Here is a 72089-nt window from a genome sequence, read left to right as displayed (position 1 = left end):
AAGTAGGTATTAATGCCTGAGGTACGACCACTTGAAATTCGTCTCCATTATTTCTTACAGGTACCCAGTGATATAATACCCCTGGTGGTCTTCGAAGGTAATGTGCTGGCTCTGGACTTTCCTGATTTTTTTGATCTGATTGCAGGTGAGATATGGTAGTGTCATTCTTCTGGGCTTGAGATATTTCATCAAGTGTATTAGGAATGTCTGATGAATGTCTAGATATTGTTATGGCTAAGCAGTGTACATGGTCTGGCTCACAGGCACGAGATAAAGTGTCTGGACCTAGGTTGAGGCACCCCTTCCTGTGATGGACCTGGAAGTGGAATTGTTGCAGCCTAAGATTCCAGCGTGGTAATGTCTCCATTTTTCAACTGCCCAAACTACAACCAGACACTCTTTTTCAGAAGTTGAGTAGTTCAGCTCAGCTCCACGTAAGGTTCTTGAACCATATGCAATCACTCTTTCCCCCTCAGGTGTTTGCTGTGTCAGAATAGCTCCCAACCCCACCTCACTAGCGTCTGTATGCACCTGAAAACTTTGGCTTAGGTCAGGTTGCTTCAACACAGGTGGGTTTTGTAATGCCTGTTTGACAGTATCAAAGCTGACCTGGCACTCAGGGGTCTGGGTGAGTCTTTGTAGTATGATGTTCAGATGTTGTACGTGTTCGTCTAACGATCAGGAATAGATGATGATATCGTCTATGTATACGAAGCAAAATTCTCCCCTTAACTCTGCCAGGACTTTTTCCATCAAACTCTGGAATGTAGCAGCAGCATTCCTGAGCCCATACGACATTGAGCAGAATTGGTATAGCCCCTTGGTAGTGATGAAAGCAGTCTCCTCCTTGCTACTTTCCTCCATTTCCAACTGCCAATATCCTGACTGTAAGTCTAATGTGCTGAACCAGGTGGTGCCATCCATGGATTCCAAGATGTCATGTATTAATGGCACTGGGTAAGCGTCAGGTATGGTCTTACCAGTGTTGGGCAGTCTTACCAGTAATGCAGTTACTTTTGACAGTAACTAATACTGTAATGCATTACTTTTTAAATAAATTAACTCCGTTACCGTTACCATATTGTGCGTTGTACGTTACTTTTTTAAATTAATTAATTTTGGCTGAAGTGTAGCCTACAGCCTAACCTGTTTACAGCAGCGACGCATTGTAGGATTGGTGGATGCCAACCACTGTAAACACGAAGATGCACTGTGGGCATGTTTCCGTTTATTCAAGTATGTGTGGCAGTCATGGCGAGTCAAGGCGAGAGCTAGACGAGTTTCTCAAAGTGGAAATATGCTCATTATTTCACTTTAGTTGAGCATAAAGACAAAAACCTTTTAGTCAAATGTAAGCTGTGTCTTTCTGGTTCGAAGGTCCTATCTACTGCGATAAACGTGACATGGATCGTAAATATGTGAAATAAGTTATTCTAGTCGACTAGTAGTTGTTCATTTAAGCCATTAGTTGACTAATCACTTAGTTGACTAAATTATTAGTTGACTAAATTATATTAATTTAATTTCTTAAATACTGGAGAGAATAAACTAATAATGAGCGTTTATGTAATATAGGCTATGCACTCAAGCGCATGCATAACGCTTGCCATAAAGAACTGGCAAAAGTAATGATTATGAATATGACAAAAAACAGCAAGGAGACATTTTAATTGTTTATTAATAAAGTAATGTTTTCTGAATCAGTGTTGGTTGCAAAGATGTTGTTGACATTGCAGACTCTCATCATCTCCACATACTGGACACACCTAGAGAGAGAATGTACATTTCATTCGGATTACATAATCAGAGTAGACTCTTTTCGTTTTTAATTATTTTGTTTTAAAGTAGATATTTCAAGCTTTCTATAGATATATTTCTCATGTCTGCGAGGCAAGCAGACTCTGAGTTTCGGTTCATTTAGCCTATAAGTCGCACTCCAGTTCATGCGCCAGTGATTGCGCCCAAAATCATCAAAATCATGTCTGACCCACTCCATGACTATATATTATGCATCTTATGATGCATCTTACTCATGGTGTTCAGTTTTCATAATCAAGTAAATGAATTTAAAACATAACATAGGACTATTTAAACCTATATATGAAACTACATTTTCTTTAATGACAGTACAGAGAAATTTCATAATCAAGAGCGGATCATGAGTCAGGAGTCGGATCAAGAATTATTTATTCTTAGACTTATATTTAATAATGGGGGCATTCAAGTTAGTTGACATATTTTATTATTTTTTTTAAAGTAACACAATAGTTACTTTCCCTGATAATTAGTTACTTTTATAATGATGTAACTCAGTTACTAACTCCGTTACTATTTGTGAGAAGTAACTAGTAACTATAACTAATTACTTTTTTAAAGTAACGTGCACAACACTGGGTCTTACTATTACTATTCCACACAAAACCTGTAACTGCCATCAGGTTTGGGGACTAGCACCACCGGTGATGACGACGGAGAAAAGGAGGGTTCAATGATGTGATCTCTGAGCATCTGATTCACTTGGTCTGCAATGATCTTCCTCTTGAAGGGTGAGACTTTGTATGCTCTGGACTTAATCGGTACTTTATCAGACAAGACAATTTTATGTTGTTCTACCGATGCCTTCCCCACCTCACCATCTGAGGTGGTGTGCGTCCAGGTAGCCATCAGCTTCTGCAACTCCTCCTGATTGTCAGAGACCCAGCATGGAACAACCTCCGAGTTCAGGATAGTGAGTGGTGGTTGCCAGGTTGGAGGTAAGGCGCAATAGAGAGTCACAGCAACAGAGTGGAGAGCGTTTTCACCAGTCAATGTTGTTGTCAGCCCCGGAGTAATGGAAGATGTCAAGAAAGGGTAGTATGTATAGCCTTTCTCTGTTTTTAGGCCATATCTTTCTTTGCCCACATCCAGAAGGGCTTCAGCGGCTCTCAAGAAGTCCAAGCCAGCAATCAGGGGAAAAGCGAGGTGGGCTCCCTTCCTTTATAAACAATACTCTTTATAAACAATACTCAGCCCTGTGTGTGTGTCTGAGTGCAGCTTATAAAGAGTCACTGATGGGAAACAGGTGTGAGTGTGTGATTCGTTCCTAGATGGGGAATTGTGGGAAATGGAGTCCATAAAATAAAGTTGATGAACACAGACCAAGGGCACATGTAACACTTAAATACCCATATATCCGCATAGGAGTGGCTCGGCATGCAAATCTCAATCGCCAGTTTTCATTGGCCATTTTTCTACTACTCAGAGGTGATTGGGTCCCCCAAATATGACCCCTAATGTCATCACTTATGGGATTAAATTCCCACCAATAGTATCATGGTCACGGATCAAAAAATAATAAGCGTGAATCAAAAATTTAAAAATACGAAAAAATATATAGCACAAACTGAAAAAAAAAAGCAAAATGATCAGAATGGCAAAAAATGTGGTCACGGATCAAAATATAATAAGCGTGAATCGAAAAATTAAAAGTGCATTTAAAAAAAAACAAGCATAAATCAAAACTTTCACCACATTAAAAATATATTGCACAAATCTTAAACTTGTGTTTATATGTTCTTAAAAGTTGTTTTCCTTGCTTTTATTATTCTGTACTTTGTGCTCTCTTACATTTTCTGCTCATATTTTACTCTTTTGTACGCTTGTGCTGTTTTTCTCTTTGCTCTTCTTTCCACTTTTCGCTTTTGCTTTTCCAAATGTTGCAGTTTGAGTTTCATGTAAATTAGGACGGGCTTATGCATCACCATTGGTCCACTGGTTCTAGATTGACAGCTCCTCCTCTAGCCAATCAGTCGAAGAGAGGGAGATGATATCACTTCAATGCAACTCATGGCTGCTCATGCTCATACAGGGGAAGATAACAGTAGAGCCCTGCACGGGCCACAAATCTTGGCCCTAGCCCGGCCCTGGCCCGAGACGCTCAGGCCCTAGCCCGGCCCGTGTCTGTCAGCTTGTCAGAATTTTCGGCCCGAGCCCGACTGGAGCCTTTTTTTTTTTTTTTTTTTTTTTGTTTTGTTTTTTAAATCCTCTCCATAACGCAGCCTTTGTTGCAGCCATTAAAATGTTCAGTTTTGTTTTTAATTGCAAAGTAGTTGTAATCCTTTTCATTTCTTTATTAAGTTAATTTAGAAAAATGTTTGGAGCACTTCTTTGTTTATTAAATTGAAGTTTGTTTCTTAAAGTGACGACCAAAGTGGCCGACAGTGAGTTGAGCACGTTTGATCGATTTAGACTCTCAAATCAACACTTGTTCAATAAAAGCCATAGATATAAAACACTAATATAAACATATCACAATGTTAGTTTAAACATTTATTAGCACTACCACAGTAAAAAGCTACTTTTTTTACAAGCTGAGGTGGGCTGCTCTGCTGCTCGTAACAGCGTGCGGAAAAACAAAAAACAAAAACAAAACTGGCTTAAAAACAAACTTACAGGTTGTCTTACCTCACACCACAGCTGTGCATCAAAATCAAAGCTTCACCACTGAACATGGTCATTTTATTTTCAAATGAAAAGCGAGACAACATGCTACAGCCAGAAGAACACTCTCATAGAGAAAGAGAATCGTGAGAGAAAAAGCACGGCATCCGCATTGGAAAGTTGTAATTAGGTATGCTCATAATTGACTAGTTAACTGTTAACCAAGAAGTTTGACCAATTAATACTATGGGTTAGACGGTTTAAATAGAAAACAAACTATAAACATATAGCTACAACATATCCTATAAACGGCCTCCTCAGAACAGAACCATAACGAAAAATAAAAGAACATGTTGGCTACCTCTCCAATTCGACACAAATCCAAATGTTTCCATATTCGTGAAGTATTTGAACGCTAAACTATTATTCATTATGTAAATTATAGGCTTTGTACTTCGCTCGCGCTCCAATACATCCTTCACATGTGCTTTTTAAGTGAGTCTATAGCGCTGAATGCCACAGATTGTATAGCCTATACATTGAGCAGTGTATAACTTTGATTGACTGTATTTTATTTTGATAATAAACAGGCTGTGATGTCAAGTTAAAAATGTGAGAACTGATAGGCTGTGTTGTGTATGTGCGCAAGGCGTCGGCGCGATTTCTCCATTCAAGCGCTGTGGGTGCGTGATGTGTGAATAGGCTACTCATATTCTGTTGTTTTATATGCCGTATTTGCACATGTATAAAACTAAAGCCTTGAAAATAACATTTTAATGGGTCACACCGAAATGAACATCCCTAATTTTAATCCACTTCTCACTCTTCCAGCTGCTGCGCTGAAGGTGCATTCTCTACACACTAAACATGAGGACGCGCGCACGCAGCCTCAGAAATGAGACGCAGCTATGGCCTCATCATGTTTCCGCCAGCACAGCACTATATCTATGCATGTGTTTGGAGGAGAAGCCTAAAACAGGCCCGAGGCCCGGCCCGCCTCTGAGCTATGACGTGAAAATCGGCCCGAAGCCCGGCCCGTGGGCCGTAAATAAGTCGGGGCCCGTCGGGCTCGGGCCGAAATGCAGGGCTCTAGATAACAGTTTAATTTGAACCTTTACAAGGACTTTCAAGCTGTAAAGTTATCTGAACTATGGACAAATAATTCCTCTTTTTGAGATACATGTGATACTCTTTTTAATGTGCAGTCTTGTTATGATTGTTAATCTTTATGTTCATAATATATTGAATTTGGTACTTGGCTCATGATGCTAATATGCTAAGGCTACTGTAGCTAATATACTTCTTAATTGTTGTTAAATGATCATAGGTAACCTGGTAAATTAATTCTAAGATTGAATGTATCATTTCTGCATTGACTACGATAGTGTTACAGAGAAGATAGTTACATAAACCAGGTGGATTTGATATGCAGTGATTTATTCACACACTTATTGTGTTTATTTACATAGATACATAATTGCACAATACTATAAGATTTATGTTTTAAATATAGCTTTAAAAACAAAATTATAGATCAGGAATAGGCAACATCAGCTCTGGAGTGCCGCTGTCCTGCAGAGTTTAGCTCCAAACCAGATAAAAAAAATAATAATAATAAAAAAGACCTCACCTGTCTGTAGTATTAATAATCGTGAAGACACTGATTAGCTGGTTCAGGTGTGTTTGTTTAGGGATGAAGCTAAACTCTGCTCTCCAGGACCGACATTGCCCATCCATGTTATAGAAATATGAATTTAAATGGCCAGTAGGTGGCAGAATTCATTAATGAAACACTGCTGTGTTGTTTAGAGATGCGCGATGCTGTTCTGCTGTGGCTTTGTTTGATACTCCTTTCATCAAAATAGTGCAAAAACACACTCAAAATTAACTTATTGCTATATTGATTTATATAACAGCTCAATAAACATTTGCAATCACTATAATATTGGGGGAAACACTGTTGCTTAACTTTATAATTGTATAATCTCGGTGCTAAAATGTGATAAAATTCATAAACCAACACCCTTGTCAATGACATACTGTACATGGAAGACAAAATCTATAAATCTGTTTACAGGAAAACAATACATGAAAAATATGCAGGCAGTTTACAATTACGAGCAATATACAATGATCTAAACAACTGTGATGGCATTATCTTACTTTAACTGTAATTCACGAGCAAATATATTAGTAAGGTAGGCTTCATATATTATATTCTCTTGTGCAAAAGACAGGAATTGAAGAGACAACAAGCAAGCATATTGTTATTATTGTATGAATACTAAAAACATCTAACAGTAACAGGTAACACTTTATTTTAAGGTGACATTAATACAGAGTAATTACCTCATTAAGTACTTAGTAGTAGACGGTGTAATAACATGCAACAAAATGTACTTAATATGTAACTAAGTTATGGAACAGAATGTACTTACAGATTGTAATTATGCACATGTAATAGGCAGCAACTGTTACACTTATGTAACAGGGCGAGTCCGTTACACAGCTACCTACTGATGTAACAAAAGATCTTGTTACATATGTGTTACAATGTAATTATATAAAAAGTACTTAGTACTACACAATGTAACAACAAGTACCTACATATGTTACTAAGGTGTGGAAAAGCCTGTGGTTACATAGGGTAATTTTGTATGTTCTGTAGGCTGCTACACATATGAAAGGGCAAAGTTGATTACACAGCTGTTGGTGTAACAGGGTGATCCAGATCTTTTTAATTATTTATTCTCACAAAACACTGCTACATCAGAAGAACATAATTCTTGCCACAAATCATTGCTGCTTACATAGGATCTGCATGAGCACAGACCATCCCAACAGAAGGTAAAATGGTAAAACAATAGCTTCTCTTCCTCTTCTTTCCATATGAATTGCTATGAGCTGCATAGATGGACGTAAGTCAGATGTGAATGAATCAACGGCTTACAACCTATCAAGTTCTGTAGTAGGCCTATGTGTTGTACTAAGCCATCTTAGTTTGAATTAACTCGTCACAGCTTAAATAAATGCGCTAGCTTCGTAATAACAATTAAATTATAGAATATTACATGGGATAAGCATAAAATAAAGTGTATCAAGAGTGTACTTAAGTGTACTTCATGTGTATCTATATACCTTATCCATCTGTAACGTAGTTTGAATCTGACTCACTAGTTCACAGTTTAAATACATGCACTAGCTTCCTAATTACATTTAAATTACAGAATATTACATGGGATAAGCACGTAAAATAAAGTGTATCAAGAGTGTACTTAAGTGTACTTCATGTATATCTATATACCTTATCCATCTGTAACGTAGTTTGAATTAACTCACTAGTTCACAGTTTAAATACATGGACTAGCTTCCTAATTTCATTTAAATTACAGAATATTACACTGGGATAAGCTACGTAAAATAAAGTGTATCAAGAGTGTACTTAAGTGTGCTTCATGTGTATCTATACCTTATCCATCTGTAACATAGTTTGAATTGACTCACTAGTTCACAGTTTAAATACATGAACTAGCTTCCTAATTACATTTAAATTACAGAATATTACATGGGATAAGCATAAAATAAAGTGTATCAAGAGTGTACTTAAGTGTACTTCATGTGTATCTATACCTTATCCATCTGTAACGTAGTTTGAATTAACTCACTAATTCACAGTTTAAATACATGGACTAGCTTCCTAATTACATTTAAATTACAAAATATTACACTGGGATAAGCTACGTAAAATAAAGTGTATCAAAATTGTACTTAAGTGTACTTCATGTATATCTATATACCTTATCCATCTTTAACATAGTTTGAATTGACTCACTAGTTCACAGTTTAAATACATGGACTAGCTTCCTAATTTCATTTAAATTACAGAATATTACACTGGGATAAGCTACGTAAAATAAAGTGTATCAAGAGTGTACTTAAGTGTACTTCATGTGTATCTATACCTTATCCATCTGTAATATAGTTTGAATTGACTCACTAGTTCACAGTTTAAATACATGGACTAGCTTCCTAATTACATTTAAATTACAGAATATTACACTGGGATAAGCTACGTAAAATAAAGTGTATCAAAATTGTACTTAAGTGTACTTCATGTGTATCTATACCTTATCCATCTGTAACGTAGTTTGAATTGACTCACTAGTTCACAGTTTAAATACATGCACTAGCTTCCTAATTACATTTAAATTACAAAATATTACACTGGGATAAGCTACGTAAAATAAAGTGTATCAAAATTGTACTTAAGTGTGCTTCATGTGTATCTATACCTTATCCATCTGTAACATAGTTTGAATTGACTTCACTAAGTTCACAGTTTAAATACATGCACTAGCTTCCTAATTACATTTAAATTACAAAATATTACACTGGGATAAGCTACGTAAAATAAAGTGTATCAAAATTGTACTTAAGTGTGCTTCATGTGTATCTATACCTTATCCATCTGTAACATAGTTTGAATTGACTCACTAGTTCACAGCTTAAATACATGCACTAGCTTCCTAATTACATTTAAATTTAAGAATAAAGTGCTTTAACTCAATAGTCTAGAGTTGAATTGATGTGATGAATTGCCTTTTCTGTCCACCTGCCAGTAAACACAAAGGGGTGACTAATAAATTGAAAAGTCAAAATGTAAATATATTTATTTTTACCCTCAAAAACTCAAAAATTATAGACCTTTACATCAAATACAACATATAACCATCTGCTAAAATTGACTGTTTCACAAACTTTAATGGTAATTGATAATACATATTTTATTAATTAAATCTATAGTATATTATACTCTCTAAAGTGTATTCTTGAAAGTCCACTGAGGTCACAGTCCATTCACACTCTGTACTTTTGACTTATGTCCTGAATTAGCCTTCCAAAGATGCCTTTCTTGTTTTTCTTTCCTAGCCAATATGTCCATTCAATAAACTTTAAGTGACTCTTCAGCATTTTCTCAGTACGGTTCCCCCTTAATCTCCACACTTGTCCTTTAATTGTTTGCCAGTATCTCTCAATGTGTTGAGTGTGGCTACCAGTCTGTGGATCCACAAAGTTGTTTTTGTGGTTTACTGGATAGTGGTGATAGCCTTGTGTAGTGAGGGACTGTACATATGCCCGCCAGGAATCACTATAAATTGTTGAACCTCTGCGCACATGCCGCTTAATGATTGGAAGCAGAGTTCTGCGTGCTCGTGAAGGGACCATCTTAAGAATAGGCCTTCGGCTACAGTGGTGTACTTCTAACAGACCGAACACCCATCCATGTCTTGCCCAGGTACCACCATACCGTCCACGGTTATACTGTAAGAAATACACAATTTCAGTTATTTACACACAAATACACAATAGATCTTATAAGTGTGCCCACAAAATCAAATTTTAACCAAATGCAGTTCTGCTAATGCTAAATTACTGAACTAGATTTGAGATGGAAAAAAAACTAAAAAAACATTTATTTGAGTACCTTTCTTTTATGACTGAATTTGGACTCATCAATTACAACAAAACGATGTCTTGAGTGCCCTCCAATTTTGAATTGATGCTTTCTTTTCATTTTCATTCTCAATGCAGTTGTGCACACCTTTTAATTAAAAACCACCATTAGTAACCACAAAAAGCGAACTATTACATCAGCTTTTATTGTTTCAAGCATATAGATTCTACCTTTCTGAGCTTTTTGGTCATTTTTGAGAGTGTTGCTGAACTGGATGCCACTCCGTCTTCCATCATGTCAATCTGACGTAATCTCAATCCTTGTGCAAACCTATAAAACAACCAAGTTAGTATTTACAAAATTTAAAGCCTCACCAGTGTCAGAAATAAATGCTTTTATGACACTTTCCCACTGAAAACTATCCCCCCCCCCCCCCCCCCAACCTTATTAAAAGGAAATGGAAATTTTAAATATTAAACTTTTAAATTATAAAACATAATATATATTTATAGATTATTTTTTTTGCCATGCATTCAAATAAAACAAAAAAACATTTTAGATATAATTCTTGATATGTTCTGCAGTTTCATCAAATTTAGAATAACTTTTAAACCTGCACGATTAAATACCACATGTACTTACAGAAAAAAACCCAAACAATAAGGAAATAAATTGTGTATCTCAGATTATTTTACTTAAACAGGTTGGGGCATGCATTTAACTGCAAAACAGGCTAATTTATGGTCCATTCTATACATATATATTAAACTTGGTTTATATACTAAAATATCAATACATACTAATTAGAGGTTGATCATATTGTGTTTTCCTAGTATAAAATTGAGTTTAAAGAAACACAATAAGGATTATTGTGTTGACACTATAGTTAATCTATATATTGAATGTGTTAAATAATGTTATTTGTCTTTACTACTAAGTATGCACTTTTACAACCAACATTTATAAGGCACGTATAAAACAGTATAATAATGCATCAAAGGTTCATTTTAATAAGCAAGCACTTACTAAATGTTCTGAAACCGCGAGCCAGTGGAATATGCTGTTTTTTCGTCCGCGAAAAAAAGAATAACACTCGAAATTATAATTAAGACTTCTGCTAACGTTATAATATTTTAAGTTACTGAAGCCTCTTTATGGCCCAAATCTGATCAAACAATCACGGAAACCCTGTAACATGTCTGATTGGTAACTTACTTTTACTTTAATTTCTCAGAAAGCATGTTTTGTGTTTAATGATTTAAAAAAAAAAAAAAAAAAACGTAGAAATTGCGTTAACATTAACTCACCTGTAAATAAACATTAACCATTCATGGAGTCCTTTATGGGATCCTGAAAAATTCGATCCAGTCCTGATCGATTTTTTCTTCTTTTGGACGTGGCTCTGTTTGCGATTGCACACCCTTAATAAAAAAAAAAAAAAGAAAAAGAAAAAAAAAAAAGAAGATTGATTGTACTAAAGTAATCAGTAGCCTAACTGTTAAATAAATACATTTAAATAAATTACTTTTTTCTCCAACCCACTTACCAGGCATATCCATCTATTCTGTTGTCTTTGACAAACTTCATTTTTCTTCTGCAGTGTCCACATCGCATTATTTTGGCTAATAATTTTTTTCGCTGCATCCATTTGATAAGCTTTATCTTATCATTTTTTTCGTGCAGTCGTGATACTGTATGTAAAGACACCATATTTTAAATTTCGCGCCTAGCTGCCTACCTGCGCGGTTTATTTCTATACGTGTAATATACGTCATCGAACCGCGTTATCACGTGACCTTAGTAACGGCCTTTATTGGTTAGAAAAGGAATCGCTTAGAATCCTGGAGAGACACCTACACAACTGGTAAGTAATAGTGTTTTTGTTGGTAGATATACTTTTTTAGAAGAATATACAGTAAGGTGAGATCGAAATGTATTAAATTATGTATAGGATTGTTGACTGCATTATTGTCTCATTTGACTGCTTTACTACGAACCTTGCTAGTCTCTTTTGTGCAGATATACATACACTTTTAAGAAAAATGAAGATTCACCATTTTTTAATACTAAATACCATAGCAAAAAAATGTTTTAATGATGTGGTTTACATCATATCTGATGTGTACATCACTATTCGGACTCAGGTCCACTATGGCCAGCAAAAGAGTGAAAAGGAGAGGACAAAAAATATGGGATGAAGAGACTGTAGAGAGCCCCAAAAATGTGACACAAGATCTGCAAGCTGCTAAAGAAGTAACGTTAGAGAAGCATGTAGGAGAAGACCAGAGAATGGAAGATGAAGATCATGTGTCCAGCAAGGAGAGTGAACAGTGTGATGAGACTCTGTTCAGTGGTAAGAGTTTATTTCATTGTATTCTGCCTTGATTCTGGGAATGTAAGCATTCCTCAATTGAAATTTAGAAATATAGATAAGTGTCTTCATAAAAAGCAGCTACTTCCTTAAATTTTAACTGGTAAAAGAAAAGGGAATGCACATTAGGTCCTACCCATCCATTGCTTATTTTATTAACATGTATTTTTCAAGTCCACTATTATTATCACATATTGTCACTGATTTTAGTTTAGTCAGTTATTTTTAATATCATGCTTTTTACCTTCTGTTAAAATGTTATTAAATGTCATTATGCTAACTTATGTTTATCTTTTAAATCTCTTATTGAAATCTTATTTAGCACTTTCATTAAACCTCTTTCTAAATGCTTCATAAATAAAATGCATTAACTGTACATTGAATATTTTGTTGATTGTAGATAAAACCAGCTCCCTGAAGTTGCAGCAGAAAAATAAAAGACTGCGGAAAAAAATTAAGAAAAAGCAAGAGGAAATTGACACCTTGAAGAAAAAGTTGAGAGCAAGAACAGGTTGGTGACTGGCTGGGTGAGGTCTGTTATGTTAGACATGTAATTAAAGAGAAAGTGACCCAATAAAAACAGTATAAAGTACATGTATATTCTATATCCTTTTTTAAACTAGTTGTAAAGGGTCAATGAAATGTTTTCTTTTTATTATTTTATAATGTTCCTAGAGGTCCACTTTTTAAAATTCTAGTTATACAAGTTTGTTACTAAGATTTCTGTATTAAACAACGTGAAGTGGACCACTGTTTTGATTTACGAATGTATAAAGTAAACCACCAAAAACAATTTAGCAGCAAAGTAGTCCTTACATATCAGAACAATCATTGATCACAGATTACACATTATAACTAACATGTTTGCTTGCATGTTGCACCATTAGTGTCAATTATTGTACCTGAGCCACTCTGTATTACTTTTAATTCTATTGTGGTGTTGCAACATCAGGATGGGGCTGATATTCAAATTAGCTGTTTTTTGCAAAGTATGTCAAATGTTGAATTATAAAGGAAAATTTGATTCCCCCATTTCATGACCCCTTTAAAGAACTTGATCAAACTAAACTAATTTTGCATGCAGCTATAGCTTTGTCAGGAGATAGCACACATGCTAATATAAGCTCAAATACATCCAAAGTAAAATTTATTTTTCTTTGGGTGGCAGTTGAGGCTTATTTATGGTGTGAAGGCACTTAATAATAAATAATAAAAAAAAAGAAATAAAAATATAGAATAACAATGAAAATTCAGTTCACACAAAAAGTAGATTTTATAATGTGATGTTTTTTGGGGGCAGGGAAATCAAAAAAGTACAAATCCCTGAGATTCAGATGATTCCAGCTCCACCTCCAGCTCCAGCTCCACCTCCAGTTCCACCTCCAGCTCCACCTCCTCCACCTCCAGTTCCTTGTTTTCTTCTACTTCATTCTCCAAAATGAAGAAACCCCACAAGAAAAGTAAAAAGAAGCACCGTCATCCTCTGGCAATGGCAAGAGGTACTTTAAACGGTATATCTGTGGTTGGCAACCATTTTGCAACTGCAAAAAATGTTAAACTATTTAAAGAATTCTGCTGGTCTGTAGTCTACTGCAGTGGTTCCAACCCAGTTTCTTTTTGTATATTGAATAACAATGAATAATTATCTTTGATATATTTTTGATTATTTATAATACTGCCTATGAAAAGTAGTTGGGAGAAAGCAATGCTATTTAATATATAATTTCAATCCTATTGTAGTCCATTTAAAGTGAATGGCTGATAATTCTGTTTTTCTTGTTTTCTTTGCAGCTCGCACAACTGATGATGTGGTACATAGGTACCATAAAGTTATGAAGGCCTATAAGAGTCAGGGGAGCATGACTAAGGCATTTAAAATGGTAGGTGTGGATCGGAACACACTGGCGCTGTCTGCTCCCCTGGCAGAAATTGCAATTGCATGTCCAAAATTCTTAAAGAGCCTTCCACCATTTAACCTCAGAAAAGAGAAGCTTTTAGACTACTCTAAGCGTTGTGCGGAGTCAATGACTCCAGAGGTCAGCACTAAAATTGAAGAGCTAAAAGCTAAAGGCAAGCTTCTGCCAATCAAGTACAAATACAGATAAGCCCCTTAATATTTAATAGTTTAATAATGTTATAGTTTTATATTGGGGCTATTTTTGTTTTTTATTTATTCATTTAATTTGTTTCACAAGCAGTTCCACTATGTTAGAATGCACTTAAAATGTGTTTAAGTAATATGTTTTGCTTAGCAATGTATTAAAAGCCATTCTATTCTAGTGTTCCATTGTTTTAAAGCTTAATAATAAAGGTTTTGAATTGTATAAATCTACTCACATCATTCATTTCCATCAATGTGTTGGTAGGCAGGTGGATAGAAAGTATAAGAACACTTATCCCTGGTTTCACAGACAAGGCTTAAGCTAGTTCTAAGCTAAAATGCATGTTTGAGCTGTTTTAACTGAAAGTAACTTGCACTGATGTATCTTAAAATATGTCAGTGCCATTGTTTTGTCTCAAGATACACACCAGTAACATTTCTAAAAGCTACTTAAATGTCCTAATTGAACTAAGGCCTAATCCTGGCTTAATGAAACCGGACCTTAAGATTTGGGTATAATTTTCCACATCCCGCTCTGTTTACCACACAGTTGAGTGCACAAGTGTTATTCATGTGTGATACACTTTATTTTACGTAGCTTATCCCAGTGTAATATTTTGTAATTTAAATGTAATTAGGAAGCTAGTGCATGTATTTAAACTGTGAATTAGTGAGTCAATTCAAACTATGTTAAAGATGGATAAGGTATAGATACACATGAAGTACACTTAAGTACAATTTTGATACACTTTATTTTACGTAGCTTATCCCAGTGTAATATTTTGTAATTTAAATGTAATTAGGAAGCTAGTGCATGTATTTAAACTGTGAATTAGTGAGTCAATTCAAACTATATTAAAGATGGATAAGGTATAGAGACACATGAAGTACACTTAATTACATTATTGATACACTTTATTTTACGTAGCTTATCCCAGTGTAATATTTTGTAATTTAAATGTAATTAGGAAGCTAGTGCATGTATTTAAACTGTGAACTAGTGAGTCAATTCAAACTATGTTACAGATGGATAAGGTATAGATACACATGAAGTACACTTAATTACATTATTGATACACTTTATTTTACGTAGCTTATCCCAGTGTAATATTTTGTAATTTAAATGTAATTAGGAAGCTAGTGCATGTATTTAAACTGTGAACTAGTGAGTCAATTCAAACTATGTTACAGATGGATAAGGTATAGATACACATGAAGCACACTTAAGTACACTCTTGATACACTTTATTTTACGTAGCTTATCCCTGTGTAATATTTTGTAATTTAAATGAAATTAGGAAGCTAGTGCATGTATTTAAACTGTGAACTAGTGAGTAGATTCAAACTACGTTACAGATGGATAAGGTATATAGATATACATGAAGTACACTTAAGTACAATTTTGATACACTTTATTTTACGTAGCTTATCCCAGTGTAATATTCTGTAATTTAAATGTAATTAGGAAGCTAGTGCATGTATTTAAACTGTGAACTAGTGAGTCAATTCAAACTATGTTACAGATGGATAAGGTATAGATACACATGAAGCACACTTAAGTACACTCTTGATACACTTTATTTTACGTAGCTTATCCCTGTGTAATATTTTGTAATTTAAATGAAATTAGGAAGCTAGTGCATGTATTTAAACTGTGAACTAGTGAGTAGATTCAAACTACGTTACAGATGGATAAGGTATATAGATATACATGAAGTACACTTAAGTACAATTTTGATACACTTTATTTTACGTAGCTTATCCCAGTGTAATATTCTGTAATTTAAATGTAATTAGGAAGCTAGTGCATGTATTTAAACTGTGAACTAGTGAGTAGATTCAAACTACGTTACAGATGGATAAGGTATAGATATACATGAAGTACACTTAAGTACAATTTTGATACACTTTATTTTACGTAGCTTATCCCAGTGTAATATTCTGTAATTTAAATGTAATTAGGAAGCTAGTGCATGTATTTAAACTGTGAACTAGTGAGTCAATTCAAACTATGTTACAGATGGATAAGGTATAGATACACATGAAGCACACTTAAGTACACTCTTGATACACTTTATTTTACGTAGCTTATCCCTGTGTAATATTTTGTAATTTAAATGAAATTAGGAAGCTAGTGCATGTATTTAAACTGTGAACTAGTGAGTAGATTCAAACTACGTTACAGATGGATAAGGTATATAGATATACATGAAGTACACTTAAGTACAATTTTGATACACTTTATTTTACGCAGCTTATCCCAGTGTAATATTCTGTAATTTAAATGTAATTAGGAAGCTAGTGCATGTATTTAAACTGTGAACTAGTGAGTCAATTCAAACTATGTTACAGATGGATAAGGTATAGATACACATGAAGCACACTTAAGTACACTCTTGATACACTTTATTTTACGTAGCTTATCCCTGTGTAATATTTTGTAATTTAAATGAAATTAGGAAGCTAGTGCATGTATTTAAACTGTGAACTAGTGAGTAGATTCAAACTACGTTACAGATGGATAAGGTATATAGATATACATGAAGTACACTTAAGTACAATTTTGATACACTTTATTTTACGTAGCTTATCCCAGTGTAATATTCTGTAATTTAAATGTAATTAGGAAGCTAGTGCATGTATTTAAACTGTGAACTAGTGAGTCAATTCAAACTACGTTACAGATGGATAAGGTATATAGATACACATGAAGTACACTTAAGTACACTCTTGATACACTTTATTTTATGCTTATCCCATGTAATATTCTATAATTTAATTGTTATTACGAAGCTAGCACATTTATTTAAGCTGTGACGAGTTAATTCAAACTAAGATGGCTTAGTACAACACATAGGCCTACTACAGAACTTGATAGGTTGTAAGCCGTTGATTCATTCACATCTGACTTACGTCCATCTATGCAGCTCATAGCAATTCATATGGAAAGAAGAGGAAGAGAAGCTATTGTTTTACCATTTTACCTTCTGTTGGGATGGTCTGTGCTCATGCAGATCCTATGTAAGCAGCAATGATTTGTGGCAAGAATTATGTTCTTCTGATGTAGCAGTGTTTTGTGAGAATAAATAATTAAAAAGATCTGGATCACCCTGTTACACCAACAGCTGTGTAATCAACTTTGCCCTTTCATATGTGTAGCAGCCTACAGAACATACAAAATTACCCTATGTAACCACAGGCTTTTCCACACCTTAGTAACATATGTAGGTACTTGTTGTTACATTGTGTAGTACTAAGTACTTTTTATATAATTACATTGTAACACATATGTAACAAGATCTTTTGTTACATCAGTAGGTAGCTGTGTAACGGACTCGCCCTGTTACATAAGTGTAACAGTTGCTGCCTATTACATGTGCATAATTACAATCTGTAAGTACATTCTGTTCCATAACTTAGTTACATATTAAGTACATTTTGTTGCATGTTATTACACCGTCTACTACTAAGTACTTAATGAGGTAATTACTCTGTATTAATGTCACCTTAAAATAAAGTGTTACCCAGTAACATAACAGGTATAGACAAGCCAGGCACACATAAGCGTGACACTGTGAGGCCGTTGCATTGTGGCAGTTGCATTTCGCGGCGCCAGGTCCAGTGGTAGGTGCATTAAAGGTGAATATAACAGTGATGGATCATCAGACAGGCACAACTGTGACAGGTTGTGGTTAGGATGGTGAATTTAACAATAAAAAATTGCCAGGTGGACGTAAATACTGGTGACAGGTCGAGATATAGGCAAAATACAGTATAATGGTGTCCTGCCGCAGAAAGATTTTACCCCAGCTCAGAAATTGCCAGCTGTGATTATCTTCCCCTGTATGAGCATGAGCATCAGTAGCCATGAGTCGCATTGAAGTGATGTCATCTCCCTCTCTTCGATTGATTGACTAGTGGACCAATGGTGAAGCTTAAGCCTGCCCTAATTTACATGAAACTCAAACTGCAACATTTGGAAAAGCAAGAGCGGAAGGTGGAAAGAAGAGCAAAGAGAAAAAAGTACAGAGTAATAAAAGCAAGGAAAACAACTTTTAAAGGTCCCGTTCTTCGTGATCCCATGTTTCAAACTTTAGTTAGTGTGTAATGTTGTTGTTAGAGCATAAATAAAATCTGTAAAATTTTAAAGCTCAAAGTTCAATGCCAAGCGAGATATTTTATTTAACAGAGGTCGCCTACATCGAACGGCCAGTTTGGACTACATCCCTCTACTTCGTTCTTTAATGACGTCACTAAAACAGTTTTTTGACTAACCTCCACCCACAGGAATACACAAAAAAGGGGGCGTGGTCTTGTTGCGCTCCCACGGAGAAGAGCAAGAGTTGCGTTTGTAGAGTGTGTTTGTCGCCATGTCGTCGAAACACTGTTATTTTCATCCCGCAGTCCAATCACCTTTGTTTGGCCTTCCCGGGGACGCTGTACTTAGAGATCAATGGTTACAATTTATGTTTAACTCGGTTCCCGAAAATTATAATCCACATGTAAAACTATGTGCAGCACATTTTGCTGAGGACAGTTTCCTCAATCTCAATCAGTTTAATGCCGGATTCGCACAAAGATTATTCTTGAAAGAAGGAGCAGAAGCTGCTGTCGAATCACAACACAGGAACCACTGGCACAATCAGAACTCATTACGTATTTTCTGAAGGAGGGACTTCATAGAACAAGGAAGTCATCAGCCTGTTTTTATGACAGTGGAAACAGCGGTATACAGATAAGTAAATTATGTGAAAAATACTGTGTTTTTTTACACGCGAAACATGAACACATGTTATATTGCACACTATAAACACAATCAAAGCTTCAAAAAAACACGAAAAACGGGACCTTTAAGAACACATAAACACAAGTTTAAGATTTGTACAATATAATTTTTAATGTGTTTAAAGTTTTGATTGATGCTTGTTATTTTTTTAAATGCGCTTTTAATTTTTCTTTTCACACTTATTTTATTTTTTATTCGTGCATGTTCTTTGCTATTCTGATCATTTTGCATTATTTGTTTCAGTTTGTGCTATATATTTTACATATGTTTTTACATTTTTGATACATGTTTATTATTTTTTGATCCATGACCGCAATACTATTGGCGGGAATTTAATCCCATAGTCACTCAACATAAGGTCAAACGTGATGGACAGAAAGGGAAGTGAGATCCCACAGTGTGATATGTCTCACAGCTAGGATCATGTTTGTACAGTCTGACAAGCAACAATTGCAGAGGACTGTTATAAATCATTATAAACACAATACAATGTTATAAATACAATGTACACCCAGCTTAAAATGTTTGACAGATTTAAAGGAACAAAGTTGATCAGAAGATTAATTTGTGAACTGGATATCGGTGTCAATTATCCGCATAGTATAAAAGTATTAATTTTCTCTTTGAAATGTAGTTAAGATTAAGGGTTAGGGTTAGGCATTTCATATATTTGTCAGCATTTCAACAATGTATCCATAAATAAAATAATTGTATATACAATTTAATAATATGAATATAATTTTATAGTATAATAATGTATAACCTCAGAAATGATGAATGTTGAATTTGTCTAAGATCGTATGTATGTAGGTGTTAATGTATGCATATTTTTTGTTTAATTTAAAAGTCTGTATTGTATCAGTTTATATGTAAATATTTTTTTGTGAATTTAATAAATCAGTAACAACTTTTTATTTTGTCTTTGAGTTAACAATTAAAAAAACATTGCAATGTTAATAAAGACATGTTAGTTTATTTCTCAGCAGGGCTTAGATGTTGTTTTCCCCATCATATTTTGCTTTGTATTTTGTTCAGGCTTAAACAGGATGACATAACATTTAGGTGCAAAGATGCAGAATAGTAAACTGAAGCTTGAGGCTAAAATGGCAAATATCTCTACAGCTACAGTGAATTTTCCAGGAGAACTGACATAAGCTGGAATAAATGTGATCCATACAGCACAGAATATGAGCATACTGAATGTGATGAATTTGGCTTCATTGAAGTTATCAGGCAGTGTGCGAGCCAGAAAAGCTAGAATGAAGCACAAAACAGCCAGTAGGCCAATATAACCCATCACAGCCCAGAATCCTATAGCAGAACCCAGGCTGCACTCAAGAATGATATTTTCCTTATAATATGTCATATTTTTGTGAGGAAATGGAGGTGATATTGTTATCCAAAGCACACAGATAAGAACCTGTATAAGTGTAAAGGCAAGAACACAGAGTCGCTGTTGAGAAGGCCCAAACCATTTCATGACATTACTTCCTGGAAGTGTGGCCTTGAAGGCCATTAACACCACTATTGTTTTCCCCAGAACACAAGAGATACAGAGGACAAAAGTGATACCAAACGCTGTATGACGCAACATACAGGACCACTCAGTGGGCCGTCCAATGAAAGTAAGTGAACAGAGGAAACACAGAGTCAATGAGAAGAGCAGCAGGAAGCTCAGCTCTGAGTTGTTGGCTTTTACTATGGGAGTGTCTTTCTTGCTGTAAAACAGGATGGCCACCATCACAGTTAATCCTACTCCAACCATTGAGAAAAAGACTAGCACTATACCCATTACTTCTGTGAATGACAGAAACTCTACAGTTTTTAACACACATTTATTTTTCTCAGCATTAGGCCAGTATTCCCTTGGACACTGCTTGCAGTTATTTGAATCTGGAAAAGGAAGTCGTAATCACTAGTCAGAAACAACAAGAAAGCAATTTAATTTATGAGCAGTAAAGGATCAACTAAGCAATTTCTTTGAAGCTGAGGTGGACTGAAGATTACCTGTCTCATTGCTGATTTCTCCTTCTGCGCATGGAATACAGTCATAACAGCAGACAGGTCTTCCTTTCTGTGCAGCCTTCCTAGTGCCTGGAGGACAGCTCTCACTGCACACAGACCTTGGCTTCTGCATTAAAAAATTGTACTGTGATATATTTATACTGAATCTGAAAAATATTTATTAATTATAGTGATTACAGAATTTTGTGACTTTGAATCATAAATTATGATAATGTATTCGTGAATGCTGTGGAAGTGCTATTATAGAAGTTGAGCATTTTTTTTTTATTATTATTTATTTTATTTATTTATTTTTTTAGTCTGCTTAGCATTTTACTGTCACTTTGTTTAAAATGCCATTGTGTTTGTCAACCTACCTTGTAAAACATTATGGCCCCATTAATTTATTTAAACTTATTTATTCCCTTTAACTCCAATTGTCATGACAAGTTTTGGATTTTGAACTCAGGTTTATAAGTTTTCAAACATTAAACTTAAAGTAATCCATTGTCTTTGCTATTTGTGAGTTGAAAGTTATCTTCAAGCTGAGATTACTAATGTTTTTGATGCAGCAAGTGAACTTTCGTTTTTAAGTTCTTATGTTTAAGAACATAAGAAGAATGTTTAACCCAGTCTATCAGTAATTAATGCAATGTTCTTTTTCATATTGTTTCGGCAACAAACAAGGGACTCATGAACAACCATCACAAAACAAAAAAACAGTCATAGATCATCCAGGTAACCACACACAGTATTGCGAATCAATGGTTCACATACTTTTGAATGGGGCCATTTAATAAATTCAGCTATTGTTTTGTTTTGTGAACTAAATGAAAACATCTTTTATGTAAAATATCTTACTCAGGACAGTACTAAATAAAAAATAACATGCATTTCATATGATCTCTATTTTATTAAAATTATTCACATTTTCACAGATTCTGCAAGTGGTTCACATACTTTTTCTTGCCACTGTAATTGTGTCATTCACACCTTTCATAAAGGTCAATACAAGTATTTCCTTTTCTTTAGTTTTTCTTATTATGTTTCCTTAGTTTATACAAACCTTGTTGGGCAAACAGTGTACTTGCATTTACCTCTAACTGTCCTCCAGCCCAGATTATGTTTTCAGTGTTAAGAACAAAGCGCTGGTCAGGGGGCAGTGAGGCATCATAGTATCCCACTGATTTAAAATGTATTGATCCATCTGAGTCCTGATGCCAATTGACAACGTCATATTGGGCTACTGCGCCACCAGTGCTGTCAAACCACACGTGATCTCCAGTCTTTATGGTGAAATTTACCATTTTCAGAGCCTCAACAAGCTAGTGAAAAAAGGCAATGATATTATCAATGAGACATTTTAATATAATGTTTAGTATAATATATTTCTCCATTTTTATTCAACTGCCTTTTAATCTTTTACCTGCTGTGGTTGTATTGCCAGGCCTTTTTCACAACCCACTTGTTCTTTGCACTTAAGTAGAGCATGTAGTGAATGAGCCACAGCATAAACTGCTTTGTAGACATAGCTTGCATATCTTTGTTCAGGCACATCTTCATTGTAATTTTTTAGCAAAAGTAGATCTTCATATCTGCTGCAACTTAAAGCATATTGAGAATAATTCCCCTTACTCTGTGAGCATGGAAAAGCTGTTTTCCAAAATTCTTTTATGACATAATCTGAAAACCCTTCAATATCAATTTTTCTTACTGCAAACCCCAGTGACCCTCCAAACACACGGAAACTGTTTGGAGTGATCAAACTCTTTACTGTTATCCATGACTTCACACCAATCATTTGGAAGCCTGTAATGTTCTGAATACTTAACTGATCAATAAGTAAGCCCATCTCAGGAAGTGAAACAAATGCAACAATCACTTTTGCAGTGCTTTTTTTAATTGTGTCTACCACTTTCTGAAGTTTTTCTGGCTCCGTTCGGTAGAATTTTACAGAGTACTCCACACAAATCCCCTCCTCATGGGCTATTTTCAGAAATATGGCCATTCCATTGTTTCCATAGTCATTGTCACTATTTACAGCTCCCACCCAGGACCAGCCTAAGTGCTTGACTATGTATGCAAGTGCTGTGCTCTGGTGGTAATCACTAGCCATAGTCCTGAAGAATGAAGGGTAATCTTTCCTGTTACTGAGGCATTCACAAGAAGCAGAGTGACTTATCTGAAAAAGAAAGCACAGGAAGCAGTGATACAGTCATCTGTGATTGAGATAAACATCTAGAGTTATTGCTCTTTACCACTGGAATCTTAAAAGGTCCTGTAGTTCTAGACAGAATAACTGTTGCAGATGACTCTGATTCGCCTATGATAGCATGTAAAGGAGACTGTCCATTGCATCTGCGTCCTGGTTCAAACTCCTGTTCATTCATCACTCCCATAGTTGCACTCACAGTAGACAGTCTTGACCCACAGGTATCATATATTCGATAACCAATAGAAACATTTGGGAGCAAACTTTCACTTCTGTTAATCTCCTCAATGGCAAAGATCATGATTTGTGCCAGTCGAAAATCTCTCAGATACACACTGTGAAATTAAACATTAAATGGTGCAAAAACATTATGCTTGAAACACCATATTATTAATAAGTTGCTATAAAATTAATGAAATAATGCATTTAAATTTTAAACGTCTTTTTTTTTTTTTTTTGCTTTAAATATATTATCTTCTCATTTGTTTCCAATATAACAAACCTGGTGCATGATATCAGCTGTGGTTTTTGTGTAAACTCAAATGAAGGTAATGTTTCTATGCTGTGGACTGGAAAAAGTGCTCCAATTGTTATGTCTCCATCCTTGGAAAGCAGTGGATACTGAGGATCTCCCATTATTCGGCAAACAGTGTTTCCTGCCTTTGTATGAAGTTGATGGAATAGCAGGAGTGTGTAAAGAAAGAGAAGCATCACAAAAAAATTTTGTTCAACTGTGAATGCCAACTACAAATGACTTGATACACTATTTGCACTTTTATATACATAATTAGTATGGATGAAGGATTGAGAACATAGCCAATAATATCATAAGGCAGGACATGAATCAGGCCAAGAAGGGGTGGAACAAAGTCAAGCTAATTTTATAATAATAATTAGTTAATAATAGCTAATAATTAGTCTGATTTTCTCACATTGTCAGCTGGTAATATATTGTGAATATTAAAATAGTAGAGATAAGCTTATATTCAGCAAAGCCTTTGAAAATCCTATTAAAATTATATTTTACATATGTGACCTGATCCAGCAAAATGAGTCACAGTGACCCAAATTTCAAAATTGAGATTTTGGTATCAATGGAAAGATGAGACAATAAGCTTTAAAATGATATCCTAGTCAAAGTCATACCTTGAATGGTTTTAAAGATATACCCATTTGAATTATGGTCGTCTGCCCTCTTTTTCAAATTGAAAACCTGAGAAAATCGCTTTTAAAGTTTTTTGCCCGTTTTTTTGTTGATATCTTTCAAAATCCATTGCATTTAAAGGGATAAACTATTTATTTTACAGCTTAATTTGACCAAAGACATTTTTATATATATATATAAATGCTATTAAACCAGGCTGAAGCTCAAATTATTTTAAAGTATTTATTTAAATTAACCCTTTAAGACCTGAAGGCTTTTTTAGAGTTCTTTTTTTTTTTTTTCTGAGCGACACACACAAAAGTAAAGACTCATAACTCCAAAACTCTAGCAAGGAGAGTCAAAAGGTAGGTATCATTTGATACAAAACATTTTAAATTTAAAAAAAATATAAATTACATTACATTTGGACATTTTCTTGCCGAGAAACATCTGATAAAAGACAAAAAATATATATAATTTAAAAAAAAAAAAAATTTTTTATTTGACATGGAATAACTCAGGAACACAATAAGATCGCTAAAAAATTCTTTTTTGGTGATGCTCTCCTTTATGTGAGCTGCATCTGGTTCAAATTTCGTGGTGATATTATAAAGAATAGTTTGAAAAATTGTTGTTCATTTTTTCCGCAGCCAGGTGGCGCCAACGGGCGGTAAACTCCGGTTTAGAGGCACTTCTCAGCACTCGTTAGGAGTTTTTCAAAATGGTTAGATGCATTAAAAAGATGAGATTCTAAGCTTTAAAATGATATCTATTTTGTGTTATTCCACGTTGGAAAACAAACATGGATGGGTTCGGGAACATTGGATACACACTGCATCCCGGAGAGATGAGAGACATGTTTTTAGCCAAGTATGTTAAATCATTTCGTGAGTAATATCTTGTGATCAACGCAATATATTATATTGATTTTGGATTCATTTTAATCTTGAGAATCTGCTTTAAATATTGATGTGCGATTTTTATGATCTGTGCATTTTTCATGAAGTTATGAGCACGTGAAATACATAATTGTATTCAGTTAGCTGCTGTGCTATTTTTGTTGTAAATGCATATTTCTCAGAGTCATTAGAGGGTGAAAATAACGCAACAGAAGCATGTTGGAGGCTTGATATTAAAGTTTAAAGTCTTTGGTTTTGTATGCAAAAAGAATTTTTGTGCTACCTATATGGATTCAATTTTTATTGGCTTTTAAAGAGAGACACGCAAATGGGAGTTTTATTTTATAAGGCGCGCTAGTCTGACAGGAGGATGGCTGGACCGATCGCGTGCCTGTCAGTCGAAACGGGGCTTCCCATTGTTAAAAAAATCAGCGTTTAGGTCAGTGTATTTACATTTCTAAGCTTTTTGATTGGTTCTATACAACGTGTAACACCATATTTGTAGAGCAGAGATAATGCCGTTTCAGGGGATACTGGGAAATGCTCATAAGTGACGAGAGGAGTTGAGAAGTTCATTTCCAGCTAATTTAGTGAAACCATGTCAAATTTAATAGCCATTTAAATACCTTTACTCGATTATCTGGACTACGAAACTTTGGGAGATTATTTTTGAAAGTCTGTTCTTTGAAATTAGCTTAAAAAAAAAAAATCGATTTTTTCATTGTTTTTCCACATTATCGGCCCATATCTTAAAATAGAACGTTGCGACTTCCGACTCATTTCGCCAGATCGGGTCACATATGTAGCCCGGGATGTGAATTAGTTATGGCACTGGACACAGGAAGAATTAAATGGGGACCTTTTATTCCAGACTGCACTTGGAACAGTGCAGCATTAACTATGCAAAGTTTGAGGAATCGGAGTAGGAAAATTAAAGCTTGTACGCAGTTGTTAAATAATAAAGTTTGTTTCTCACATCAAAATGAATCTGTCTTTCTCTCTTTCTCATTCACAATAGTCAGCGATAAATCACAAAATTATCTAACATAGAGAACGATAGCAAAATACATTAAAACGAAATGCTTCATTACACCTTACATTCTTGAGTATGATTAATACATTTTAAACATTATGAACATTATTCCACAATTTAGCCACTTATCATTCTACTGTACCACCTGTGGTACAAATACAATTTAAAAGAAACCTTGGGAATGCTAATTAACACTCAGTTGAACATACTTGTAAAACTTCAAAAATTAAAGTATTCAAACTTACTGGTCATCATCAAACTGGCACATATACACACTAACATGACATGTGATGAACTCATTTCTCTTTGCAAAGAAGGTGAAAGTGACGTGTAGCCAAGCATGGTGTCCCATACACAGAATTTGTCCTCTGCATTTCACCCATCCAAATGCACACATACAGCAGTGAGTATTGAACACACACGAACACACACACACACACACACACACACACACACACACACGCACACACGCACACACCATGAACATACACACAGAGCAGTGGGCAGCCTTTTTTTTTTTCTTTTTTTTTTTTTTTGCGGCACTCGGGGAACATTTAGGGGTTAGGTGCCTTGCTCAAGGGCACCTCAGTTGTGCGTAATGAGAGTGGAAGAGAGCACTGTTAATTTACTCCCTCCACCTACATTTTCTGTTGGTACTGAGACTCGAACCCACAACATTTTGGTTACAAGTCTGACTCTCTAACCACTAGGCCACTGTCACAGTTCCCGTGTTCCCTCGTCTCCTGAACTCCATTTCCCATAGTCCTCCTGTTCTCCACACCTGCACTTACTTCCCTCGTCATCTCCCCATCATCACAGATCATCTTCACCTGGACCTCCTCGTCAGCACTCCCCATATTATGGACTCACTCCCTTCACTCCCTGTCCGTTCTCTGTTTGGTTAATGTGTATGTCTGGCATTCCTTACCTTTGTTACATTAAAGTATTATCTGTTAATGTGGAAATCCGTATCTGGCTCATCTCTGCACCAGCATACCGTAACAGAAGAACGGACCATACTAACTGGATTTCCACAGAGAGATGGAGACTTACCCCTGCTCCCTGGCTCTTGCTCCTCCAATGCCTCCCACTCCACTATCGGCTGGCGATCACCTCATCGGGCTCCTACAGGTGGGTCGTTCGCTGGATAGGTATGTGGAGGAGTTCGTTGAGCTAGCTTATCTGTCTGGCTGGCCTGAGGCGTATTTAATCTCCCTGTTTCTGGATGGACTAGATGATGACACAATCCGTTTTGGTGAACCCGATTATCGTTTCTCCTTAAGCGAAACTATCAATTCTATTTTGTGGTTGAATGGCTCCAAATTCTTCGTTGACAAGGCTCAGGATGAGCGTCTATCTCTAGTCCATCCAGAAACACGGTTGGCCGGGCCAGTCAGTCAGCCACCGTCTTCCTCCGCATGCCTCTCCAGCAAACTTCCTGCTTGTCCTATGCTGAACCCTCCCTCCTCTGCTGGGTCCAGGAGGCGGAGGAAGAGAAAGCCCAAGTCAGCTCCAATCTCCGCCGAGCCAAGTTCTCCAAGCTCCGCCGAGCCAAGTTCTCCAGTCTCCGCCGAGCCAAGTTCTCCAGTCTCCGCCGAGCCAAGTTCTCCAATCTCCGCCGAGCCAAGTTCTCCAGTCTCCGCCGAGCCAAGTTCTCCAGTCTCCGCCGAGCCAAGTTCTCCAATCTCTGCCGAGCCAAGTTCTCCAGTCTCCGCCGAGCCAAGTTCTCCAGTCTCCGCCGAGCCAAGTTCTCCAGTCTCCGCCAAGCGAGTCTGTTCAGTCTCCGCCGAGCAAGCAGCGCCAGTCTCCGCCGAGCAAGCAGCGCCAGTCTCCACCGCCGAGCCATTATCCCCAATCTCAGCCGCCGAGCCATTATCCCCAGTCTCAGCCGCCGAGCCATTATCTCCAGTCTCAGCCGCCGAGCCATTATCTCCAGTCTCAGCCGCCGAGCCATTATCTCCAGTCTCAGCCGCCGAACCAGTATCTCCAGACTCCGCCGTCGAGTCAGTATCTTCAGTCTCCGCCGCCGAGCCCTCAGCTCCAGCCGCAGCCGAGCCCTCAGCTCCAGCCGCCGCCGAGCCAGCCGCTCCAGTCGCCGCCGATCCAGCCGCTCCAACCGCTCCAACCGCTCCAACCGCAGCCAAACCACCCCTGAACCTCCCTAAGTATTTTTTTTTGGGGGGGGGCTAATACCCGGGGGTGGGGGACTCCGGGGCGGGCTCTCAGACCCTCCATGGCCGTCCACGGCACCTGACCCTCCATGGCCGTCCACGGCACCTGACCCTCCATGGCCGTCCACGGCTCCAGACCCGCCATGGCCGTCCACGGCTCCAGACCCGCCATGGCCGTCCACGGCTCCTGACCCACCATGGCCGCCTTCAGCCCCTGACCCGCCATGGTCGCCTTCGGCTCCTGACCCGCCACGGCAGCCCAAGGCTCCCGACCTGCCATGGCTCATGGATCCGCCCTGGAGACCTCTACTCCTGTCCGCTACTCTCCCTGCACCCGTAGGAGGTCTCCAGGACGCCCGCCCTCCCTCCCGGTGTCTCCATCTACGGCGCGAGGTCGCGCCTACCGGGAGGGGGGATTACTGTCACAGTTCCCGTGTTCCCTCGTCTCCTGAACTCCATTTCCCATAGTCCTCCTGTTCTCCACACCTGCACTTACTTCCCTCGTCATCTCCCCATCATCACAGATCATCTTCACCTGGACCTCCTCGTCAGCACTCCCCATATTATGGACTCACTCCCTTCACTCCCTGTCCGTTCTCTGTTTGGTTAATGTGTATGTCTGGCGTTCCTTACCTTTGTTACATTAAAGTATTATCTGTTAATGTGGAAATCCGTATCTGGCTCATCTCTGCACCAGCATACCGTAACAGCCACAACTGTCTTTAAAAAAAAAAAAAAAAAAAAAAAAACTTTTCCTCAATAATTGGAACACATGACATTATAATAACACTATTATTCTAGTCATTTCAATGAAACACGCATGTACATAAGTAATACGCACTTTATGAAATCAATGAAAGTCAACACAACTATGGAGCACTTTTCTCCCCTCTCAACCCTCAGGGGTCTAAGGATTTTTGGGGCCCTGGAGAAGTTTTGACATGCCCTGACATTTGTGCTTTTTTCAGTTGTTCATAAACATATTAATGGAAAAAGTGTCATTATACTGTATTCAGCACAAACTAGGCTACAATAATATGTGAGGAACATGTATGTACATGTTTGTATTTTTGAAGGAATAAAGTTTATGCGTGGTTATTGAAAAAACAAAAAACTTAAGTCACTGAAATAAAGCCAAAAAATATATATTAAATCTGTGTTCACAAGACTTCTGGGTATTAGAGGTTGTAGACTAGAGTTTTTGCTTCAAAATGAGGTAAAAATTATGCTGTCTGCTTGTTCATATAAAACAATAGAGAGATTTAAATTTTCTAAAACATCTTTGGTCAAGAAACACAGTATGCGTGGAGGCATGAATCATCATGAATAATGGGTGATTCTCACCTGAGAAGACAAAAGAATCGCACAAAGAGCTCTAATGAGCTGCATAAATAATGAGCTCTTTCAGTCAGGTAGGCTGTGAAAAAACCCCTCTGTTGATCATGTCTCAAGCTCATCATGGTGTAAATCAAACATACAGAATAAACAGCAATATTGTGAAATATTATTACAATTTAAAATAATAGTATTCTATTAAATTCTTTAAAATAATAAAATTAATCTAAAGAAGAACAGGAACCAGGAACTAACGGCATGTCTTCTAGAGGTCGCTAACCATGGCTTTAACACTCTGAGGTCTGAGGTATCGCCGGCGATACCACCGCGTTTTTTTTTCTTACCAGTGTGAAAGAGACTCAAAATACTCTGTCAATGTTGCACATACAATTAAGAGTTATACACCATTTTAATCTGTGGAATATCTTCTTTTATTTGTGTACACTCAGAGTAAAAACAAAACGTTGTGCTTTTTGCAAAATAAAGAAAACTAACATGATGCGTGATCTCTCTTCTCCCTCTGAACGAAGTCCAATCTGATAGTTCTCAGAAAATGAACTGTAACTTAGTGAATACTAATGACAAAAAAATTAGACTTGTGTCTAAAGAAACGTTGAAATGTCAGGTTTTAAATCGTGTAAGTCAAATCAAAAACAAAAATTCTGTGTTTATGTAATCTGTATGAAAAGAGAGCCATGTCAGAAGTCCATGATTCAGCTCATTATCCGCTAATGCGGCCACGCCCACGGAGCGAGAGCTATGCAGAGGCAAATTCAGAGGCAATACTTGTATGCATTGTCTCAATCATGTATTTATTGTCTTGAAAAGTGTTTATCTGGATGTTAAAGCCATGGTTAGCGATCTCTAGAAGATATGCTGTTAGATCCTGGTTCCTGTTCTTCATTATATGTGACCTGATCCAGCAAAATGAGTCACAGTGACCCAAATTTCAAAATTGAGATTTTGGTATCAATGGAAAGATGAGACAATAAGCTTTAAAATGATATCCTAGTCAAAGTCATACCTTGAATGGTTTTAAAGATATACCCATTTTAATTATGGTCGTCTGCCCTCTTTTTCAAATTGAAAACCTGAGAAAATCGCTTTTAAAGTTTTTTGCCTGTTTTTTTGTTGATATCTTTCAAAATCCATTGCATTTAAAGGGATAAACTATTTATTTTACAGCTTAATTTGACCAAAGACATTTATATATATATATATATAAATGCTATTAAACCAGGCTGAAGCTCAAATTATTTTAAAGTATTTATTTGAATTAACCCTTTAAGTCAGACCTGAAGGCTTTTTTAGAGTTCCTTTTTTTTTTTTTTTTTCTGAGCGACACACACAAAAGTAAAGACTCATAACTCCAAAACTCTAGCAAGGAGAGTCAAAAGGTAGGTATCATTTGATACAAAACATTTTAAATTTTAAGAAAATATAAATTACATTACATTTGGACATTTTCTTGCCGAGAAACAGCTGATAAAAGACAAAAAAAAATATATAATTTTTTAAAAATAATTTTTCTTTTTTTATTTGACATGGAATAACTCAGGACCACAATAAGATCGCTAAAAAAAACTTTTTTGGTGATGTTCTCCTATATGTGAGCTGCATCTGGTTCAAATTTCGTGGTGATATTATAAAGAATAGTTTGAAAAATTGTTGTTCATTTTTTCCGCCGCCAGGTGGCGACAACGGGAGGTAAACTCCGGTTTAGAGGTGCTTCTCAGCACTCGTTAGGAGTTTTTCAAAATGGTTAGATGCATTAAAAAGATAAGATTCTAAGCTTTAAAATGATATCTATTTTGTGTTATTCCACGTTGGAAAACAAACATGGATGGGTCCGGGATCATTGGATACACACTGCATCCAGGAGAGATGATTTTTTAGCCAAGTATGTTAAATCATTTCGTGAGTAATATCTTGTGATCAACGCAATATATTATATTGATTTTGGATTCATTTTAATCTTGAGAATCTGCTTTAAATATTGATGTGCGATTTTTATGATCTGTGCATTTTTCATGAAGTTATGAGCACGTGAGATACATACTTGTATTCAGTTAGCTGCTGTGCTATTTTTTAGTTGTAAACGCATATTTCTCAGACTCATTAGAGGGTGAAAATAACGCAACAGAAGCATGTTGGAGGCTTGATATGAAAGTTTAAAGTCTTTGGTTTTGTATGCAAAAAGAATTTTTGTGCTACCTATATGGATTCATTTTTTATTGGCTTTTAAAGAGAGACACGCAAATGGGAGTTTTATTTTATAAGGCGCGCTAGTCTGACAGGAGGATGGCTGGACCGATCGCGTGCCTGTCAGTCGAAACCGGGCTTCCCATTGTTAAAAATCAGCGTTTAGGTCAGCTTTTTGATTGGTTCTATACAACGTGTAACACCATATTTGTAGAGCAGAGATAATGACGTTTCAGGGGATACTGGGAAATGCTCATAAGTGACGAGAGGAGTTGAGAAGTTCATTTCCAGCTAATTTAGTGAAACCATGTCAAATTTAATAGCCATTTAAATACCTTTACTTGATTATCTGGACTACGAAACTTTGGGAGATTATTTTTGAAAGTCTGTTCTTTGAAATTAGCTTAAAAAAAAAAAAATCGATTTTTTCATTGCTTTTCCACATTATCGGCCCATATCTTAAAATAGAACGTTGCGACTTCCGACTCATTTCGCCAGATCGGGTCACATATGAATTTGTGGACTAAAGGTGCACAGAGCGCCCTCCGGCTGCAAGTATGAATTGAAAACACAGTATCCAGCACTCATAGTGATGACAATAAATATTGAAATAGTACTCCTCTGTATAGAAAATTGACATAAACATATGAAAATCCATCAATATTTCTCCAAATGTGCATGCTTTTAAGATAAAAGCCTATATGAAATGCCATAGAGGTAACATAACTATTCAGACACTTTGCATCACAGAAATACATGATATTTTAAAGTATATAATAGAATACCATTATTTTAAATTGTAATAATATTTCACAGTGTTGCTGTTTTTTTCTGTATATTTGATTTACAACATGATGAGCTTTGAGACATGATCACAGAGGGTTTTTTCACAGTCTACCTGACTGAAAGAGCTCATTATTATGCAACTGATTAGAGGTCTTTATGCGATTCTTTTGTCTTCTCAGGTGAGAATCACCCATTATTCATGATGATTCACGCCTCCACGCATACTGTGTTTCTTGAACAAAGATGTTTTAGAAAATTTAAATCTCTCTATTGTTTTATATGAAAGAGTAGTCAGCATAATTTTTACAAAATTTTGAAGCAAAAAACTCTAGTCTACAACCTCCAATACCCAGAAGTCTTGTGAACACAGATTAAATAATGTGTTTTTGGCCTTATTTCAGTGACTTAAGTTTTTTGTTTTTTTTCAATAACCACGCATAAACGTTAATCCTTCAAAAGCACAAACATGTACATACATGTTTCTCACATATTATTGTAGCCTAGTTTGTGCTGAATACAGTGTAATGACACTTTTTCCATTAATATGTTTATGAACAACTGAAAAAAGCACAAATGTCAGGGCATGTCAAAACTTCTCCAGGCCCCAAATCAGCCTCAGACTCCAGAGGGTTAACATCCAGATAAACACTTTTCAAGACAATAAATACATGATTGAGACGATGAATGCATGTATTGCCTCAGAATTTGCGTCTGAATAGCGGATAATGAGCTGAATCACAGACTTCTGACATGGCTTTCTTTTCATACAGATTACATAAACACAGAATTTTTGACTTACACGATTTAAAACCTGACATTTCACCGTTTTTTTAGACAGAAGTCTCATTTTTTTGTGATTAGTATTCACTAAGTTACAGTTCATTTTCTGAGAACTATCAGATTGGACTTCATTCAGAGGGAGATGAGAGATCACGCATCATGTTAGTTTTCTTTATTTTACAAAAAGCACAACATTTTGTTTTTACTCTGAGTGTACACAAATAAAAGGAGATATTCCACAGATTAAAATGGTGTATAGCTCTTAATTGTATGTGCAACATTGACAGAGTATTTTGAGTCTCTTTCACATTGGTTAGAAAAAAACCACGGTGGTCACACCGGCGTGACCGCCGACCCGAGTGAGTTAATTAAACAAGAGAACCACAATTCAGTAACACTGGTTTACATAGAATTATACACACATATATATTTTCAACATTAGTGTTACATACAGATCGCCATACTCTGGAGGTGAATTGTGATCCACAGTCAGACACGATATCCTCAGGCAGTCCATAGTATCGGAATACATGGTTAAACATGAGTTCTGCGGTCTCCATTGCCGTTGGTAGCCCAGGTAAGGGAATTAATCGACAAGACTTGGAGAATGGGTCTACTACCACCAGAACACAGGGACAACTGTTGGAGACTGGGAGATCCGTTATGAAATCTACTCCTAGGTGTGACCAGGGGCGGTTTGGAACGGGCAGAGGTTGGAGTTTCCCAGAGGGAAGATGGCGTGGACTCTTGGAGACGGCACATTCCTGGCACCCCCGTACATACCTCCTATCGTCGGATGCCATGTTGGGCCACCAGAAGCACTGTTTCAACAGCGAGAGGGTCTCATTGACCCCTGGGTGGCCAGTGCCCAGTGAAGAGTGCGCGCAATGAATTAGTGGAGTGCGCCATGTCCGTGGAACATACTGAAAACCTTGGGGACAACCCGGCGGGGTGTTGGCGGAGGCATTCGGCTCGGGGAGCAATTCAGCAGACCAGGTAATGGGGCTGACAAACAGTTTCTCAGGGATGATGGGCTCTAGATCATCAGTGCTTTCTTCAGGACTATGAATATGGGACAGAGCATCGGCCTTTACATTGTTTGACCCAGGACGATAGGAGATGGTAAAGTGGAATCTGGTGAAGAACAGAGCCCATCTGGCTTGGCGTGGGATCAGTCGTTTCGCGTCCCGTAAATACTCCAGATTTTTATGGTCTGTCAGCACTGTGAATGTATGTTTAGCTCCCTCGAGTCAATGCCTCCACTCTTCCAGGGCGAGCTCGATGGCTAACAACTCCCAGTTCCGTATGTCATAGTTGACCTCTGCCGGGTCGAGTTTGCGGGAGAAGAAGGCACATGGATGGAGTTTACGGGGATTCCCCTGCTGCTGGGATAACACCGCTCCCACTCCTGTGGTTGAGGCATCGACTTCGATGATGAAAAGGGAAATCTGGATCTAAGTGGGCCAGGAGGGGAGTGGTTGTAAATGCGGTTTTCAAGGTGTTAAAGGCTTGTGTGGCGGCTGGAGTCCAGGACAGAGACTTGGGCTTGTTTCTGAGAAGGCTTGTGAGTGGGCTGGTGATGGAGCTGTAACCTTGGATGAATCTATGGTAGAAAAACCTAGGAACCTTTGTAACTCTTTCACGGATGTGGGAACGGGCCAGTCTTGGACAGCAGTTACCTTCTTCTCATCCATTCGGACATCACTGTGGTCAATGTTATATCCTAAGAACTGCACTGAGGGCTGATGGGCTTTGAGGTAGAGTTGAAAGTCCCTCAGGCATTGGAGGCTGGTCGGCCATGCTCCGGGAGTAAATCAAAATATCGTCTATATAGACCAGGACTGATTTGTGCAGGAACTCCCAGAGCACCTCATGCATGAAGTCCTGGAATACGGAGGGGGCGTTGACAAATCCATACGGCATTACCAGGTACTTATAGTGGCCGGTAGGGGTCACGAAGGCTGTCCTCCACTCGTCCCCCTCACATATCCGGATGAGATTATACGCGCTGCGGAGGTCCAACTTGGTGAACACAGTGGTGGCGCGTAGATGTCCCAGCGCTGATGGGACAAGAGGAAGTGAATAGCGGAATTTAACGGTGATCTTGTTCAAAGCTTTCGCCACGAAGAAAAAGCTTGAAGCAGCAGGGGAAGTAGACGGGCATATGTAGCCCTGTGACAGAGCTTTGTTTATGTACTCCTCCATGGCCTTCTCCTCCGGGAGGGAAAGGGAGTAGATTTTCCCTCCGGGCACTGGCTCTCCGGGGATGAGGTTGATTGCGCAGTCCCATGGCCGATGGGGAGGCAGCTTGGAGGCTTCTTTTGGACAGAAGACATCGCTGAAGTGGGAGTAACATGCAAGGATGTCCGTAGAACGTTTCTCGAGTGGACTTTCCACAGAAGTAGCGTAGACTTGGATTTTCTCAGAGCTTAGAAGACTTGACACAGAAAACTCGGAAGCAGAGACTTGAATTTCTTTGGAACTTCGACAACTTGGAGCAGGAAACTCAGGAACAGAAACTCGGGGCTTCCTGGAACTTGGACGACTTGGAGCAGGAAACTCAGGAGCAGAGACTTCACAGGTAGGTATGCGTTAACGAGACCGGACAGTGACTGAGTGCTCTTGAGTGTCTTTGTGCTGCTGTGATGATGAGTGCTGATGCGTGTCAGGTGTGGCTAGTTAATACTCAGGAGAGGGAGTGCGTTGTGATTGGGTGAGTGTAGAGCCTGGCGTGTCTGTGACAATTACGCTGACATTGATAATTCATCACTTATAATTCTTTGAGAAACAATGGCGATATTTGCTTCCACCACACAAGATGTGTCCCGACAGTAATGTCCATCAATCAGCAACACACACAAATAACAAAAACACTTTAACAGTTTAACTCACTAAAAGTGCATATGTGACCCGTCACGGAATCCAGGGACACAAGTCGGCAGCACAACTCTCGAGCAAAATGAGAAAGAAGCATTTTTTTTTAAAATTGGTGATTTTCGTTTTTTTGCAGAATCTGTTAGTTGAGATCATGAAGAAGCCTTTCCGTGTTTGAGATAGCAGTATTGGTATATTTAAAAGCGTACATTTTGAGGTCGAAATCGGCTTGTTTTTCGGAGATTCTAGCACGCAGTAGGGGCGTGTCATTGTCTGTGTGTATTTCCATACTGGGAAGCGTGGCTACTTATTATGCAGCGCTCTGGCCGGCTCTAGCTAATATCAAAATTCAATGAAGAACCGTGGCCGTTACACCGAAAATGTTTTGAAGTACTTCTTCAACAAGCCGGATGCTTATGAACAAGCGCTCACTGATTCTGAAGACGATCTGAGCGACGATGAAAGCGGCATAATAAGACATTACCTCTCTGGAGTCGGGTAACGCGCCGGCGCGTTTTGCAGGTTTTTTTTCACATTGCAGCAAAACAGACTTAAAATACTCCATCATATTTTGTCATAGAGACATAAGTAATATATATCAATTGAAACTATAGAATGTCTTCTTTTATTTGTGTACACTCAGAGTAAAAACAAAATGTTGTGCTTTTTGAAAAATAAAGAAAACTAACATGATGCGTGATCTCTCATCTCCCTCTGAACGAAGTCCAATCTGATAGTTCTCAGAAAATGAACTGTAACTTAGTGAATACTAATCATAAAAAAATTATACTTATGTCTGAAAAAACGTTGAAATGTCAAGTTTTAAAATGTGTAAGTCAAATAGAAAACAAACCTTCTGTGTTTATGTAATCTGTATGAAAAGAGAGCCATGTCAGAAGTCCGTGATTCAGCTCATTATCCGCTAATGCGGCCACGCCCACGGAGCCAGCGCTATTCAGACGCAAATTCAGTCAATACATGCATTCATCGCCTCAATCGTGTATTTATTGTCTTGAAAAGTGTTTTGAATAGCCATAGTTAGCGATCTCTGGCCTCTGTTAGTCCAGTTATTTCCTGGATTGCCTATTCTTCTTTAACAGGCTTCTCAGGTGAGAACATTTCATTTCATGATTAGTGACCAAAATGATCACGGTTATCACAGAATCCTGTTCAAAAAGTCAATTCACCAAGTTTTATGTGGAAAACCAGCAAATAAAAAATAAAATTAGCATCAATATGTACTTTTTCTTTACATAAACATTAAAATAATAACATTAAAAATGATGGGCAGATTTTAAAGGAGTGTCTTGCAACATGTTATCTACAATGCACAAGTTCAAATAGAGTTTTGACAAAAAAGTCACATATTTCAGCCTCTAAATCATTTTTATAAAAGTAAAAAAAAATAAATTACTGACATTTACAATGCACATTAACCTTTATTATTAATAGTATGCGGTCCATGCAGCTTTACAGGGGGTATGGCTTATCTAAATGAGATGTAAATGAGCCCTATTGTCACTCCCAGCAGGTGAGAACAGGTGAGAACTGCACAAACTTTAAAGGGGTTTTTCTCCCTCTTGAGCTTTCTTGATTGCCTACCTTCAAATGGCCACAACTTCTCCAAATATTATCAGATTTCCATGTGTCACACATCGTTGGAAAGCTTGGAGACTGCACTTTCAGAATCTGTGAATAACTCAAAATGCCCCAAAACCGACTTGTGTCCCTACTTTCCGTGACTGGTCACATATTTCTCGATATTTTGCTATTTAATGGACTTTAATGTCATCAATTCTCCACCGCGTTGTGATTTGCGCTGCACACAAGTAAATCACGCTACACTTTTGAACAGTAATACAGTTATGTTCAGGGTCAGTGTATCATTTCATCACTGCATGAGAAAGGCATTTAACCAGGGCTACAATAACCAGTGTCCTGATAGAAATGTCAAACTTTTCCGCCTGGTTACACTCTCCCCTGCAGATAGTCCCCTACCTTGGTGACTACCAACACTTATCATCTTGCCCCCCTTGAAGCTTTCCTGAGTTATTAAAGACCATTTCAGCAAGCACCTGGGAGAGCACATCAGGAGGCCTGTACGGGGCTTAAATCTAGTCCCTAGCCCAGCCCTGGCCGAGAAGTCTCAGGAACTAACCTGGCCGGTGTCCGACAGCTTATCAGAATAAATGCCCTGAGTCTGACTGGAGCCTGTGTGTTTTTATTTTTTATTACACAGCCTATTCTATTGTTGCAGCCATTAAAATAGTTCAGTTTTGTTTTTGTTGTTTAATGGCAAAGTAGTTATATTTCTTTTTTGTTTCTTTAAGTTAGTTTAGAAAAAAAATGTTTGGAGCATTTTTGTTTGTTAAAGTTTTTTATTTTTAAAGTGACCAGCAGCCGACAGTCAGTTAACCACGTTTAATCAATTTAGCCTCTCAAATCAACACTTAACCCCTTAAGACCGGATGGAGCGTCAGCGCTCCAATTTGCGTGTCTCTCTTTAAAAGCCAATAAAAATTGAATCCATATAGGTAGCACAAAAATTATTTTTGCATACAAAACCAGAGACTTTAAACTTTCATATCAAGCCTCCAACATGCTTCTGTTGCACTGTTTTCACCCTCTAATGAGTCTGAGTAATATGCGTTTACAACAAAAATAGCATAGCCGCTAACTGAATACAAGTATGTATATTTCACATGCTCATAATTTCATGAAAAATGCACAGATCATAAAAAATTGTACATCAATATTTAAAGCAGATTCTCAAGATTAAAATGAATCCAAAATCAATATAATATATTGTGTTGATCACAAGATATTACTCACGGAATGATTTAACATACTTGGCTAAAAACATGTCTCTCATCTCTCCGGGATGCAGTGTGTATCCAATGTTCCCGGACCCATCCATGTTCGTTTTCCAATGTGGAATAACACAAAATAGATATCATTTTAAAGCTTAGAATCTCATCTTTTTAATGCATTGAACCATTTTGAAAAACTCCTAACAAGTGCTGAGAAGCACCACTAAACCGGAGTTTACCGCCCATTGGCGCCACCTGGCTGCGGAAAAAAATGAACAACAATTTTTCAAACTATTCTTTATGCTATCACTACGAAATTTGAACCAGATGCAGCTCACATATAGGAGAGTATCACCAAAAAAGAATTTTTTAGCGATCTTATTGTGTTCCTGAGTTATTCCATGTCAAATAAAAAAAAAAGAAAAATTATTTTTAAAAAAATTATATATATTTTTTGTCTTTTATCAGCTGTTTCTCAGCAAGAAAATGTCCAAATGTCATGTAATTTATATTTTCTTAAAATTTAAAATGTTTTCTATCAAATGATACCTACCTTTTGACTCTCCTTGCTAGAGTTTTGGAGTTATGAGTCTTTACTTTTGTGTGTGTCGCTCAGAAAAAAAAAAAACTCTAAAAAAGTCTTCAGGTCTTAAAGGGTTAACTTGCCTACAATAAAATATAAAAAAAAAAAGTTCAAGCATATCACAATGTTAGTTTAAACATTTATTATCACCACCATCTGTTACAATACAGAAGGGTCGGAGACAAAGGAATACAGGTAACGGATATTTATTGAACACCAGCAGATATAACAGAAATGCAGGAAAGTGAAATGGTAATCTTGCAGATGAATGGTGAATGGTAGAATAGTGATACTATCCTTTGTTTTGCAGTGATGATGATCCTGGAAGACAGTTGGATGGCAGACGAAGCAGAGCAATGGAGACACTAGACAACTCACACGAAGACAGGAGACATGGAAGGAGACTAGGAACACGCTGGAGACAGGTAAGTAGGCTTACAGGAGTCCTTGAGGTAAGCATGAAGGTAAGTCTTTAAGCGAATGAGACCGGACAGTGACTGAGGGTGTGTGAGTGTCTTTAGTACTGATGGTGATTGCCGTGCTGATGAAGTGCAGGTGTGTGTGATCAGTACTCTGGTGAGGGAGTGCGCTTTGATTGGGTAATGTTGGAGCCTGGCGTGTCTGTGACAGTAAGTCTGGTATCCAGATGAGAGGCTTAAAGTCACACTTAGGAGCAAGAAGAAGGCTTTCCATACCCTGGATATGAACTGAGGTCCTCTATCCAACACAATGTCTTCAGGAATCCTGTAATACCGGAAGATGTGGTTGAACATGAGTTCAGCAGTCTCCATGGCTGTGGGTAGTCCCTTTAAAGGAATCAGACAATAAGATTTAGAGAATCTGTCAATAATCACCAAAATACAGGTACAGTTATTGGAAGCAAGTATGTCGGTTATGAAGTCAACTCCTAGGTGTGACCAAAGTCTGTTGGGAACGGGCAGAGGATGGAGTTTGCCGGAGGGAAGATGGCAAGGACTCTTCGAGATGGCACATTCCTTGAATCCCTGCGCGTACCTTCTGACGTCGGCTGCCATATTTGGCCACCAGAAGCGCTCTTTCAGCAGCGAGAGGGTTTCATTGACCCCAGGGTGGCCAGTACCCAGTGACATGTGGGAAGAGTGGATGAGTGGAGTGCGCCATGTCCGGGTGATGTATTGCAAACCTTGTGGACAACCCGGTGGAATGTTGGTGGAAGCATTGGAAGAGGGCATGGTTTCTTCGGACCAGGTGATGGGACTTACAATGAGCTTTTCAGGTATGATGGGTTCAGATTCTTCTGTGTTTTCCTCAGGATTGTGGAGACGAGATAAGGCATCCACCTTGGCATTCTTTGGTCCAGGACGATAGGAGATGGTAAAGTTGAAACGGGTGAAGAACAGCGCCCAGCGCACCTGTCGAGGATTTAACCTCTTAGTGTCTCTGAGATACTCCAGGTTCTTGTGGTCGGTTAGTACCAGGAAGGGATGCTGTGTACCCTCCAACCAATGCCTCCACTCTTCCAGGGCCAGCTTGATGGCGAGAAGCTCCCTGTTGCCGATGTCATAATTGACCTCCGCCGGGTTGAGTTTGTGGGAGAAGAAGGCACATGGATGGAGTCTACTTGGATTCCCCTGCTGTTGAGATAGTACCGCTCCCACTCATGTGACATATGGTTTCATGACGAATGGTTTCTCTGGGTCAGGATGAACAAGGAGGGGAGCGGTGATGAATGCTTCTTTCAGGGTGTTGAAAGCATTGGTGGCAGATGGTGTCCAGGACAGAGACTTGGGCTTGTTGCGGAGAAGGTTGGTTAGTGGACTAGAGATGATGCTGCAATCTTGAATGAAGCGACGGTAGAAATTTGCAAAACCTAGGAATCGTTGGAGTTCTTTGATGGTTGATGGTGTTGGCCAGTTCCTGATGGCATCCACTTTCCCCTCGTCCATCCGTATACCACTGCTATCGATGTTGTATCCAAGGAACTGCACTGAGGGTTGATGGAATGAACACTTCTCTGCATTGAGAAACAGTTGGAACTCTCTCAGGCATTTCAGGACCTCCGCACGTGGTGGCGATGTTTGGCCATACTCCGGGAGTATATCAAGATGTCATCAATATAAACCTGCACAAACTTGTGGAGGAACTCCTGGAATACCTCATGGATGAAATCCTGGAATACGGAGGGGGCGTTGACCATGCCATACGGCATCACAAGGTATTCGTAGTGTCCAGTAGGGGTCTTCCACTCATCCCCCTCATGTATCCGGATGAGGCTGTAGGTGCTGCGGAGGTCCAACTTGGTGAAGACAGTGGCACCACAGAGATGTTCTAGCGCTGCTGGGACGAGAGGAAGTGGATAACGGTATTTAACTGTGATCTTGTTGAGTGCCCAGTAGTCGATACAAGGCCACAAGTAGGGCTGCACGATTAATCGCATGCTATTCTCACGCGCATTTCGTCAGTAAAGCCGGTTCCCTGATTACCGCTAAATCGCCATCACCTGCTTTCAAATGAAGCGGCATTTAATAGACAGAGCCGTAGGTCACTGAAAAGCCACGCAATATCGCGTTCATATCGCAGATGAATCGCCTGCGATAATGAACGCGATATTGCGTGGCTTGTCCGTGAACTACGGCTCCGTCTATTAAAAGGCGCTGCGTTTAAAAACAGGTGATGGCGATTTAGCGGTAATCAGGGAACCGGCTTTACTGACGAAATGCGCGTGAGAATAGCATGCGATTAATCGTGCAGCCCTAGCCACAAGCCTCCGTCCTTTTTTGCCACGAAGAAGAAACTGCAGGGGAAGTAGACGGGTGGATGTAACCTTATTCCAGAACCTCCTTGATGTAATCCTCCATGGCCTAAATAAGTAATCTAGAGGGTAGATCTTTCCACGGGGCACTGACTCACCCGGAAGCAGATCGATGGCACAGTCCCATGGCCGGTGTGGAGGCAGCTTGGAGGCTTTTTTCGGGTAGAAGACGTCACTGAAGGTGGCATAACATGGAGGAATGTCCACGGAACGTTTCTCAACAGGACTTTCGATGGAGGTGGCACAGACAGACAGATGTTCAGGACGTGGAGAGGATGGTTGTGGTAATGTAGAGAAACAGTTCGGGAAGCAGTTATCGCCACACTTCAGGATCTCGCCAGTTTTCCATGAGATGACAGGGTTATGCTGCTCCAACCATGGGCGCCCTAGGATCATGTCAGCGGTGGAATCCTCCAGAACCAGCAGATGTTGCTGTTCGATGTGTAAAACGCCCACTTGAAGCTGTATTGGCCCAACACAGTGATGAACTCGTCTTTGGCTGAGAGGTTTTCCAATTATTGAGTGGATCTGGTAGGTGGTCGGCGTAACTGTTGTCTTTAGCTTAAGTTGGTGGCAGAGGGTGCCAGAGATGAAGTTGCCTGCTGACCCAGAGTTGAGGAGTGCATTAACTGGAATGGAAATATCAGCAACAGTAAGGTTTACAATAATGGTGAGTGGTTTTATCTCATTTATAGGAGGAAGAATGGCACTTAACCATGGGACGAGGAGGACGAATGGGGCATGTGGAGGTAACATGCCCAGAAGCACCACAATACAAGCACAATCCCTGGGTCAGCCGCCTCTGCCACTCAGCTAGTGGCAGCTGCATGTTGTCCAGCTGCATGGGCTCGTGGGCTGGTTCTAGGGGGCTGACGGATTCTGGTCGACGGAGGGATGTTGTGAACAGTGGCTGGCCCTGGTGCTCTTCGAGACATGACTGCATACAAGTGGCGAAGCAGATGGAGAGTTGGATGAAGCGTTCGAGCCCTCGTATGCAGCAAGATGCAACTGCACTCGTGGATCGGGGTATAAGTGCGGTTGCATCTCCAGGACCAGCGAACATTGTAGAATAAATCTGTTGCAATCCTCCGCCAAACCAGAGAAGGGCACCGGTTTGGCCATGGGACTGGTGTACACAGGCAGTGAGGGAATGACAGCGGTGTTGACGGAGGTGATCGCTGGTGGATGTGCTGGTGGACTGGAGGTGAGTGCTTGTGTTGCAGTGATGATGATCCTGGAAGACGGGTGGATGGCAGACGAAGCAGAGCAATGGAGACACTAGACAACTCACACGAAGACAAGAGACACGGAAGGAGACTAGGAACAAGCTGGAGACAGTCCTTGAGGTAAGGATGAAGGTAAGTCTTTATGTGAATGAGACCGGACAATGACTGAGTGCATGTGAGTGTCTTTAGTACTGATGGTGATTGCCGTGCTGATGAAGTGCAGGTGCGTGTGATCAGTACTCTGGTGAGGGAGTGCGCTGTGATTGGGTGATGTTGGAGCTTGGCGTGTGTGTGACACCATCACAGTAAAAAAACATTTTTTGACAAGCTGAGGCAGGCTGCTCTGCTTCTCGCAATGGTTCTCGCAAATGAAACGGTCTATAAAATCTAAACAAAAAATAAATAAATAAATAAACAAACAAACAAACAAACAAAAAACAACATGCAGTTTTTTTTTTTTTTTTTTTTTTTTTTTTTACCCTACACCTAAGGCTATGCATCAAAAACCAAGGCTTCACCATTCTTATTTCCAAGAGTTAGACTAATGAAGAAAAAAAAAAGTCCAACCCCAAACAAAAAACAAGACAGCCACCTAACATGGCTACAGCCAGAAGAACAGTCTCTTACAGAGCATTTGAAAGAAAAAGCGTACAGTGGAAAGTTTTATTCCAGTCCTTCTTTCTTAATGGTCCTTTTTACACCTGGTCACTTCATGCATTTTCTCATTAAAAGACCAGTAAGATAACTCTGGAACTTTTCAGTGACCACCCACTTAAGTGCTAACAGATCCAGCTTCATGCTGCTGTAGTTTTGATCATTTTTCTCAGCCCCTCTCAACCTCCTACTGGCAATCACAGTCTTCTTACACTATTGATGCTGGTACAAAACTGCTCCCAACCCAAGATTGCTCGCATCAGTCTCAATCACAAAGGGAAGCATGAAATCATCACACACCAGTGTTGGTCCACTTGTACGTTTGTCCTTGAGATGTTCAAAAACCGTATGACACTGAAAAGTCCAAGAGCTCTTATACACCTGGACTGCCTTGAAGGAACTTCAGGACACATTCACTACATCATGCAATGGCCCAGCTATCTGGGAGAACCCTTCAATGAATCTCCTTTAAAAGCTACAAAATGCCAAGAATGATCTGAGTTCCTTGAGAGTGCTTGGGATGTCATGATGGCCTGCATGAGCCGCTGACAATTGGGGGGACATTGCATAGCCCTAAGGACATCTGCTGGTATCGCCATGGCTATTCTAAGTTGGGTTCTCAGATTTTGTTTCTCTCCTGGAGGCACCTCCTTGGGAGATCAGAGCCAACCTGTTGTTTTAGTCTGGCATCCTCAACAGAGAATGTGGAAACTTTGGGTTTGGCCCGTGAGCAAAGCTTTCTACTCTGGTCTTTTACTTTTAACCCTTAAATGCATACCTCGGGTCTTTATCGACCCAAGACGTCATTCACTACCCTCCTCCTCATTCATTTTTTAAAGATAGACATCAACCTTCTTAGTATTCCTCAATCAATACATTATAAACAATATAACAAGAAAAAAAATAAATAAAAATATAAAAGAATGCCTGTTTTCCCATTTAATTTTTGTAAAAAAAATTGTATATGGTCACTAACGACCCGAGGTGTGTATAAGTGTACGTATATTTTTTTTCTGCACAATTAAATCTTTGATAATGGAATAAGTGCAGTTCAACTTTATTCCACAAGGTGGCAATGTCTGATAAACAATTATGCAGTGACATTTCATTCAGACAGAAAACGAGAGAATAAGAAGTATCATAAGTAAAACGTGAAATGGCTCAGTGATTTACTGCAGAGCAAGTACTGAAAGCAGTCAAATATTAGTGTCATTGTCACTTGATGGATCAAAATATTGATTTTGAAGATGCTGAAAATATATATATATATATATATATATATATATATATATATATATATATATATATAATATAATATAATATGCTCATATTCGTGATCTCAAACATATTCTCAAAGCTATAATTTGCTGAATGTACTGGGAAATGAGCTCTGACAAGGACAGTGATGATGACATAAAACATCTGCTTCCAAGCTCCAAAAGGTAACAAAATATGCTTTATTTTATTCTTCTGTAATTATTACTCTAATATCAGAGGATTTTTATATTATCAGAATAGGTAGAGATCCATCCGTGTTAGTGCAACGAATCATCACTCTGGCAGGGATCCATTTGCATGCTTTATTAATAACAATCGTAGTCGTACAGGCAGGGTCAGACAGGGGCAAACAGGTGTACAAGGAACAGGCAGAATCGTAGTCAAAGAACAGGCAGGTAGTCAGGGCTGGCAGAAAACACTCACCGAGTCAGGCAAACAGGCAAGGGTCTGAGGTAGGCGGCAAAGGGTCGATAACAGGTAACAGCAGAATCAGCAACAGGTAATCAGACAGATAGATAACGCTCAGTAATGTTCACCACGGCAAAACAAGACTTCACGATCATGTGGAGTGTGAGTGGTTCTTAAATAGTCCAGGTAATGGGTAACAGCTGCGCAGTGATTAGTCCAAGGCACGGGCTTATGGGAAATGTAGCGTGAAAGAGTTAGTATTCTGGAGAAGGCTCCCTCCGATGGCCAGAGGAGGGAACCACAGAGTTCGTCTCCGTGACAGTTATATATAGATCCAGGTTGCTAAATACCTAAATATGTAAGAATGATTGGTGAAACAGTCATGCATTTAAGGGTTAATGGCCCTAGCAACTCTCAAAAGCATTGGTGACCTACAGGCAGAGCATTTTGCCTGGATTTTACTTCTGGTTTAGTTATGGTGACCTTTTTCTGACCTAAATTACAGTATTTCACAATTGCTAAAACACTAAACCCCATTCTCTGAACCCAATGCTCAGTGGCCTAAACCCATTTGTCCAATCAGTCACTTTGTAGGCAAAACTTTAAACAAGTTCAGGTAGTTAAGACACTGTTTGCAAATCTCATCCACTCTTTTTGCAAAACTCTAAACACATTCTTACTCACTAAAACACATTTTGAACTGTGTTGCAAAATGGTAAATACATGTGGCAAAAGTTAAACACAACTACAACACAGTTGTCATCCTTTAAACACAATGACTCAAAATGATTCACACTTATTTCTAATGATGTGATCAAATCAACTGTATAAAATATAGGTCAGTTCAGAGTGCACAGGTGACACAGGTGCTAAATGATGATACCAACATCATAATGGAAGATGGAAACAATCTGAAAAGTAGAGGAGGAAGAGTATGTGTAAGAGGATGATGAGGAGAAAGAGCAAGGGGTGTGGAGACAAGGCTGTCAAGGCTGGATCCGGCACAGATTTTTCCCTTTGCCTGGCAAGAGACGACATTGCCTGTGATGTGGAAAATGTCCTCAACAATATTCAATAATATTCAACAATATATAATATTGAATATAATACTGTACTTGCAGTACATACAGTATACTTTAAATTCACATTACTTGTGATTTCTATACATTTTTTGTAATGGCAAAATGTGTTTACTGTGTTACAATATACTTTTTTTTCTGTAACCTCATGTTCTGGATGTTGTGTTTTCCATTTTTTAATGTAGTGTCTAATGAATGATCTGTATGTGTTTATATTTTGCTTAATGTGTGTATGATCTGAAAGCTTTATTTGATTTTGCCATAAGAGTCAGACGTTTTGTGAAATTAGTTTGAAGACTGGATTTGTGTTTAATGTTTTGAGAAAATGAGTGATGGTTTAAAGAAATATGTTTTAACAGTTGTGAAATACTGTAAGTCATGCACTTAAGGTCATTTCCACTACTTTCCATTCTCAAGCGATGGTGTTACAGTCATTTCCTCCACTGCTTTTTGCATTGCAGAAAGACTGCACAGATGTTTACTTGTGATGGATTTGAAGATATACATTGACTGTGTGAGCCAGTGGCATAAATATTATCAGTTATTTCTTTGTTTTGGTGGTGAGGCGTGTGGATTGACTTTGCCTCTAGGAGTTAAAGACCACTCTACTAAGATTTTGGCTTCCTCAGAACAGGGGCGTGTCTAGAGGGGGAACATGTCTGAGAGAAAGCCAAAATTTAATACACTAAAACAATTAGCTAGCTAAACGAAAAAGATTAATTATCAAACTTGCAAAAAACATTGGCCTAAAACCTTGAGGATATTTTGGTTTGATTTTTTGACAGCAAAAACAGATTTCAGAATTTTGCAGACAACAGAATTGCTATGTCAAAGCCTAAATATGTAATAAGCTTACACAAGCATAGACTGTTAATGTTTGCAGTTTATTAATGTTTGGCTTTGCTCACAAACTTCATCCATATGAAACTTTTCACAGCTTGTTGAACTTGCAGATATAGGCTAGATTTGTCAACATTTCAACAGTGTATGCTGTTTTTATAGTATAACCTCAAAATAAATAAATGCATTTACATTTAAGGGATTGTGTATGTAAGGTACTAATGTTATATAACTTACATGGCTGCATAATTTTTGTGTGGTTAAAATAAAGTCATTACAGTATATCACAATTGCTAAAACATTTCTTGAAACCATCACTCATTTTCTCAAAACATTAAACACAAATCCAATCTTCAAACTAATTTCACAAAACCTCTTACTCTTATGGCAATATCAAACAAAGCTTTCAGATCATACACACATTAAACAATATATAAACACTACAGATCATTAATTAGACACTACATTAAAAAATGGAAAACACAACATCCAGAACATGAGGTTACAGAAAAAAAGTATATTGTAACACAGTAAACACATTTTGCCATTACATAAAATGTATAGAAATCACAAGTAATGTGAATTTAAAGTATACTGTATGTACTGCAAGTACAGTATTATATTCAATATTATATAGTATTGAATGTCTGTATATACAGTACTTACATACTGCAAACATACAGCAGTCTAAATGCAAATGACTAAAAGGTCAAAGAAAACTCTAAATGAAAAGCATGATACAGTACACACACAAAAAAAGTTCAGAGTCAGTGAGAGATTCGTTCTGCTTCAGCATCACGTCTTCATGTTGGGTCCGGCCTAAGTCAAGTCACCTTTATTTCAATTGCAATTTATACTACACAGATACTAGTCTAGTATAGTATAGTATAGTATAGTATAGTATAGTATAGTATAGTATAGTATTGTATAGTATAGTAAAAGCAGCTTTACAGTGATAACAGGTACATGATAATCAGTAATGCAAAGAGGGTTTTGGCTGTACAGCTCTAAAAGAAAATAGTGTCATTGTTCAGCTGAAGTCAGTTCAGTGTTGATTCACTTACATTGTAAAGACCATCAATTATTATGTAAATTACTGTAATTATTTTCCTCTATAAAGCAGTTCTGCAGAAAAACAGTGATGTCATCATCTAGGCTAACTTAGTTCAGTTCTCATCCTATAATGTCAGTACTGTCAGATCAATAATATTGTTGAATATTATTGAATATTTTTGAATATGTTGAATATTGTTGAGGACATTTTCCACATCACAGGTAATGTCGTCTCTTGCCAGATCACTTCATCACTTCATCATTGCCAGATCACTTGATCACTTCATTAGAAATAAGTGTGAATAATTTTGAGTCATTGTGTTTAAAGGATGACAACTGTGTTGTAGTTGTGTTTAACTTTTGCCACATGTATTTACCATTTTGCAACACAGTGCAAAATGTGTTTTAGTGAGTAAGAATGTGTTTAGAGTTTTGCAAAAATAGTGGATGAGATTTGCAAACAGTGTCTTAACTACCTGAACTTGTTTAAGGTTTTGCCTACAAAGTGACTGATTGGACAAATGGGTTTAGGCCACTGAGCATTGGGTTCAGAGAATGGGGTTTAGTGTTTTAGCAATTGTGAAATACTGTAATATTTCTAAAGTGAAAATTAAAAATAAATTAAAATTAGAAATTAAAATAAAGTGTAAATATTTCTGTGAATTTAATAAATCAGTAACACATTTTTCCTTTGTCTTTGAACAAATAATTACAAATATTGCAATGTTAGGTTACACTTTATTTTAAGGTGTCTTTGTTACACTGCAATTATGCATTTAAGTACTAAGTAATATTAAGCAACTACATGCACTTACTATAGGGTGAGGATTAGAGTTTGGTTTAGGGTTAATTGCATGTAATTATGCATTATTTATGGTTATTATTGTAGTAACTACGTGTAACATATGTAACAATGACACTGTAAAATAAAGTGTTACCCAATGTTAATATACACATTATTTATTTTTTCAGTAAGACTTAGATGTCATTTTCCCCATCATATGTTGCTTTGTATTTTGTTCAGGCTTAAGCAGGATGATATAACATTTAGGTGCAAATATGCAGAATAGTAAACCAAAGCTTGAGGCTAAAATGGCAAATATCTCTACAGCTACAGTAAATTTTCCAGGAGAACTGACATAAGCTGGAATAAATGTGATCCATACAGCGCAGAAAATGAGCATACTGAATGTGATGAATTTTGCATCATTAAAGTTATCAGGCAGCTTACGAGCCAGAAAAGCCAAAATGAAACACAAAAAAGCCAGGAGGCTAATGTAACCCAGAACAGCCCAGAAACCTAAAGTAGAACCCAGACTGCACTCAAGAATGATTTTTTCCTTATAATATGTCATATTTTTGTACGGAAATGGAGGGAATATTGTTAGCCAAAGCACACAGATAAGAACCTGTATAAGTGTAAAAGCAAGAACACTAAGTCGCTGTTGTGAAGGGCCAAACCATTTCATGACATTACTTCCTGGCAGCGTAGCCTTGAAGGCCATTAACACCACTATTGTTTTCCCCAGAACACAGGAGATACAGAGTACAAAAGTGATCCCAAACGCTGTGTGACGCAACATACAGGACCACTCAGTGGGCCGACCAATGAAAGTAAGTGAACAGAGAAAACACAGAGTCAATGAGAAGAGCAGCAGGAAGCTCAGCTCTGAGTTGTTGGCTTTTACTATGGGGGTGTCCTTCTTGCTATAAAACAGGATGGCCACCAGCACAGTTAATCCTACTCCAAACAGTGAGAAAAAGACAAGCACTATACCCATTACTTCTGTGAATGACAGAAACTCTACAGCCTTTAACACACATTTATTTTTCTCAACATTAGACCAGTATTCCCCTGGACACTGCTTGCAGTTAACTGAATCTGGAAAGGAAGTTGTAACCACTAGTTAGAGACAATAGGAAAACAATTTCAGTGATGAACAGTGAAGAGCAGCTAAACAATTTCCTTTGGAGCTTTGAGAAGGGCTGAAGATTACCTGTCTCATTACTGATTTCTCCTTCTGCGCATGGAATACAGTCATAACAGCAGACAGGTCTTCCTTTTTGTGCAGCCTTCCTAGTGCCTGGAGGACAGCTCTCACTGCACACAGACTTTGGTTTCTACATGGAAAAGATTATACAAACAGATATTTTGGTAACACTTTAGTATAGGGAACACATATAAACTATTAACTATGACTTTTCCCATAATAAGCTCCTAATTTACTGCTTATTAATAGTTAGTAAAGTAGTTGTTAAGTTTAGGTATTGGGTAGGATTAAGAATGTAGAATAAGGTCATCCAGAATAAGGCATTAATATGTGCTTAATAAGGACTAATAAATTTCCAATATCCTAGTAATATGCATGCTAATAAGCAACTAGTTAAAAAAAAACTAAAATAAAGTGTTACTGATATTTTTACTGACTCTGAAGAATTAGGATATATTTATCAATAATATTGATTGATAATGCTGGTTGGATGCTAAGTGGTGCTATGGGGTATTTTTCTCTCAGCAATTGCCCACACAGTAACACTAAGCAGTTTGATTCTAAAATTTGAACTAAAAATTGAAATTGAATTGTTAATTTATGTACTTCTACCAAATTCAACCAAAAATGAAGGACATATGTGCAGTGGAGTGTCAGAGCAGCGTGCCTGTGTGGATTCTGTAGAGAGATCACTGAACATATATTGTTGCTGGTTTAACTTATTTTTATTGCCAATATTTAGTGATAGCCTCAGATGCAGGATAATTTCACTTTCAGCTATCATATTTGGTTATTACCACAGCAACAGCATGTGTCCATGTTCAATGATCGTCTTGTGTATGAATGTGTACTGTATTCATGGGATGCAGCAAGAATGCAGGATAAGCTTGACACATATTGGTGACTACACTTTAAGACTATTCTGTTTTTTAGGATATTGATATACAAACTGTTGTTGTCAAGTAAGTTTCATCCACAATGCTACTTTAAATAAGTATAACATTTTATACCAGTATTGACCCTCATTCTATGCCATGAAGTCACAAATGTCTAATAAACAAAATGTTTATCCCTGTTGATCTGATATTAATGCAAAGTTTGTTTTCCAAATGATTCAGCTTTACAAAAAGGTAGTTATTTAATAGTTTTGATAGACTAACCATGTACAAATACTTTTATTTATTTATTTATTTATTTATTTATTTTTTTACATTTTGTGTTTGACCAAACATGAAATAACAATCAACAAAAGTACATGCAAAAGTACATCTAAAGTACATCTGACGTTGTCAGAAACAGGTTATTGCCATATACCTTCAGCTGTCCTCCAGTCCAAATGATCTCTTTAGTATTAAGCTCTAAGCGCTGGTCAGGGGGCAGTGAGGCATCATAGTATCCCACAGTTTTAAATTGGAAAGATCCATCAGAGTCCTGCTGCCAGTTCACAACTTCATATTGCGCTACTGCACCACCAGTGCTGTCAAACCATACATGATCGCCCATTTTTATAGTGAAATTTACCTTTTTCAGAGCCTCAACCACCTAACGAAAAAAATTTGCACTTTTGATATTATCACTGAGGCATTTAACATATCCAACAAAAACATTGTTCCCTCTTTTCTCCCTTTTTACTCATCTGTCTTTTATCTTTTACCTCATGTGGTTGGATTGTCAGGCTTTTCTCACAGCCTTCTTTTTCTTTGCATTTAAGTAGCCTGTGTAGTGAATGAGCTACAGCATAAACTGCTTTGTAGACGTTGCTTGCATATCTTTGTTCAGACACATCTTCAGTGTAGTTTTTTAGTGCAAATATATCCTCATATCTGCTGCAACTTAATACATATTGAGAAGAATTCCTCTCTTCCTGTAGGCATGGAAAAGCTGTATCCCAGAATGCTTTTCTAACATAATCTGCAAACCCTTCAATATTGCTTTTTCTCACTGCAAATCCCAGTGACCCTCCCAGGGAATGAAAACTATTTGGAGTGATATAATTCTTTGTGGTTATCCATGATTCTACACCGATCATTTGGAAGCCTGTAATGTTCTGAATACTTAACTGATCAATAAGTAAGCCCATCTCAACGAATGAAACAAAGGCAACAATCACTTTTGCTGTGCCTCTTTCTATAGTGTCTACCACTTTTTTGAGTTTTTCTGGCTCTGTTCGGTAGAATTTCACAGAGTACTCAACACAAATTCCCTCCTCCTGGGCTATTTTCACAAATATGGCCATTCCATTGTTTCCATAGTCATTGTCACTGTTCACAGCTCCCACCCAAGACCAGCCAAAGTGCTTGACTATGTATATAAGTGCTCTGCTCTGGTGATAATCACTAGCAATAGTCCTGAAGAAAGAGGGGTAATCTTTCCTATTACTGAGACATTCACACGTGGCTGAGGGACTTATCTGAAAAAGAAATCACTGTAGACAATGATACAGTCATGAGTATGGTGATTATGTGAGACATTTAGTGTTATTGCTCCTTACCACTGGTAGTTTAAATGGTCCTGTTGTTCTGGACAGAATCACTGTTGCAGAAGACTCTGATTCACCTATGATAGCATGTAAAGGAGACTGTCCATTGCATCCGTGTCTTGCTCCAAACTTCTGACCATTCATCAGTCCCATAGTTGCACTCATGGTAGACAGTCTTGAACCACAGGTATCATATATTTGATAACCAATAGAAACATTTGGCAGCAAACTTTCACTTCTGTTAATCTCCTCAATTGCAAAAATCATGATTTGTGACAAACGATAATCTCTTAGATTCACACTGTGAAAATAAACATTAAATCAGTTAGCTAAATAGAAACTAAATTAACAAACTGTTTTCAATGTAACAAACCTGGAGCATGACAGAAGTTGAGGTTTTTGTGAAAATTTAAAAGAAGGTAATGTTTCCTTTCTGTGGATTGCAAAAATTCCTCCAATAGTTACATCTCCATCCTTATAAAGCAGTGGGAACTTAGGGTCTCCCATTGTTTGACAAGGAGTGTTTTCCGCCTTTGTATGAAGTTGATGGAAAAGCAGAAGTGTATAAAGAAAGAGAAGCATCCCAATGAGTGTGCTCTGCAGTGAATGCCAAATGCAAATGATCTGATACAGTTTTTGCACTCTTATAGACATAATTAATATGGTTGACTGATCAAGAATGTAGCCAATGACCAACAAATTAACAATTAATTGGACAAATTAATCTGGTCAAGCAGGAGTGTAATAAACCAGAGTATGGTTTTCTCACCAAAGTCATGTCATAAGATAGTAAACTGTAAAATTATGTAGTATCTAGTAAAACATTGACAACCAGGAGCTCCTTGTGATTAGGTTTGCATTAGATTAGTGATGCCACTGGCCTATTGGTTTTATTTCATGGTCTCATATCATCTAGGATCCAAGAACTCCATTCATGAGACTATGAATGTGTAAATGGAAGGCGTTCTGTAGAATGTGATATATACGCTCAACCAATCACAGCGCACCATTCCACACACTGTAAACAGTAATAGCAGCACTCTGAATACACCTGTCATCCTAGTTTTCCTTCATTTACTTTGTGATCAACAAAAACAGAAAAATGTATAATTTTGATGGCATTGACGAACATGTGGTGGTTTCTGCAGTGGGTAAGAAACGTAAGTCATTGAAATCTAATCATTTACATAAGGAGACTACCCTGAGTATGGAAGCATATGTGTAGCAATATTCAATTTGAAATGTAATATGCAAAATGGCTATGCAATATGTAAAATGGCAATGCATTTCTGTATTTAAATTTAAATTTTCCAAACCAAATATGTTTGGAGCAAAATGATAATTCAAATTCAATAATATAATTTACATTTTCTATTTCCTACACTACGTTTAACATATAATTTAAACATATATTTTAATGCTTTATAAGTTGCAAAATTAAAATGAAAATGTATTACAGAAATTATTATATATGTTTAACACGTTCAAGCAAAAAGTGTAGCAAAATGATCATTTCAATGTTATTTTTCATAATTGCATTTGCACTCACAGTGCGATTGCATTTTCATTAAATGTCCCGCAATGAATGTCGCAAAATTCAATGTGGATTTGAAAATGCATTTCGAGCTGATCACGATTCGACCCAAGCCACCCAAAAAGAAGTTCACCACGAGGCCCAGACGGCCGAAAAAATAGCCACTGCCTCACCAGAGCCTCCAGCGAAGCCTGCCGCCGAGCAGCCCAAGCCTCTCCCGTGTGATGATGATCACTGGCTGATAGACTTTTGGACGGAGCCAGTAGCTCCAGTTGCCTACGAGTTCGCTACAGTTGCCTACGAGCCCGCTCCAGCCTCCCACAAATCTGCTCCAGCAGCCCACGAATCCGCTCCAGCCTCCCATGAATCCACTCCAGCAGCCCACAAATCCGCTCCAGCAGCCCACAAGCCCCCGGCCCCTGACCCGCCATGGCCGCCCGAGACTCCTGACCCGCCACGATGGCCTGAGCTCCTAGACCCGCCCTGGAGACCTCGCTCATAATAAGGACAATAGCGTGTTTTAGGTAAAAATTGAATAAATATTACTCCTCTGTATAGAAAATTGACATAAACGTATGAGCATCCATCAATATTTCTCAAATTGTGCATGCTTTTAAGCTAAAAGCCCTGAGGGATGTTATTTTGTCGAGTTTTTTCATGACGATCTAACAAGAGTTTTTTTTTTCTCAATGGCTGAGGCTGATGCTCATATTTCAATGAAAATGTAATGACTCCATTTTTCATATTCATAACTCCCGACTAGTGGTTCAACAGATCACAAAACTCATGGTTTGGATCATATCACTGTTATTAAGTCATGGATTGGATCATTTTTCGGGTCAGCACAAAAAAAAAAAAAAAAAAAGGGGGGTGGGGGGTAACTTTGCATTTATTACTTAGCCCACTTTAACTACTCCGATACCACAGCAGAAACTACTAGCCTAATTAATACATTATTAAAGGCAAGTGAACAGACTGTAAAAATAACTGTACACCAATTACAAGCATAGATAAATACAACATAAAGTTACAAATAAAGTATAAGGTCTAACTGTAGTATTCATTTTCATGTACAGAAATGTAATAATTAAATATAAAATGACACAGTTCACTGTATAAATTTAATATAGATTAATCTTTGTTAAAGCTGTGTTTTGTTGTTTGATTTACATGACAGACAACAGCAGGTATTTATGGGTTGCTGTCACTATAAAAGTAAGACCCCATGCACGCACACATCCGATAGATACACGTCCAAATTCTCACCTCGTTCAATTAAGACATTAACCGAATGTGTTTACTAGAATACTTGCCAAGAGGGGTATTTTGACTGACATAATGGTTGTATGTGTCCATCCAAGTGCATTTAGGACGCGAAAGAGAAATCAATTTGGAGTTCACAAGCTATCTGAAACGCAACTGTCTTTGCGTGTGTGTGTGTGATAACACACTGATAACAGCATGGCGTACGATACCGAATTAAATCCTCTTTTGCCTCTTCTAGTGCTGGAATGGTTTTATATCTATTTAAAGTGTAAACTAGCAAGACAAACATGTGCAAATGATAACATTTTACTCTATTGCAGTGAAACTTGCGAATAACATGCGTGCCGAACCGCGGGGCTTGGTCTGTATGGATCACGAATCAACAACGATCTGTTTAACCACTACTCCCGAAGCATATTAACAAATAACGGTCACTATACGATATTGAGAGTAAAACAGAGATTAAAAATTGAAGCTTGAGTCTCAGATCTTTTTAATGATGTATAGTTTGTCATGGTAATTACATTACATCTAACAGTAAATTTGAGCTAATTTAAACAAAGAAGCTTCAGTGCGTCGCCGTCCTCGCAAAGGTTAACAGGTTAAAATCAATACATTGTTTTTTGTGTCCAAGTAAGCAGGATAATTTCCACATCATTTTGAAGCAAAAACTCTAACAGTCTTAATCCCTTCTTCACACACAATGTGGCCAAGGAATTTCACAGATCGTCTCAAAAAACAACATTTCTTTGGAGCCAACTTTAGATTGTGATGTGACAACCGCAAGAGAACCATTTCAAGACGTTGGAGGGCTACTGACTCAGAGGGGGCAAACACTATCAAATCATCAAGGTAACAGAGCGCTGCTGAAATTCTCATCTCCAAAGATAGACATCATCATTCTAATGAAAGTGGCTGGGCTATTAGAGAGACCCTGAGGAACCCTATTATACTCATGGAGTCCAAATGGGGAAGAGAATGCAGTTTACTTTTTGTGTTCTTCATCTAGGGCGACATTATAATACCCTGAGGTAAGATCCATGGATGAGAAGAAGGTGTTACCTCCCAATGCAGCTAAAACATCAGACTGGTGTGGAAGGGTAGATGTGTCTGACAGTCCTTACGTTTAACCACCTAAAATCAGTGCAGATACTGAGATCGCCATTTTTCTTCCAAACTAGTACGAGAGGGGACGCATAGTCACTATGTGACCGGTGGATGATTCCTTTTTCCTTCATCTCATTTAACGCTATCCTCAGTGTAGCATACTGGCTTGGTGGTATACTCCAATATGGAAAACGGGAGTGTCTGTCATCAGTGAGGTTAATCCGATGGACAAAGCCTTTAGCCTCTCCGCAGTCCATTTTGTCTCTTGAGAAAACTGACTCATACTTCTTAATAATGTGCAACAACTTGTCTTTCCAGTGGGCTGACACTTCACATGACTCCAAATCAAGTTTGCCAAGGTTCAGATCACTCAAGACACGCTTCATCTCTTCACTGGATCTAGGTGGTAAGGGTTCCTCAGTACACTGCAGATTTGACTGAATCTGTTTCGGCAGCAGTAAATCTTGCACAGCAGTACAAGGTGAGACGTCAACTATTTTTGCATTTCTCTTCAGCACAACTCAGTGATTAGTGGGGTTGATGACTTTTAAGGGGATAGAACCATTTCCCCATAGTGGTGTTATGACCCTCCCGACCAATATCTGCCTTGGTCTTGATCTGGACTCGGTCGGCTTCACAATAACAGTGCTGCCTACTGACAAGACAGATGACTGAGGTAGCTTACCCCAAACCAGATGTTCTGTTTGTCATTACCATGACTTGTAAAGACAACGACTAAGGTTATCCCTCAGTTTTAATCAGACATAGTTTTATGATTATTAAGCCTTTGAGCGGTATGGTCCCACATGTGGGATTTTTATTTCTGTGCCCCTGGGCGTACGGTCCCACATATGGGATTTCGAACGTTCAGCGAAGTCACATAACTGCCAGATTCAAACTGTGCTTTCGCGCTCTGGCTGCGAGACGGACGCGCGCAGCTCTTGTCATATATCACAACTATGCAGTGTTTTCAGCCACATAACGTTTCTTTTAAGGTTTCATTGACATTTAAACGTCAAACATTCAAATACACATCAAAAATACAAATACACATCAAACATTTAAATACACATAAGCACCATTAAAACAATATATTTATTTAGAGTTTATAATATACACACTGATGTCAGACATCAGTGGAAGGAGCAATAAAAATCCATTCAAATATAATTTGCCGACATTTATTCATATCAGACACACATAATGGGCCCAAGTAACTATAAAGTTTACTCTATTATTCTTACAGTTCACCAGCAACTTACTTGCATATATTTCGGGAGAAACGGATGAATTCACCTGCTGTAAATCCGACTGACAGGACTGTGAACTGCAGCGCAAACTAAGATGGCGGCGCCCATCTTGCGTTATAGATCAAGATAAAGATCATTTATAAAGGCTTTTAAATGACAAAACACACTCACTTACACATATTTGATGATCGGGATATCAGATAGTTGATGACATGGTAAGCAAGTTTGTGAATATTTTAAATAAACAAGGAAAAACAAAATAATAGCGATCCATCTGTCATACAGTGTTATTGTGGCTGCGTTCAGCGCTCGTGACACGCAAGACGCGTCGCTATGGAAACATTAAAGGCAAACGTTCTAAAATAACGGTCGCCTTAAAAAAACTCACTCTGGGGGGACAGTTAGAATATTTTAAACTCACGCTCGAAAGGGTTAATATGTACATAGTAATTGCAGTCATATGAGATTATACCTGTTGTAAATTTTAATCAGTAATAGATATTAAATAAAATTGTTGTTTAACGTGATAAATGTTTCTATCAGATAATATATTTTCCATGCATAGCTCCAGTGTAAATAAAAGGTTCTTTCAAGGATTTAGTATGCGGCCCTTCACTCGGTTTGCAAAACGTGATGTGGCCGTCTGGTCTAAAAAGTTTGCCTACCTCTGATCTAGAGTGTTTGGGGCTCAGGGTCAATTCTGCCAAAAGTTCATTGTTTCCCAGTCAATGTGTCTCGTTCCTGAGAACAATTATCGACTCTACCTGTATGAGGGCCGTGATCTCACCAGAACGGGCTCTGGCTTCTGTTGACCTTCACAGCCGGGAATTCTCTGCCACTCAGAGCGTTTCAGAGAATGCTTGGCCTCATGAGTCAGATTCACCAGTACTACAGCTGGGCCTGCTCCATATGCGCCCACTGCAGTTCTGGCTGAAACCTTGAGTCCCGCTCCACACCTGGCATCTCGGATTCTGTCATGTCAAAGTGAATCAGGCATAAGTCACGGCCCTGGACCCCTGGGCAGACCCCTGCTGGTACAAGCAAGTCATGGCTGTGGGAATGGTAGGCAGGAGGAAATTAATCTTCACAGATGCCTCGAAGTCAGGTTGGGGAGCCCTGTGCGACATCCACCCTGCCTTCTGTACTTGGACGAGCACAGAAAGCGAGCTGTACATCAACCGCTTGGAAATGCTGCCAATATGTCAAGCTCTTCAAGCTTTCCTTCCACGCCTGGTGGGACACCATGTCTTAGTCCGCTCGGACAGCATGACAGTGGTCTCCTTCATTAATCACCAGGGTGGGCTCTCTTCGAAACCCCTTTACACCCTGGTGAAGAGCATCCTAGAATGGGCTCAATGCCACTTGCTTTCACTGAGAGCAATGCATGTGTGGGTGTACTGAACAAGGGGGCAGACATGTTGTCACAGAGCAACCTCCCCTCGGAAGAGTGGATGCTCCATCCCCAGACGGTTCAGAAGATATGGGACATCTTCGGGAGGGTAGAGGTTGACCTCTTCGCCTCCGAAGACAATTATCACTGCCCAACTTATTTTTCAAAGAACAGAGATGCACTGGCCCACGAATGGCACAGCCTCCTCCTGTATGCCTTCCTCCCGGTCGCTCTGATCCCCCAGGTCATCAAGTGATCCAGGGAGGGCAAAGACAGAATACTCCTAGTGGCCACACTATGGAGGAGCCAGCACTGGTTCTCAGATATGGCCCAGCTGCTGTCAGCAGCACCATGGCTGATTCCCTTGAGATGGAATCTCCTCTCTCAGGCGAATGGAATGATCTGCCACCCTCGACCCGAGCTGTGGACCCTGCATGTGTGGCCTCTCTATGGAGACTGCAGACCTCCCGGGAACGTCCTGAACACTATTTTGCAGGCTAGAGCTCCGTCCACAAGATGCCTCTATGCCCTTAAATGGTCAGTCTTCGTTGCTTGGTGCACAACCAGCAAGACCCATTCACATGTGACATATCTCTGATATTGACTTTCCTCCAAGACTTATTGTACAAGGGCCATACGGCCTCTACCCTTTAAAGTCTATGTTGCGGCTATAGCAGCCTCACATGCTCCTATAGCCGGGCAGTCAGTGGGCAAGAACAACCTCGTTGTTCGTGTCCTGAAGGGGTCTAGGAGGCCGAACCCCTCTCACCCCACTTGGGACCTGTCCACGGTTCTTAAAAGCCCTCCATTTGAACAACTCCTAACTGCCAATTTACGTCCCTTGTCGCTCAAGACCGCTCTGCTACTAGCTCTAGCATTGGTCAAATGAGTGGGAGATCTACAGGTGCTCTCTGAGCCCCTCCTGCCTGGAGTTCGGGCCTAACGACTCCAAGGTTGTCCTGAAACCGAGACATGGCTATCAAGTCAAGTCACCTTTATTTATATAGCGCTTTTTACAATGCAGATTGTGCCAAAGCAGCTTTACAGTGATAACTGGTATATAATTTTGGCTGCACAGCAGCTCTTAAAGAATAGTGTCAATGCAGGCAGATCAAAAGCACTGTTGAATAAATGTCAAAAAAACTGTTGAATATTGAATGTCAAGTCAAATGTCAAGTGTCTCCAACTAAGCAAGCCAAAGGTGACAGCGGCAAGGAACCCAAACTCCAACAGGTGACATCAGGTGGCAAACAGGTGGCAAATAGGTGTTAAAATGGAGAAAAAAACCTTGCGAGAAACCAGGCTTAGTCGGGGGGCCAGTTCTCCTCTGGCGAACAGTGCTTTGTTATGATTCAGGTTGCTATTATAAGTCTGATAGGATCGCAACATTCCAACAAAGTATTTATTCCAGTTCCATCCGGTTGAGGATCGTATTCATCATGCCTGTATGGACGGTTTGTTGAGGAACTGTGCTACTGGCTGTCGTGTTGATGAGGCCTTCACAATGGATGATCTAGCTGACTCGATCTCTGCTGATACTTCAGGGCTGCGTTGTGGTCCAGTTGAGGATCGTATTCATCACGCCGGTATGGACGGTCTGTTGAGGAACTGTGGCACTGGCTGTCGTGTAGATGAGGCCTTCACAATGGATGATGTAGGTGACTCGATCTCTGCTGATACTTCAGGGCTGCGTTGTGGTCGTGTCAGGGCACCGGTCCTCGGTCTCATCTGGGTATGGCCTGGATCCGGTTGACTACGGTAAACCTCGGGATAAACAGAAAGACTAATATTAGCGTAGATGCCATTCTTCTTCTGATGTAACGAGTACATCTGGTGTTATAGGAAGTGTTCCCAATTCCGGCTGACCTAATTTATGCAGCCTAATAATCCTTTAACGGATTTGAAAATATAAATTGATAATGTGTTATGTGTATGCCAGGTTAAAGAGATGTGTTTTTAGTCTAGATTTAAACTGACAGAGTGTGTCTGCTTCCCGAACAATGCTAGGAAGATTGTTCCAGAGTTTTGGTGCCAAATAGGAGAAGGATCTACCGCCTGTGGTTGATTTTGATAATCTAGGTATTATCAGCTGGCCTGAATTCAGAGATCGCAATAAATGTGAAGTATTATAATGCTTTAAGAGCTCGCTTAGGTACTGGGGAGCTAAACCATTTAGTGCTTTGTAAGTAATTAACACTCTGAGGTCTAAAAACGCGCCGGCGCGTTTTGCAGTTTTTTTTTCACATTGCAGCAAAACAGACTTAAAATACTCCGTCATTTTTTATCATAGAGACATAAGTAATATATCAAATGAAACTATAGAATGTCTTCTTTTTTTGTGTACACTCACAATCAAAATAAAACTTTGTGCTTTTTAAAAATAAATAAAATATACAGGGTGTGCTGTCCTGCCATCTCCGTCTCTGCAAACATCATTCTAAAACGTCACTAAAAGTAACTAAAATAGACGGCTTATACATGCTACATGGACATGAGAGATATGTCTTTGCAAAGCTTTAAGTGTCTACTTTTAAACGAAACAAATAAATTCTAAAAAAAATATTCTCCCTTTATGTAATCAGTATAAAAGTAAAGAGAGGTACTGTTTCTCCTGTCTTACCTAATTATCTTTAATGTGTGCCCGCCCACGCGCAGAGCGCTCTATTCATAAGATAATAAGCTGAGGCGATCTATGCAAACTGTAAACGCCCCTAACAGCGTCTTAAAAAGCATCAAGTTTCATCAGATTCATTCGCTTTCCTGCGCGTTTGGAAGATGGCACGCTACTCAGGTGAGCAGGCTCTTCAGATGGTCCTGGACAGTGAGGAAGAGTTCACTTTTTCCTCGGAAGAAGAACACGACTCTGACGATGAACGTCTGTATTTTGAAGAGCGACTTGATCCAGCTGAAGATACAGTTTCTGATGAGTAAGTGATTTAGTTTTACTTAAATTATTTGACGTGTTTTTTCTATATAAGCGTACATATATATTTGCCTTATATTTACATCTAGGCCTATCTATATAACTCTATATAACTTTATCTCATAAAAATGCTTATAAATAGAATGCTTTTCTGTTGATATAACGTTACTTAAATTATTTGACGTGTTTTTTTTATAAGCGTACATATATATTTGCCTTATATTTACATCTATCTATATAACTTTATCTCATAAAAATGCTTATAAATAGAATGCTTTTCTGTTGATATTTGACTTGTTATTAATATGCATAGATACGTTGGATACACGCGTTAGATCGATTAACTGCATGCAGCTGAATAGCATATTATGATAGACGTGAATGTGCTAAAATATGCTTGGTTGTGAAATGCGCGAACGTGTTGCTATTCACTAAATTTGCTAACTGATATAGCAGACTGTAACGTTTACACATTCGCACACTTTGTCCGGTAATGGCCAATTGACAGACATATACAGCATGCTTGTATACCTGTTAATTTCCTGTCAGTTATGCATAGCTAATGGTATGAGAGTAGTATCTTATATGCTAATAATAACAGTTTTTTTGTTTTGTTTTAGAAATGTGGATCCATCACTCTCGCATTCACCTGCAATTCTCACTAAGAGGGCACGCAGCAACACTACTCTCATTGTACCATGGCATTGTATTAATCTCCTTAATCTTTTTTTTTTAAACGCAAAGGAGCAACTGAATCTAATGTGCTGGAAAAGACAGAGGCAATAGTTTCTGTTGCAACATCGAGGTCTTCTAAGCTGTCTGGTATGCTAAGGCGATGAAACTGATCAGGAAGATTATTTATAAAACAATCTTTGGTGGTAGAAGTGATGGTTCTACCATATTTATGGCAGAGAGGCAGTTTAGCTGCTTTGACCAAATGCAGTATACACAAGACTAGATAAAGATCTGAGATGCCATCACTCTGCTGCAGAATTTCAACGGCATCAGTATCGATTCCATGTGACAGTATTAGATCTAAAGTATGATTACGACAATGAGTGGGTCCTGACACATGTTGTCTAACACCAATAGAGTTTAGAATGTCTGTAAATGCCAATCCCAATGAGTCTTTTTTATTATCTACATGGATATTAAAATCACCAACAACAAGGACTTTATCTGCAGCTAGTACTAATTCTGACAGAAAATCAGCAAATTCTTTAATAAAGTCTGTATGGTGTCCTGGTGACCTGTATACAGTAGCCAGCACAAATGTCAACTTACATAATGTTATGTAAAGTACCATCACTTCAAAGGAATTATATTTGAAAGACTTTTGACTAATACTGTAAATATTACTATAAATTACAGCAACACCTCCCCCTTTGCCTTTCTGTCGAGGATTGTGTCAATAATCACAATCCTTTATGTTATGTTAAAAAAGAAGTTTTCCCCATATGCGTCTAGCCTAAACGGTATATGACACAGTACTCTTTTTGTATTTAATTAAGGGAATTGAGGTTACGTAAGTAACGGAGTATGTTTATTAATGTTTGGCTTTGCTCACAAACTTTATCAATATGAAACTTTTCACAGCTTGATGAACTAGCAGATATAGGCTAGATTTGTCAACATTTCAACAGTGTATTTTGTTTATATAGTATAACCACAGAATAAATAAATGCATTTACATTTAAGGGATATGTATATAAAGTACTGATGTACCTTTATATAACTTACATGGCTGCACAATCTTTGTGTGGTTAAAATAAAGTCATTTTGTAAATATCTTTGTGAATTTAATAAATCAGTAACACATTTTTCCTTTCCTTTGTCTTTAAACAAATAATTACAAACATTGCAGTGTTAGGTTACACTTTTTTTAAGTTGTCTTTGTTACACTGTAATTATACATTTAAGTACTGAGTAATATTAAGCAACTTCATGTACTTACTATATGGTGAGGATTAGAGTTTGGTTTGGTTTAGGGTTAGTTGCATGTAATTATGCATAATTTATAGTTATTACTATAGTAACTACGTGTAACATGTAACAATGACACTGTAAAATAAAGTGTTACTCAATGTTAATATACACATTATTTATTTTTTTCAGTAGGACTTGGATGTCATTTCCCCCATCATATGTTGCTTTGTATTTTGTTCAGGCTTAAGCAGGATGAGATAATATTTAGATGCAAAACGGGAGGGTTTGCAGATCCATGAGGGTTTGCAGATTATGTTAGAAAAGCATTCTGGGATACAGCTTTTCCATGACTGTTCCAGAGTGAGGGGAATTATTTAATAACAAATAATGAAAAATATTGCAATGTTAATATAGATGTTATTTTATTTTTCAGTGAGACTTAGATGTCATTTTCCCAATCATATGTTGCTTTGTGTTTTGTTTAGGCTTAAGCAGGATGATGTAACATTTAGGTGCAAATATGCAGAATAGTAAACCAAAGCTTGAGGCTAAAATGGCAAATATCTCTACAGCTACAGTAAATTTTCCAGGAGAACTGACATAAGCTGGAATAAATGTAATCCACACAGCACAGAATATGAGCATACTGAATGTGATGAATTTTGCATCATTAAAGTTATCAGGCAGCTTACGAGCTAGAAAAGCCAAAATGAAACACAAAAAAGCCAGGAGGCTAATGTAACCCAGAACAGCCCAGAAACTTATAGTAGAACCCAGACTGCACTCAAGAATTATCTTTTCCTTATAATATGTCATATTTTTGTAGGGAAATGGAGGGAACATTGTTAGCCAAATCACACAGATAAGAACCTGTATAAGTGTAAAAGCAAGAACACTAAGTCGCTGTTGTGAAGGGCCGAACCATTTCATGACATTACTTCCTGGCAGCGTAGCCTTGAAGGCCATTAACACCACTATTGTTTTCCCCAGAACACAGGAGATACAGAGTACAAAAGTGATCCCAAACGCTGTGTGACGCAACATACAGGACCACTCAGTGGGCCGACCAATGAAAGTAAGTGAACAGAGGAAACACAGAGTCAATGAGAAGAGCAGCAGGAAGCTCAGCTCTGAGTTGTTGGCTTTTACTATGGGAGTGTCTTTCTTGCTATAAAACAGGATGGCCACCATCACAGTTAATCCTACTCCAAACAGTGAGAAAAAGACAAGCACTATACCCATTACATCTGCGAATGACAGAAACTCTACAGCCTTTAACACACATTTATTTTTCTCAACATTAGACCAGTATTCCACTGGACACTGCTTGCAGTTAACTGAATCTGGAAAGGAAGTTGTAACCACTAGTTAGAGACAAAAGGAACACAATATCAGTGATGAACAGTGAAGAGCAGCTAAACTATTTTCTTTGGAGCTTTAAGAAGGGCTGAAGATTACCTGTCTCATTACTGATTTCTCCTTCTGCGCATGGAATACAGTCATAACAGCAGACAGGTCTTCCTTTTTGTGCAGCCTTCCTAGTGCCTGGAGGACAGCTCTCACTGCACACAGACTTTGGTTTCTATATATAAAAAAATATACAAACAGATATTTTTTACTGATTCTTAAGAATTAAAATATATTTATCAATAATTTTGATTGATAATGCTGGTTGGACATTAAGTGGTGCTATGGGGTATTTTTCTCTGAGCAACTGCCCACACAGTAACACTAAGCAGTTTGATTCTAAACTTTGAAGTAAAAATTGAAATTGATATGTTAATTTACATACTTCAACCAAATTAAACCAACAATAAAGGACACATGTGAAGTGGAGTATCAGAGCAGCGTGCCTGTGTAGATTCTGTAGAAAGATGAATGAACATTATTGCTGGTTTAACTTTTTTTTATTGCCAATATTTAGTGATAGCCTCAGATGCAGGATAATTTCACTTTCAGCTATCACATTTGGTTATTACCACAGCAACAGCTTGTGTCCATGTTCAATGATCTTCTTGTGTATGAATGCGTACTGTATTCATGGGAGGCAGCAAGAATGCAGGATAAGCTTGACATATATTGTGACTACACTTTAAGACTATTCTATTAGTTAGGATATTGATATATGAACTCTTGTTGTCAAGTAAGATTCATCCACAATGCTACTTTAAATAAGTATAACATTTTATACTGGTATTGACCCTCATTGACCCATCGTCATGAAGTCACAAAATGTCTAATAAAGAAAATGTTTATCCCTGTTGATATGATATTAATGCAAAGTTTGTTTTCCAAATGATTCAGCTTTACAAAAAGGTAGTTATTTAATAGTTTTGATAGACTAACCATGTACAAATACGTTTATTTATTTTTTAAAAAATTTTTTTTACATTTTGTGTTTGACCAAACATGAAATAACAATCAACAAAAGTACATGCAAAAGTACATCTAAAGTACATCTGACGTTGTCTTAATATAAAATAACCCTTTTGCAGAAACAGGTTACTACCATATACCTTCTGTCCTCCAGTCCAAATGATCTCTTTAGTATTAAGCTCTAAGCGCTGGTCAGGGGGCAATGAGGCATCATAGTATCCCACAGGTTTAAATTGGAAAGATCCATCTGCGTCCTGCTGCCATTTCACAACTTCATATTGGGCTACTGCACCACCAGTGCTGTCAAACCATACACGATCGCCCATTTTTATAGTGAAATTGACCTTTTTCAGAGCCTCAACCACCTAACGAAAAAACGGGGCAGTTTTGATATTATCACTGAAGCATTTAACATATCCAACAAAAACATTGTTCCCCTTTTCTCCCTTTTTACTCATCTGTCTTATATCTTTTACCTCATATGGTTGTATTGTCAGGCTTTTATCACAGCCTTCTTGTTCTTTGCATTTAAGTAGCCTGTGTAGTGAATGAGCTACAGCATAAACTGCTTTGTAGACGTTGCTTGCATATCTTTGTTCAGACACATCTTCAGTGTAGTTGTTTAATGCAAATATATCCTCATATCTGCTGCAACTTAATACATATTGAGAAGAATTCCTCTCTTCCTGTAGGCATGGAATAGCTGTATCCCAGAATGCTTTTCTAACATAATCTGCAAACCCTTCAATATTGCTTTTTCTCACTGCAAATCCCAGTGACCCTCCCAGGGAATGAAAACTATTTGGAGTGATATAATTCTTTGTAGTTATCCATGATTCTACACCGATCATTTGGAAGCCTGTAATGTTCTGAATACTTAACTGATCAATAAGTAAGCCCATCTCAGCGAATGAAACAAAGGCAACAATCACTTTTGCTGTGCCTCTTTCTATAGTGTCTACCACTTTTTTGAGTTTTTCTGGCTCTGTTCGGTAGAATTTCACAGAGTACTCTACACAAATTCCCTCCTCCTGGGCTGTTTTCACAAATATGGCCATTCCATTGTTTCCATAGTCATTGTCACTGTTCACAGCTCCCACCCAAGACCAGCCAAAGTGCTTGACTATGTATACAAGTGCTCTGCTCTGGTGATAATCACTAGCAATAGTCCTGAAGAAAGAGGGGTAATCTTTCCTATTACTGAGACATTCACATGTGGCTGAGGGACTTATCTGAAAAAGAAATCACAATTATACATTCATGAGTATGGTGATTATGTGAAACATTTAGTGTTATTGCTCCTTACCACTGGTATTTTAAATGGTCCTGTTGTGGTGGACAGAATCACTGTTGCAGAAGACTCTGATTCGCCTATGATAGCATGTAAAGGAGACTGTCCATTGCATCCGTGTCTTGCTCCAAACTCCTGACCATTCATCAGACCCATAGTTGCACTCATGGTAGACAGTCTTGAACCACAGGAATCATATATTTGATAACCAATAGAAACATTTGGGAGCAAACTTTCACTTCTGTTAATCTCCTCAATTGCGAAAATCATGATTTGTGCCAAAAGACTTTCTCTCTGATTCACACTGAAAATAAACATTAAATCAGTTAGCTAAATAGAAACTAAATTAACAAACTGTTTCCAATGTAACAAACCTGGAGCATGACAGAAGTTGAGGTTTTTGTGTAAACTCAAAAGAAGGTAATGTTTCCTTTCTGTGGATTGCAAAAATTCCTCCAATAGTTACATCTCCATCCTTATAAAGCAGTGGGAACTTAGGGTCTCCCATTGTTTGACAAGGAGTGTTTTCCGCCTTTGTATGAAGTTCATGGAAAAGCAGGAGTGTATAAAGAAAGAGAAGCATCCCAATGAGTGTGCTCTGCTGTGAATGCCAAATGCAAATGATCTGATACAGTATTTGCACTCTTATAGACATAATTAATATGGTTGACTGATTGAGAATGTAGCCAATGACCAACAAATTAACAATTAATTGGACAAATTAATCCAGTCAAGCAAGAGTGTAATAAACCAGTTTGATTTTCTCACCAAACTCATTTATATTATTTATACTGTATATATGGTAACACTTTACAATTAGGCTCATTAGTTAACTACATTAGTTAACATGAACTAATAATGAACTGTACTTATACATCATTTATTAATCTTTGTTAATGTTATTTCAACATTTACTAATACATTATTAAAATCTTGTTAACATTAGTTAATACACTGTGAACTAACATGAACAAACAATGAACAACTATATTTTCATTAACTAACGTTAACAAAGATTAGTAAATACAGTAACAAATGTATTGCTCATGGTTAGTTCATGTTAGTTAACACATTAACTAATGTTTAACTAATGAACCTAATTGTAAAGTGTTACCATACACACACACACACACATATATATATATATATATATATATATATATATATATATATATATATATATATATTGTATTATGTATATATTGTAAAGTGTTACCATATACACACATCAAAAGGATGCGCTTTTGAACTTTATTGCCATCAAAATGAGAACACTGTCCATGTTGAAGTTGTTTTGTTAGCCTCAAACAGCTTTTCATCTGAGTGGATTGTGATACGTGATTCCTGAGTGGAATGTGATACGCTGCATTAAGCATAAAGGCCCCCATAAGGACATTAACAACATCAAGGACTGTCTGAAGGTGCTTAGTGAGTGTGGTGAAAACATTCCCAGGTTTGTATTGCACTACCTGGATGAGCTTCCACCTGTCAGATTTGGCAACATGGACACCTCGGCACTGCTCAGCAGAGTGGAACAGCTGAGTTGAGAAGTTTTTTGTTTGAGAGAGGCCCTGGAAGCTCATGTATGTGTAAATGAGAACATGGGGGCAGCTACAGCGGTCATGGATCGCCAGGTGATGGCTATTTGAAGCTCTGTGGATCCCCTGACACATGGGGCTGGTGCTGCATCAGCGTCTCAGGAAAGAGAGTTGCAGGATCCGGTGGTGCCTGCTCGTCAGTCATTGGGAGAGGTTTCGAGCACTCTGCCAGGGTCACAGCACTGTTATGGGGAAAGTGGGTGTGCAAGCCCCATAAGCCTCCAAATGCAGCCAGGCAGCCCAATACTGGTGCTTTGCAGGCTGGTTTAAAACGGGAGCAGCCGAGGAAAATGGGTACAGCGTGGCCTGTGAATCATGAGGGGGGTTCATTTGCAACAGGAGCGCCCAGTGTCTGGTATTACACCTGTAGCTCTACAGGAGAGCAGCAGCCATGCAGGTGTTCTGGATAAACTGACATAAATGAATATCAATATTGTGTCATATAATGCCAGAAGATGGCACATTGGGCACTGTGAAGCAGATAACTCAAGTCACTTTGTGGTGGATAAACTATTGGAGACGTGATGTACTGTGTGTTTAAGAGACTTTTTTTTACCTAAGCAGGACCTGGAAAGACTGAACTCCCTACATAAAGACTTCTATGGGGTGGTGAATCTAACTGGAAACTGCACTCGTGGGGTCTCATCGACGATTTTATAAGAGGTATGAATCATCAGCAGCTGGCTAGAGCGGATGATGATGTATTACTCTCACCTCATCCTGCAGTGAGCGCACTCCTCGCCTCAAGCCAAGAAAAGCAGGCAGAGGCTGTTGAGATCCAGGACGTATCTGATCACTCGCAGCCCACCTACACTGCATATGACGAGCTGTTGGACATTATTTCTTACGCTAATGAAAGATTAGATCTGCCATGGAAGCATGAGAGGTGCAAGCTCCATCGCAACCACCTTGATGAACGCTTCCTGTCGGGACAAATCCACCCAGCTCATACAAGTCATCCCTTTCTCCCAGATCTTCACACTGAGGTGCAGAGATCTTGGGGAAAGCCATATTCTGCTCACATCCACCGTTCACAGGCAAATTATGCTCATGTGGAGGGGGTGCATGAATATGGTTATGCGATACCACCGGTTGAACAGATCACAAGCTATTTTTCATTTTTGCAGGGGAAGAATGATGATATTAGCATGTCATCGATAATAGACTGATTTCATTACCATTTGCACCACTCTACACCCAAATCTCTCAGTCCTGAGACCAAAGTGTAAATGTACACAGACTCTCAGACTCGCCAGTTTTGCCATGTGTCTTGAAGCCACAAAGGACACAAAATGGAACAAATATTTTCCATTTCTATTAACAGAACTGTATATACTTAATGACTGCTGTTTGTGTAGATGCTTAACAGGGTATCACGGGACAGGCATAAAATTCAGGAACGGATCATGGAACAGGCAGAGCAGATGTGAGTGAGAGACAAGGCAGGAACTTGGTCCAGGAAACAGAAATGTGCAGGATGCACTCATTCAGCCAAGCAATTTGTCAGCCGTTGTCAAAGGGGCACACGCAATTTTGCCAGCTCACTGGTCAGACGTTATTTTGTGCTTGGGCTGTGGTGGACTTAGGCTTTGCTAGGATTTGGTGCGCTGATCTTATCCTTGCTCTCGCAGATCATGAAGGCGTAACCATTGTGGAGGAGTACC

At 38.3% G+C, this 72089-nt stretch overlaps 4 protein-coding genes and 1 long non-coding RNA gene across 6 annotated transcripts; 1 reads left to right on the top strand and 4 right to left on the bottom strand.

Moving 5' to 3' along the window:
- Window positions 1–9063: 9063 nt before the first annotated feature.
- LOC125255841 lies at window positions 9064–10296 on the bottom strand. Its single transcript, XR_007182003.1, has 2 exons — window positions 9905–10296; window positions 9064–9741 (listed from the first exon to the last, which is right to left on the bottom strand). It is a non-coding gene; the product is annotated as an uncharacterized LOC125255841 (long non-coding RNA).
- A 3350-nt stretch (window positions 10297–13646) lies between these two features.
- LOC125255833 (coiled-coil domain-containing protein 106-like) lies at window positions 13647–14582 on the top strand. Its single transcript, XM_048171337.1, has 2 exons — window positions 13647–13744; window positions 14037–14582. The coding sequence occupies exons 1-2, from the start codon at window positions 13684–13686 to the stop codon at window positions 14348–14350; spliced, it is 375 nt and encodes a 124-aa protein (XP_048027294.1). The 5' UTR covers window positions 13647–13683; the 3' UTR covers window positions 14351–14582.
- Window positions 14583–19268: 4686 nt separating this feature from the next.
- On the bottom strand, window positions 19269–24147 carry LOC125255817 (extracellular calcium-sensing receptor-like). The gene is made up of 6 exons (XM_048171319.1): window positions 23851–24147; window positions 23395–23683; window positions 22563–23318; window positions 22234–22461; window positions 21140–21263; window positions 19269–21025 (listed from the first exon to the last, which is right to left on the bottom strand). Exons 1-6 carry the CDS (start codon window positions 24057–24059, stop codon window positions 20112–20114), a joined length of 2520 nt encoding a protein of 839 aa, XP_048027276.1. The 5' UTR covers window positions 24060–24147; the 3' UTR covers window positions 19269–20111.
- A 25693-nt stretch (window positions 24148–49840) lies between these two features.
- LOC125255803 (extracellular calcium-sensing receptor-like) lies at window positions 49841–54653 on the bottom strand. The gene is made up of 6 exons (XM_048171303.1): window positions 54138–54653; window positions 53777–54065; window positions 52940–53695; window positions 52600–52827; window positions 51292–51415; window positions 49841–51176 (listed from the first exon to the last, which is right to left on the bottom strand). Exons 1-6 carry the CDS (start codon window positions 54416–54418, stop codon window positions 50263–50265), a joined length of 2592 nt encoding a protein of 863 aa, XP_048027260.1. The 5' UTR covers window positions 54419–54653; the 3' UTR covers window positions 49841–50262.
- A 9934-nt stretch (window positions 54654–64587) lies between these two features.
- LOC125255818 (extracellular calcium-sensing receptor-like) lies at window positions 64588–69459 on the bottom strand. Of its 2 annotated transcripts, none has more exons than XM_048171320.1 (6): window positions 69202–69459; window positions 68843–69131; window positions 68013–68768; window positions 67677–67901; window positions 66619–66742; window positions 64588–66503 (listed from the first exon to the last, which is right to left on the bottom strand). In XM_048171320.1, exons 1-6 carry the CDS (start codon window positions 69408–69410, stop codon window positions 65590–65592), a joined length of 2517 nt encoding a protein of 838 aa, XP_048027277.1. In that variant the 5' UTR covers window positions 69411–69459; the 3' UTR covers window positions 64588–65589. The 2 variants fall into 2 exon arrangements, with proteins under 2 accessions (XP_048027277.1, XP_048027278.1); XM_048171321.1 differs by having other exon boundaries at window positions 68843–69005.
- Between the last annotated feature and the right edge of the window lie 2630 nt (window positions 69460–72089).

This window comes from Megalobrama amblycephala, linkage group LG20, assembly GCF_018812025.1.
Source record: "Megalobrama amblycephala isolate DHTTF-2021 linkage group LG20, ASM1881202v1, whole genome shotgun sequence".
NCBI classification, from domain to species: Eukaryota; Metazoa; Chordata; class Actinopteri; order Cypriniformes; family Xenocyprididae; genus Megalobrama; species Megalobrama amblycephala.
The sequence above is the reverse complement of the archived record's forward strand: the minus strand, read 5'-3'. Positions and strand labels throughout refer to the sequence as shown.

Bases quoted from the DNA above. Each gene is read 5' to 3' on its own strand.
- LOC125255817 (XM_048171319.1), bottom strand. From the start codon at position 24,059: ATGCTTCTCTTTCTTTACACACTCCTGCTATTCCATCAACTTCATACA. The intron at 23,684-23,850 runs GTTTGTTATATT...TTAATTTCACAG, and splicing joins CAGCTGATATCATGCACCAG to TGTGTATCTGAGAGATTTTC. The intron at 23,319-23,394 runs GTAAAGAGCAAT...TTTCTTTTTCAG, and splicing joins GACCTTTTAAGATTCCAGTG to ATAAGTCACTCTGCTTCTTG.
- LOC125255833 (XM_048171337.1), top strand. From the start codon at position 13,684: ATGAAGAAACCCCACAAGAAAAGTAAAAAGAAGCACCGTCATCCTCTG. The intron at 13,745-14,036 runs GTACTTTAAACG...TTTTCTTTGCAG, and splicing joins TCCTCTGGCAATGGCAAGAG to CTCGCACAACTGATGATGTG.
- LOC125255803 (XM_048171303.1), bottom strand. From the start codon at position 54,418: ATGTCTATAAGAGTGCAAAAACTGTATCAGATCATTTGCATTTGGCAT. The intron at 52,828-52,939 runs GTAAAAGATAAA...TTTTTTCGTTAG, and splicing joins TGACAATCCAACCACATGAG to GTGGTTGAGGCTCTGAAAAA. The intron at 51,177-51,291 runs GTAATCTTCAGC...CTTCCTTTCCAG, and splicing joins AGAAATCAGTAATGAGACAG to ATTCAGTTAACTGCAAGCAG.
- LOC125255818 (XM_048171320.1), bottom strand. From the start codon at position 69,410: ATGCTTCTCTTTCTTTATACACTCCTGCTTTTCCATGAACTTCATACA. The intron at 67,902-68,012 runs GTAAAAGATATA...TTTTTTCGTTAG, and splicing joins TGACAATACAACCATATGAG to GTGGTTGAGGCTCTGAAAAA. The intron at 66,743-67,676 runs GTATATGGTAGT...TTTTATATATAG, and splicing joins TTTGGACTGGAGGACAGAAG to AAACCAAAGTCTGTGTGCAG.